Here is a 72,089-nt window from a genome sequence, read left to right on the forward strand (position 1 = left end):
GCTGTCACAAGAGACTCACCTCAAAGCAAAAGATTTACACAGATTGAAGGTGAGAGAATAGGAAAAATATTCCATGCAAATGGAGACAAAAAAACCTGCAGTAACAATACTTATATCTGACAAAATAGACTTCAAAACAAAAGCCATAACATGAGACAAAGAAGGTCACTACATAGTATTGAAGGGATCAGTCCAACAAGAGGATATAACCTGTGTAAACATACACACTCCCAATATAGGAGCGCATAAATATATAAAGAAAAACTTAGTGGACTTCAAGGAAGAGATCAACAGCAATACAGTCATTGTAGGGGATTTTAATACTCCATCTATCAACAATGCATAAAATCAACAAGAAAACAACAACCTTAAAAGATACACTAGATCAAGTTGATTTAATTGATATTTACAGAATATGTCATCCCAACGCAGTATAATACACATTCTTTCCAAGTGCACATGGAGCATTCTCAAAGATAGGCTATACGGTAGGGTACAAAATAAGTGTTAACAAATTCAAGAAAAGTGAAATCATATCACGTATTTTCTCAGATCACAATGGCATGAAACTAGAAATTAACTTTAATTAAAAAATCCAAAAACATCAAATACATGGAGGCTAAATAACATGCTATATAATGAAAAGGTCATCTATGAAATCAAGGAAGAAATCAAAAAGTATCTGGAAACAAATGAAAATGAACACACAGAACCCCAAAACCAGTGGGACATAGCAAAAGCAGTCCTGAGAGAAAGTTTACAGCACTACAGGCCTACCTCAAGAAGATAGAATATCAAATAAATAATCTAAGGACTTCTGCCAAGATGGAGGCATAGGTGGAAACACTTTGCTTCCTCTCACAACCAAATCTAAAAACAACAAAGTTTTAACAACAATAAAGCAACCAAACCACAGAAAATCGAGCAATATGAAGTCTGAACACAATGAAACGCTCAGCTAAACCGGTGAGAGGGGCAAAACTAGCAGTGGAGCGGGTCGAACAAAAAAGATCCCCCGACCCAGGCGGTGCGCAGGCAGCCAAGGGTGTGGATGCCAGGTGTGGGGTAGCTATGGGTGGACCCAGGGAAGGTGTGGCGCAGCTGGCTGTCTGCGGTTGCGCATTTGCTCACAAACCAGTGAAGAGACGTGCATTGAGACAGACCGCACAGGCCCTGGCACAGGGCGGTGGGCTCGCACATTTGCGCTCAGATAAACAGGCGGGGGCGAGTGGTGAGGCAGACCCTGCAAGCAGAGAGGACTGCCATTGCTCCCTCTCTGATCCCGCCCCCACATACAGTGTCACAATCCAGCAACCTGGGTGGCCCCACCCTGGTGAACACCTAAGGCACCTCTCCTCATACGTAACAGGCAGGAACAGATCAAAACATGGCTCAAAAAGAACTAGAGCCCCAGAGCCAATAAATTTAAGCAATGAAGAAATAGCTAAACTTTCAGATGCACAGTTCAAAACGCTGGTGATCAGGATGCTCACAGAACTGGTTGAGTTTAGTCACAAATTAGAGGAACATATGAAGGCTAAACTAATTGAAATGAATGAAAATGCACAGGAAACCAATAGCAATGGAAAGGAAACTGGGACTTAAATCAAGGGATCAGACCAGAAGGAAGGAAAAAAATGACCAAACATAAAAATATGAAGAAACAAGAATTCAAAAAAAATGAGGAGAGGCTTAGGAACCTCCAGGACATCTTTAAATGCTCCAACATCAGAATTATAGGGGTACCAGAAGGGGAAGAGGAATGGTCACAAGGGGAAACCTTATTTGAACAAATAATAAGAGAGAACTTCCCCATTCTGGCAAAGGAAATAGACTCCCAGGAAATCCAGGAAGCTCAGAGAGTCACAAAGAAGTTGGACCCAAGAAGGAACACACCAAGGCACATCATCATTATATTAGCCAAGATTAAAATGAGAGAGAGAATTCTAGAAGCAGCAAGAGATAAGGGGACAGTCACCTACAAAGGAGTTCCCATCAGACTGTCAGTGGATTTCTCATAAGAGACCTTACAGGCAAGAAGGGACTGGAAAGAAGTATTCCAAGTCATAAAAACCAAAGACCTACAACGAAGATTACTCTATCCAACAAAGCTTTCATTTAGAATGGAAGGAAAGATAAAGTGCTTCTCACATAAGACCAAATTCAAGGAGTTCATCATCACCAAGCCCTTATTATATGAAATGTTAAAGGGACTTACCTAAGAAAAAGAAGATAAAAAAGATGAACAGTGAAAGGACAGCAAACTCACAGTTATCAAGAACCACACCTAAAACAAAAGCAAATTAAGAGGACAGCTAGATCAGGAGTGAACCATAGAAATGAAGATCACATGGAGGGTTAGCAACAGGGGAGTGGTAGAAGGAGAAGGGGGGAGAAGGTACAGAAAATAAGTAGCATAGACAGTAGATAGAAAATAGATAGGGGGGAGGGTAAGAATAGTAGGGGAAATATAGAATCTAAGGAACTTGAGACACGTGTTCATGAACTAAAGGGGAGGAGTGGTGGGGGAGGGGTGTGCAGGGTGGAGGGGAATGAAGGGGGGAATAGAACAAATGTAATGGCATAATCAATAAAATTAAAAAATATATTAAGAGAAAAAAAAATCTAACCCTATACCTAAAATAACTATAAAAACAATAACAAACAAAGCCCAGAGTGAATATAAGGAAAGAACTAATAAAGATTTGAGCAGAGAGACTTAATAAATGACATAGAGACTTAAGAAATTCAAAAGATGAATGAATCCAGGAGCTGGTTCTTTGAAAAGATAAACAAAATTGATGAACCTTAAACCAGACTCATCAAAAAAAAGAGATAGAGGACCCAAATTAATAATATCAAAAATGAAAGAGGATTAAGTTACTACTAATACCACAGAAATACACAGTATTGTAAAAACTACTATGAAAAACTATATGCCAAGAAATTGGCCAACCTAGGTGAAATGGATACATTTCTAGAAATACACAATCTTCCAAACTGAATCAGGAAGAAGCAAAGACACAAACAGACTGATAACAACTAATGAAATTGAATCAGTAAAAACAAAAAAAAAACAAAAGAAAAACCTACCAGCAAACTAAAGTCCTAGACCAGATGACTTCACAGTCAAATTCGATTACTCAAAGAACTAACCCCTATCCTCAAATTATTCCAAAAAAATAAAAAAGAGGCAAGAATTTCAAGCTTTTTTTATGAGGTCAGTATTATTCTAATTCCAAAACAAGGTAAAGACACATCAAACAATGGAAACTACAGTCAATATTCCTGATGAACATAAATGCTAAAATCCTCAATAAAATATTAGCAAACCAGATCCAACAATACATCAAAATCATGATATACCATGATCAAGTGGGATTTATCCTGGGGATGCAAGGTTGGTACAATATTCGCAAATCAATAAATGTGATACATCACAGAAACAGAATGAAAGCTAAAAATCACATGATCACATCAATAGATGCAGAAAAAACATTTGATAAAATCTAGCACCAATTTATGATAAAAACTCTCAGCAAAGTGGGAAGAGAGGGATCATACCTCAATGTAATAAAGGCTGCATATGAAAAACCTACAGACAACATCAATGGGAAAAAACTAAAAGCAATTCCCTTAAGATCAGGAACAAGACAAGGTGTCTGTTTTCATCACTCTTATTCAACATAGTACTGGAAGTCCTAACCACAAGGATCAAACAAGAAGAAGAAATAAAAAGCATCCAAATTGGAAAGGAGAAAGTAAAACTGTGATTATTTGCAAAAGACATGATATTGTATATTGAAAACCCTATAGGTTCCACCAAAAAACTTCTAGACCTAATAAATGAATTCAGCAAAGGAGTGGGATACAAAAATCAATACTCAGAAATCAATAGCCTGTGTATACACCAATAATGAACTGTCAGAAAGAGAAACTAAGAAAACAAACTCATTTACTATTGCAACGACAACAAAAAAAAAATAAGATGCCTAGGAATAAATTTAACCAAGGAGGTAAAAGACCTGTACTTAGAAAACTATATGACAAGAAGAAATGAGGAAGATACACATAAGTGGAAGCATAGACCATGTTCATGGATTGAAAGAATTAATATCATTAAAATGTCCCTACTTCCCAAAGCAATCTATAAAGTCTATATAATTTCTATTAAAATACCAATGGCATATTTCACGGATTTAGAACAAATATTCCAAAAATTTATATGGAACCAAGAAAGACCCCAAATGGCCTCAGCTATCTTACAAAAGAAAAACAAAGTTGGAGGGCTCACAGTACCCAATATCAAACTATACTAAAAGGCCACTGTAATCAAAACGGTCTGGAACTGGCATAAGAACAGACACATAGATCAATGAAACAGAATTGAGAACCCAGAAATAAATCCATGCCTTTATGTGTGGGGGTGGGGGACTCTGCAGAGCCCTCCTGGCTGCAATGGATGAGAATAAGTCTACCAAGACATGAGCTACTTGAAGAGGAAAGGTGACCAATCTCTCAAAGGAGAAGAGCCTGAGCCTATTTCTCAATGGGCTTTTATTGGGTTCAATTTGCACAAGAATACAGATAAAGCTCATCAATCATTGTCAGGCAGTAATGATTAAACAATAGATAACATTCAAAGAACTATGAGGGCTTATTCTGAGTCACAGTCAGTTAGCTAAAGGGCCATAAAACTTTGGAAAACAAACTTATTTCGTGCTTGGACCCTTATCAAAAAATTGGGGACATTCTCAGCAAAGCAACTTTCACAGGATTTTATGCATTCTTTCTTAGGCCTGATCACCCCCCAGGGAACTGCTTATTCCTGCCCAGGCTGCACGGCCCTCCAGCATTGTTTCAGGTCAGGCTTCAGTCAGGTGGGAAGTAAGGCAGCCAAGAGATTAGGAGACTTCTTGCAGACAGAATGAGGACTCGGGCTATGTCAAATCCAAGGGGCAAGGGTCCATCACTCCCTTTTTTCTATAGCCCCCCAAGCCCTTCCCTAAGGGCCCCTTTGTGACCATGCCTGTCTTAGGTTATCCTTTCTTTGAGGAATCTTACCCATCATTGACTAACCAGTCATCTGCCTGGGGCCAAGCAGCATGAAGTAAAAGGGAGCAGAAATGGTGCCCCTGCCAGGAAAATAAGCTTTGCCTCCTTAGTGGTTTATGGTCCCAAGATCTTTTTACTCAGCCTTAGCCAAGGGGGGGGTTACAGCTTCTGAAACCAGGCAGGGCAGTTCCCAACATTTATGGTCAATTAATATTTGACAAAGGAGGCAAGAGCATACAATGGACTAAAGACAGTCTCTTCAATATATGGTGATAGGAGAACTGAACTAGTACTTGCAAAAATATAAATAAATAAACTAGACCACCAACTTACACTAAGCAGCAGAATAAACTAAAAAATGTTAAGAAACTCAAATATAAGTCATGGTACCATAGAAATCCTAAAGGAAAACATAAGCAGTAAAATTTCAGATATCTCACATAACAATATTCTTTCCAATTTATCTCCTAGGATAAAAAAGAAACAAAGGAAAAAATAAACAAATAGAACTATCTCACATTAAAAAGCTTCTGAACAGCTAAAGAAACCATCATCAAAATGAAAAAGGAACCCATGGTATGGGAGAACATATTTGCCAATGATATATTGGACAAGAATGGATTCTTCAAAATATATAAAGAACTCATGATTTAACACCAGGAAGACAAACAAGCCAATTAAAAAATGGGCAAAGGACCTGAATAGACACTTCCCCAAGAAGGACACACAGATGGCTCAGACATATGAAAAAATGTTCATCATCACTAACCATCAGAGAAACACATATTAAAACACACTGAGATATCACTTCACACTTGCTGGCATGGCCATGACTAATACATCAACAAAAACCAAGTGCCGGTGAGGATGTAGAGAAAAGGGATCCCTAGTGCATGGTTGGTGGGTATGCAGACTGGTGCAGTCACTGGGGAAAACAGTATAGAGTTTCCTCAAAAAATTAAAAATGTTACTGCCTTATGACCCAGAAATTCACTTCCAGGAATACGTTCTAAGAATCCTGAAACACCAATTCAAAAAATATATACGTGCCCCTATGTTCATAGCAGCATTATTTACGATAGCCAAGATTTGGAAACAGCCTATGTGCCCATAGTAGGTGAATGGGAAAAAAAGCTATTCCACATTATCTGATGGAATACTATGCAGCAGTGGAAAAAAGAAGGAATCCTAAACTTTTGTGAAAACACGGATAGAACTAGAGGCTATTACACTAAGTGAAATAAACAAGTCAATGAAAGACAAATAACAGATGATCTCACTTATAAGTGGAATCTAAGGGACAAGATAAACTAACGACCAAAACAGAATCAGATGCATAGAAACTTGGAATAGACTGACAGCTGTATAAGAGGGGAGGGGTGAGGGGGGATTGGTTGAAGGAAGATGAAAGGACTAGTCAAAGAACATATATGCATGACCCATGGACATGGACGACAATGTGGGGATTGACTGTAGGAATGGGGGGGGTGAGCTGGGTGGAAGGAGGCAAAGAGGGAAAACTGGGACAACAGTAACAGCATAAACAATAATTTCTTTTTTTAAAGTGAAAGACTAGTTTACCTACTTAGCTATTGGGAGCAGTTCCAGCATGCAGGAGCATACACATGGAGAAGAGAAGAATCTGGTAGGGAGTGGAGAAGTTCACAACTTCAGATATTTTACAACTGTTTGGAAAACAGTGGTTCTGAGCATTACCTTTGCATCCAGAGCTGGGCCAGGGGCAAGAGGGAGAAGGTGGCTTACTCATGGTCCTCTGTTCAAGGAACTCACAGGAGACAATTAGCTGTTCAACAACTGTGACCAGCAGGCCCCGTGGTGGGAGTGAGATGAGTGAATGAGAAGAGCTGGCCTTGCATGGATCTCTGCCCTCCCTTGCAGCCCACTAACCCTCACTAAGCCTGACCACTTTGTAGGATGGGCATCACGTCTGCTCGGCCTACAAGATCACACAGTTGTGAGGGTTAAGTGAAACACCTGGCCCAGAACAGACACGATTCACCCTCATGCATTCCAAAGGCTGTTCTGATCATTTTCAACCTCCTCCTTTGTGTCCCAGTTTCCAGAAATAACTGAGTGCACATGACCTGAACTGCCTGCCCAGGGGTCGTGATCCAGATGCCCTAGCTCTCTGACCACCCACAGAATTGATACCTGGTATACCACTTGATGCCTGAAGCCAACCTGCTTTCCTTCCCTGTTCCTCACTTTTCTTACCTGTACAAAGGGGTCACTTAGACCTATATTCATGAAGTCACTGGGCTCTTCCGAGACACCACAGGTACACCCCTAGCAGGTGGCACTGGATCCACACTGGCCACGTTCCCCTTTTGTTCTCCTTCCTAGAGGAATTGGTTCAGATAGTGTGGGCTGAGTTCTGAAGCTGGGCAGGGGCCTCTCATCCTTGGCCGCCCTCTCCCATCCCAGCCCTCTGTATCCTTAGCACAGAAGCCCCACTTCCTCTGCAGAATCATCGAACAGAAACACATGCAGTAAGGGCCAGTGGCTGCTGCCACCATTTAGCTCAGGAGACAGGTGATGTGTGTGAGATACACTCCTCTTTTGTAATAAAGGACAACGAATGGGAGAGGATTGCTGAGGGGACCTGCAGAAAGAGGTCCAATGCCATCTTCCCACTCTTTCTCCACTTTTGCTCTGTAAGTCTAGAGACTTCTACAAATTAGGTCTGGGTACAGTCTTGGAAATTATTTATTCCAGCAGCTTCCAAACATTTAAAATTATTTTTAGTTGTGTGGTTAGAATTTTTACTCACTTCTCCCCAAAAGTGTACATGCTCATTTTTTTTCTATGAAAGATTTAGTGTGACCTTTCCTTTCCAGAAGGGAAAAATCGGGCCCACAGAGTGGTCATATCTTCCTGGAGGTAACTCAGGAGTTGGTCGAGCTGGGACTAGGACCCTGATCCCCTACAGCAGGGCTCTTTTCACTAGCCTTCACACTGAGGAGGTGATTATAAAACGTGAGACTCGGCCCTGCATCTGAGAGGTAAGGAAGGAAAAAGCAGGGTAGAGTATTTGCAGTGTAAGTGGAAAAAGAACCTTAGGCTGCTGATGCAAGAACTCTTATCATCGTATGTCTTATTCTGGTTTCCTAAGAATTGTTTTGGGAACAAGGGTAGGATTTTTTTTGGAATAAGTAAAAATATTATTCTTGCCCTTTGTTTTTAAGATGTGCCAACAATCAATCATGAGGCTTTGGGAGTTAGATTTCATATGATCATATTTCCATCAGAGGAAGGAAATATGAGCCCTGTGGACAAAGAAAAGAGAGTTACCTCATGGGGTGATCCCATCATAAATTCCTAACTGGGCAGGTCACAGCCTAAGATCTTCACCCAAGCAAACTCCTTTCCCTGACTTTCTCTGCCTTGCAGTCTCTTTCCCATCCCCCTTCCCTTTTCTTCTTTTAACCCTATACAGTTTGTACCCACAGGAATCACGATGTGAATGACAAGACCTTACTTTGAGGCAGCAGCCCCAGCCTGTTTCCAGAACACTGGTCCCACCAGAGAAGGAGCGGGACATCTGGCGATTCAATGCGTGTTATCATCTTACAGGTTCCATCTTGACCAAACACGTTCTAGCCAGCTCACAAGAAGACATTGCTTTCTTCCAGGCTCTGAGCCCATCTGAACCTGTTTGGTAAATCCTGGAGATATGGAGGGGTTGGGGCCACGGCAGCATGGTGTTGTCTGGGAAACCTCCAGACCAAGTCAGGCGCTGGATCTCAGCACCAACCACATCATAGGTCTCCTCCTCACTTCTTCACCTGGTGAGCTCCTACACAACCTTCAAGGGCCACCGCAAATATTCCCTTCTTCAGCACATCCGTCCTCAAGAGACCTAATTTAGCTCTCTCCTCTAGTTCTCACTCCACTTTACTCGTATCCTATCAAGACACACTTAAACTGAAAGAGAACTTACTAGCGATTTAATGTAGCACAATTTATTGAGAAATTAATTTATATCCTTTATTGTACTTATTGACTCAGCAAGGAAACAAAACTTTTTGGAGCCCACGCTCTCGGAGGGTAGACTGGTTTTTTTCTTAAAGACGATATTGGTGCTCCAGCCCTTAAGGAGCAATAAACCATCTTCTCGCTTCCGGGCCAGGAGGGAGCCTGGTGTGAGAATGACTTAGCCCCAAGATAACCTCTGAAAAGTGTGTTCAGAAAACAATGGAGGCAGTTAAATTAGGTTATCCCAGAGGGGAGGAGAATGGGTGCTTGGTGCTTCAAGGTAGAGGGTAAAGATGTCTTCAGGTAAAAAGTCTGTCTTTAGAGAGTGTGTACTCTGCAGCAGAGAGGACTTCACGCAGTGTCTTCCTGAAAGAACACTGCTGACTTACACACTAGTGCTGGTAGCGACACATTTTCAATATTTGGGACCCAGGCTGCTGTGGGAATGCTGCCGTCCAGTCTGGGGGGTGGGGGCGGGGCGATGTTGTACTAGCCCCTTACACAGAGGGCTGGGAAGGCCATGACTGTATCTCGGTGTCAGCAGGAGCAACAGCTGCCAAGCGACTCGAGGCCACTGGACGCCTTTTTCAGACTCACCCCAAACACATAACTTCTTTCATAAAATGTTTGTTGTTGTCTTAAGCAAGCCCCTTCCATTGTTTCTGTGCTTCTAGATTAAAACACTTTTGAAATATTCCCAGTTTGGATCCCTTAAGACAGCTGTCCCCAGCCTTTTTGGCAGCAGGGACTGGTTCTGTGGAAGACAGGTCGGGGGGAGCAGCGTGGACAAGGAACAAGGAGGTGGAGCTTTGCTCACCTGCTGTGGATGATGGGGGAGGGGCAGGGAGTGAGTTTCACTCACTCGCCAGCTGTGGAATGGGGGCAGGGTGGAGACGGGAGGCAGAGCTCAGGTGAGCTTCACTTTTTAAGAGAGTACTTTTTTTAAAAAATTTTTGCCTACAGGAGAATGTTTATTATGTTTGAGATGATACATCAAGTGCTCTCTGAGCTACAAAGGGTAAAAGGAAATCCTCTTATTACAAACTGACAAAGGTAAAAAGTAAAATGTTTTTCATAACGCCAATAATCACATACTCAGAAATAGGTCTGGATGTAATACAAATGATGTAATGTTACCGAACAGAGGTCCAAGGCGGGGGGCAATATTTGGCCCACCCAGGGATGTCAAAAACTGTTCTGTAACAGTTTTTGGCAGCCCTGGGGCCCCTCCCGAGGACGGTATACTAATACCTACTGGGCTCATCTGTCCATTGCCAGAGGAAAGACATCTCTCAATGTCAGAGATTTGTGAGAAGGAAAGGAAAGGTTTATTTAAAGCTATGCAGACTTGAAGTAGTGACCCAATGTCCTCATTAATATATCAAAGTCCTTTAGGATAACCACAGATGCCCACAGTGCTTCCCCCCCACCCCCGCCCTAATTTAGGGTACCGTATCTCAGGAAAAGAAGCACACGTCCATGTTTCAGGCCACTGGCACCGTCAGCTGTGTCACCGTCCAGACAGGATCTCTAATTACTCCAAAGTCATGTGGCACCTTCTCATGGTCTACTGGCAAAGAGTTCTTTCACCCTTCTTCCAGGTAAAGTCTCTCCTGCTTCCCAGGCCACGCAGCCAAAGGGAGCACTCCCAAAGCCACATGGGCCTCTTCTACCAAAGCTGCAGGGGTCTGCACTCTGGCCAAAACCGCATGGTTCTTGTTCTTTTCTTACATGGTTGCAGGGGTCCCCACTCTGCCAAAACCACGTGGCTCTCTCTCCACCTGGGCAAGAGGGGGGGTCTACACTTCACCAAAATCTACTCTCCAATGGCTGCTGCGTCTGCGTTTAAATCCTCATGCCAATCCTCCTTTGAAGCCCCATTTCCAACTCCTCCTACAACCGGTTACATCTGCCAGGACTCCCATATCCTCCCAGCTTTACCCAGCTGGCTGCCACCGTGAGTCTGGGCAGGTGTGGCTCCAGGGCGCGGAGCCAATCATCTCCAAGCTCTGCCATAGGGAGTTTGGGCAGGTGTGGCCCCAGGGCGTGGAGCCAATCATCTCCAAGCTGTCACGCAGGCACTGTAATGAGGGCTGGGAGTTGCCTCCCAGTTACATCTTGGGTAGAAGTCACTCCCTTCTCCCTGACTCAAAGCATAGCCACAGCTATTTAACATATCCATGAAACCAGTTAAAGGTTATAGATATGTTAAATGACTATTCTAGAGGCTATCTGCAAAACTGTTGCTATGCAAAATAACTCTCAATGGCCCTCCCCCTTTTGTCCCTTCCCCCAACTGACACCTGTGGGGGGGTGCGGTGAGGACATCTTACTATTTCCTGGACACCTTGAGTTCTGGACCCCATTCCAAATCCTTTTTTTTTTTTTTTTTTTTTTGCCGGAGGGGGGCACCTCTTGGCTGAGCCCTGTTACAGTAATTCCTAGTCATCTACAGCTACTTGTATAACTTCATACAGATAATGAGTTAGCCTAAAATGCACTATATTATTTGGTAGACTTCAGGACCAGTATCCTTATTACATCACAAAATACATTTTGATATCCCAAAGAAGCAAGACTTGCGAGTAGGCGTTATAACCATAATTAATCTATAGCTACAAAGTTCTACTCTTGACAGCATTTACCTTTCTGGGAAGTCTCCCAGTCTCCAAAGGATAAAAGCAGAGAGTGGAATCAGTATAACTCACAGACGGAAGGCCGTTTTGTAAAGGGTATAAAGGTTTGCAGCACAGTGAGATGCCTCTGCTCCTTCGCCCTGCCTCCGAATTACATGCATTATGTCGTATCTCTTGGTCCACTGTCTGGTTACCCTGTCACGCCCTACTCTGTCGGTCAAATACTGAGTGGCTCTGCTTCCAATCAAAGGATCTACAGGGATACAGTCGGTCAAAAGAGCAGCAGATCCTCTGAAATAGTCAAAGCAGGACTCCAGTTGTCTTTTGGGGTGACTCCCTGATTGTTGATGTTGCAGGAGCGGAAAATAACCTTTGGTGGCTTAAATGGACAATCAGATGAAAATGTGACATCCAGATAAAACACACCACCTTTATGTACAGAACCTGGTGGACCAAATATAAGTCGATCTCCATTCATAAATGTTATCTCCTTTAGGCCCAGCACTGCAGTTAGGAGGAAGATCAAGGGTTATTTCAGCTAGCTCCTTCTGAATTCTTTTAGTGCTTTTGCTAGCAAGTTTGGTGTTTTTCTTTGGCTGGGTGGCAGAAGGTTTTCTTTCTTCTTGCTCTTTGGGCTCCGTAGTGGCTGGGTCTGCATTTGAGTACTACTGCTGGGGCTGCGGCTCTCATCATCGGATCTGTAGCCAGTCACTGGAAGTCTTGAAGGAGTTACAGCTCCGAAACCTCAGCTGCCAGCCTTGCGGGCTGGCGCGCCACTAGGGAGTGGGGGAGGGAAAGAGGAAAAAATCGGAGAGTGTGTGCAGTGGGTGCCTCGGGCTGGAGGGTGGAGCCCCCAGCGCCTTCGGAAAAGAAATGGGCGGGAGAGGAGGTGGGGGTGCGGAGGTGATTGGCGGAGCTCAGCTGGGCGAGGTGTAGGGGACGCAGGAGACCCCTGTGCGTTGTGGCCTCCGCCAACACCACGGACGCTGTCCAACTCCGCTCCTCCTGGTAGCACAGTCCGAGAGCTCCCAATGTTAACTACCCTGTAATCCCATCCTTCCAGGGCTTCCTCCCACTTCACATAATCCTTTTACCTTCCCGAAAAGGAACTGCAAACCGTCCTTCTTGGAAGCATTTATCGCAGTCAGATGAGATTTTCAGGCATACCCTCTTTCGTACTCAGGTTTTTATAAAAATTCTTTACAGGTTTGGACATTCTTATATTGACAGCAGTTCTAGTTTGTTAAGAATACAGCTTCTTGCTCTCTTCTGTTGGAGAGTTAGGTTTAATCTGTAGAATGCGGGGAGGTTATTATGACAATGAGAAGGCATAACTAGTATTTAATGGCAAGGGCTTTAGTTTGAGAACCAACTCTGCTCCCGACTAGCCTTGTGAACTTGCTTAATATTCCCAAGATTCAGTTTCTTGATCTGTAAAGTGGGGTGATAATGCCATCCACTGTGCTACTATACACCAAAGAAAGTTTAATGAAGTGGTCGAGGGTATGCACTCCAGAGTCTCACTGCCAAAATTTAAAACTGCTCCACTGCTTACCAACTTCATGACCTTGTGCTTAATTTTTCTGTGCCCTAGTTTCTTCATCTATGAAATGAAAGTGATACTAGTATCTCCCTCAGAGGGCTGTTAGATTTAAGTGTTCCTACTTACACAGATTAGAATAGAGTCTGACAAAGAGGAAGGACTCAATCAATGGTAGCTGCTGCTATTATTAATGCTGTTATGATCATCATCTTGGCAAGAGAAAGAGGCTTTAACTAGGGCAGTGGCAGAAGGACTAGGTAAATATGAACACAGGCACACAATTTTAAAAAGAGCTCCGAGGGACAGTGGGAATGAGAACATGAGGGTGTGCTGACCTTCAACACAGGGTGGTGAGGTCAGTGGGCGGACTTGGGGGACTGCTCCTGACTGTGCCCTGGCTTCCTGAGGGTCTTGGATCAGTGTTCCTTGAAGGTTTCCAGTTTTAATATGCTGAAGTTCTAAGAGATTTCATGGTGATATTCAAAAAAATTCTCTTGTTTGCTGGTGAGTTGGGGCATCTCCCCATATTTCCAAGTTGTCGTATTTTAGGCTCTGAAAAACATGTTGATTCTCATCACCACACTGGCACAGATCTATGGGACCTGGGCAGGGCAGGGCCTTCTGGGCGTGCATGTGAAGCTCAAAGGCTGCTGGTTGATTCATCCTCCCGATGCTATCTGGGTTTCCAGACCAGAAATCTCATCTGATCCTTCCACCCCCAGCTCCACCTGGCACTCCAAGAAATGTCAGCATGACCTCTGAGTTGTGCAAGAAAAACAAATGCAAAAACTTTGGTCCTTTTCCATCTGCTGCCATCTATGAGGGACCATGTTCAGGATTGAGGGATCCCAGTCAGTGGAAATTGCCACCCAGAGTTGGTTAGCTCCTCAGTAAGCTTCTGCAGAACCGGATAAAGGTGGAAGGAAGCCCAAGCCACTGTAACAGACAAATCCAGAATCCTACCTCCAGGTTCCTAGCCATTCCTTCTAAGCAAGAACATGGAGATGTCCATAGCAGCCAGATTATGAGGCAATAAACACCACTTTTGCTCCTGAGTAATTTAGTATTAGATTTCCAGCTAGTGTGGAGGTAGTGAAAACCCTCACCCCTGTTACAGTTGACGATGCAGCTTGGAAACCAGGCCTTCCTTGTGACTCTTAGAACGTGCCCCACAGAGAAGGAAAATTCTCTTTCCATGGTGAAAAAAATATATTGCCTTAAAAATTGTATATTTAAAATAAAGCAAAACAAAATCTACAGAGTCAAAGCTATTGCCACTTCTTTGTACTGCTGAATGTAGACCCTGAGGAGACTGGCAAGTGCTTATCAGAGTCTCTATGCAGGAAGTGAGAAGATGAACTCAGAACTTCATTAGAATTGAGGTGCGAGCTGGAAGGTGCTAGAATTTTGGGTTGAAGTAAGGCAGCTAGAAATGAGAGAACTGTGGAGAGGATGTGCAGGATCCAAGAAGATGGTGCCAAGATGAGGCCAAAGGGGAGATCAACAAGCAAGCAACTCCTCTTGGTGAGGAATGGCGAGTGGATTTTAGAAATGTGTTGTCTTAGAGTTTGCTAAGAACTTTTAAGAATTATCTATTGTCGAACTTTCTGTCAAGGTGGCAGAGTAGGCTACACCACACTAGTAAGAAAGGGAAGAAGAGTGTAGAAATTTCTATGTTTCTTTTCCCCAAATATCTGTTCTATTCATTTGATACTGTTGAATTAATATTTGATACTATTTGATATTGTTGAATTTTAACCATCTTCTAGTATTTTCACTGAAAGTAACAAAATAAAATACTACATGGTACTTACAAAAGAAAGAATTATTTACTGTTAAGAACCTGCCGTTACTATCACTTATCGTTAAGAACCGATTCCCAAAACAAACCTGTGTAGCTGAGTCCACTTTTATCAGTCCACTGTATGACTGGGAGTTCTCCAAATTAAATTCTATGTAGCACGGACTGTTCATTAAAAAATAAGCAATAAATGTGATCATTTGGAAACACATAATTTTAAAACTCAACAAAACCACAGCAATTGCTTAGAACGTGGACTTACCGAAGAATTTGGGAGGAAAGGAGTATTTCATGTAAAGCAAACACAAGACAAGGCCAAGGCCTAGGTAAATGATTCCACTGGTAAAAATACATGGAGCCACCTGTAGGTTCAGGCAGTTCATCCCTTCCACAGACAGTGAAAGAACAAGTAGCCAGAGATGCCAGCTGCCCCACGATCCTCACCCCGTCTATCAAAAACAGAAAGCACTAAAACACAAGGAGCCAGATGATTGCAACATGAGCTGAAGACAGACGGTTGCTCAGGAGCCAATTCCAGACTGCAGCTGAGAAGTTTTATTCCTGGCAGCTCTGTTCAGAGCTGGCAGGGCGGGAAGCCACACACCTCATCAGGATCCAGAAAGTGACAAGAAACTGTCCGACAGCCTCCCAGGGGAGTTGTGGAGGAGACTGGGAGATGATTCGAGGCAGCTTCTCACGCTTCTCATTCTCCAATGTTCCAGGAGGATCCCAAAGCTTTCTTTCAAGGCTCGCATTAGCCACTCAAGCCTTTGCCTGCATGGCCTATGTGGGTACGTGCAAAGTCACCAGGTTGTCAGGATGAAGCCCAGCACATTTTACATTTGATTGCTGACTTTGTTTAAAACTGTTCATGTGTGGTGACAGTGAAAAGCAGACCACATTTTATACCATTTTATTACTTAGGTCGCAGGCCCTTAGCACACAGCACTCTGTCTTCAGGTTCTGGTAAATCTCCTTCCCTTCTCCTTTCTAGGTTAAGGGAAATCATGGTGTCCCTGCTATTGCTTGCCCTGGGACTCCACACACTTTGTGGTATCCCTGCCCATACCTTTGTAAAAAACTCTCTTTATTAACCCTCCTCAAATTACCTACCTTGAGAATGCCATCTGTTTTCCTAAAGTGGTATGAAATATGGCCCCAAGAAACAGATCCTCAAAATAGGATTCCAGGTTGGATTGCTCACCTGTATGAGGAGCACAGTGTTCCTGACCTGGGAAAAATGGTGAAGCGAGTGATCTATGGCCCATGGTGGCAGCATAATTACTGCGGTGGCCCAGCGTAGATTAAGAGGTGCCCTAACGCCACATCCTCTTAGTCCTTCTCTGACTTCAGCCTCCCACCCATCTCAGATACCTGCCTTGTTCTCACCACTCTTCTGCCGCGGGGCTTCCTCCTGAGCCAGGAGGACCTAGTCAGCCCACAGGAATGCACAGCCTGGAATTGCAAGGGAGCTACAATCCATAAATGGGGGACCAGAATGGTGGTTAAGAGACACTGCCACTCTTGCTCTGAAGGGACATTTCTGAGGTACATAGCTCATCATTTTTCAGAGTCATTTGCCAAAGGGTTATTAAACTCCTCATTGCCCACAGAGATTCCAACTCAAAACTACTCTTGTATTTCCTGTCTTTCTCTCCAAATTCCCTTATCCCTGCTTTGTTTAGTTATCTTCCAAATAAACTTTCTGTACTCATGTCTTTGTCAAACAGTCTACTATACAGGAGAAACAAAATGAACATAGTTAGTGCCAGAAATGGCACTAGAAAGAAGTCTCCTTGGGATGAGATTCTGGAACCAGATCATTCAATCTGTGGCAACATGCATTTCATTGCTGGTAGTTAAGTAGTGTAGTTGCACTCCCTGACATGCTGAAGCTTCATAATTCCTAAGAGTCTCCTGTGTGGTAGGTAGGGAAGAGGTATAACAGGAAGATGAAGTACTGGGATATGCAAGTGCTCTCCACCAGAATGGTGTGAGGCTATCACAGCAGGGCAGGGCTAAGGTAAGGCAGGAAGCCTGGGCACAACGCTCAGAGAGGTACCCACTCTCGGAGTCGTGCAAGTGCGTGGGTAGCATCTGAAGGTGTTTCCTTGAAGTCTGTACCCTAGGTACCTCACTTGCTTCGCCCTGGTCCTGACCCTGCATCATGGCTCCTGGTCAGAGAGGGGATTCAAGAAGGCCAGATGATAAACTGAGCTCTTGCTCAAGTCCGTTTCACAGAGGTTCCAAAGGGCCCACCTTCTGCTCATTTCTCCATCCTGGACTGTATAATTGAGACCAACTTTCTGAGCAGCTCCTAGTTCTCACATTGTTTTCCTGACCTTCAGCATTAGTCATAATATAGAAAGGGCAGGTGAAAGCTCCCAAATTAGTGCCCTCCCTCGCCAAGCAAGATAGCAAGTCAGAAGAAATAATGAATCCTTGATGAGTGAGTGACTCTCAAAAGTCTAAAGGATTTGGGGGTGGTAATCCCCATTATTTTTCCCCACTCACTTGAATGCCTTCAGCAAAATCAGACAGACTGCAGTGGCAATAGTGTGCTAACTGAAAACTCAACCAAATGGTAGCTCTAGTTACAGCAGCTGTGCCAGGTATTATAGGTTTACTATAACAGATGCAATACTTAGTATGTGACTAACGTTTTCACAAATGCCATATTTTCAATTTCCACTAATAGAGAAGAGTAAATGACAATATTTACATGGAAAGGACAAAAGTACACACTCGTTGTCTTGCCTCAGGGCTATGTTAATGCTCCTATTCCCTGTCACGATTCAGTCCACAGGGACTTTGATCATTTTAACATTCCACAATATATCTTACTGGTTGACTATATTGATAAAATGCCCTGTTAATTAGATTCAGTAAACAAGAAGTGGGATGTTCTAAGGAAATGTGCCACAGGGTAGAGGATAAACCCTGTCAAGATTTGGAAAATGTGGATCAGTGGATAGTCAGGCCATGCCAATTCATCCTTTTACATCAATTTTTGTATTTCTCACCCCTTAATACTAAGAAAGAGACACAGTACTTGATGGATTTCTGTATTTTGGAGATAACATATACTTCTTTGGTGAATATTGCTCTAACCCATTTGTTGGGTAACTTAGAAGACTAACAGTTTTGAGTGAGGCTCTGAGTAAGAGAGGGCTCCATTGCAGATCCAAGCTTTGAACAGTCCTGGCATTTAGATGAAATGATCCAGCCTAACCAAGGTGCTGGAGATATCCATGGTGGATATGTACACTATGAGGAGTCTCTGGCAAGTCCCAACAAGAAACCTGTAATTCAGACCTCTGATGTTCTGGAGCAAAGCCATGCCTTCTGCAGCTGAAAAGAAGGTCCTGTTTGAAAAGCAGGTCCTGAAGTGAGTCCTGGTAGAGACTGAGCACCTAACCATGGAACACTGAGTAACTATGAAACTGGAGCTGCTCATCATGAGATATATAGTATCAGATCCACTATGCCGAGAGATGGACTGATGCAGCATAATCCTTCATATGGTGGAAATGATATATTCAGGATTGGGCTCAAGTGGACACAGAAGGCACAAATAAGCTACAGAAACAAGTGAGCAAAACCTTCCAGACTCCTACATCTTTTGCAGCAAGACTTTACCTCAAAACTTGTGGGGGATTCAAACAACCAGATAAAGGAAGAAGGAAAAACTTGGGTCTAACTTATGGATAGGTCACATCGGTACATTAGTATGAGCCAACTACTGCTGCAGCACATCCCCACTCTGGGGTGTACCTAAAATACAGTGTTGGGTGGTGGTGGGGAATCCTCTCTATGCATAGAGCTTTGAGAAGAACAGTCACCAGTTATGTATGGAGGGAGTGATGACCTAAATTAAAGGTATACAGGGGTGCCTGTGTAGTAACAAATGATCTGAAAGAAGCAAGAGTGAAGACTAGGAGCTCTGGGAAAGAAACACGTACATGACCCACCAGAGTGGGCATAGCATGTAGACATTTGTCTCTCAGTCAATGCCTATTTGAGAGTAGCACTTCAGTGGGGCTCTGAGAAACCTAGTGAATAGGATGATTCACCCAGTGCTATACTCTGTCTCTAGCCACCTCAGTACTTGCAAAATGATCGCACAGATGGAATAGCCATAGTGGCAACAGTGAGACCAAATGTTGGCCTAACAGCATAAACTCCTACTTTACCAAGGTTGATCTAGTTATTGCTACTGCTGGCTGCCTGATTATAGATCAACATAGAAAGAACCTGAGCAGACTTCCGGTCAAGATGGAGACATACGTGAACATGGCTTGCCTCCTTGTACAACCACAGGAAAAATTACAACTAGGCTATAAAACAAATACTGCCCACAGTTGTTAGAAAAATTGAGCTGTATGAAAGTCAGACAACCAAGGAGTTGAAGAAGCCACATTCATCTAGATGAGTAGGAGGGCTGTGAAGTGGAGATGCAGAGATGGAGAACAGGTGGTCCCACACCTATGTGTGGTAGATAAAAATTGGGAGAGATACCTCAGGAGTGAGGGATCCCAGCCCCACACCAGACCACACAGCCTAGCATTCCAGAGACAGGAAGGTAAGTCCCTATAACTTCTGGCTGTAAAAACCAATGGGGGTTGGGGAAATGGGAGGCAGAAGAAATAGTGGGATTATTAGTAGCCTCTTCTTAAAGGGCCCAAAATGGACTTAGGACTTACACAGACCCACTCCCTCTGGGCTTTAGCCCCAGAGCAACAGTTGGAAGGGCACCAGTGGCACAAAAGGAGAAATTGAAGTGTCTGGCATGGGGGCAAGTGCTGGGAGACAGCTTCCTCCCAGACAAAACTCCAGAGGCCAGCAGCATTGTCCCCTCTCTAAGCCCTTCCACACAGAGAGCCACAGAGCAGTGACACAGGTTGCCCACCTTGATGATTACCTAAGGCTTTGCCCCACCCAACTTACAGGGAGTTTTTCTACAACATGCCATGCTACTAAGAGAAGGAATTAAAGCAGCTCTACCTAATATATAGAAACAAACACAGGGATGCTGCCAAAACAAGGAGATAAAGAAATATCGCCCAAATGAAAGAATAGGACAAAATGTCAGAAAAAGAACTAAATGGAAATAAGCAATCTATCAGATGCGAAGTTCAAAACACTGATTATTAGGATGCTCAAGGAGATCATTGGTTAATTTAACAGCATAAAAAAGACCCAGGCAGAAATGAAAATTGTACTAAGTGAAATAAAGAAAAAACTACAGGTAACCAACAGTGGAGTGGATGAAGCTGAGAATCAAAGTAATGACTTGAAACGCAAGGAAGAAAAAAACATTCGATCAGAACAGCAAAAAGAAAAAAAGAATTAAGAAAATGAAAATAGGCTAAGAAGCCTCTGGTATATCTTCAAATGTACCAACATTCGAATTATAGGGGTGTCATAGGGAGAAGAGAAAGAGCAAGAAATTGAAAACATAATGAAAGAAAAATTCTCTAATTTGGTGAAGGAAATAGACAGTCCAGGAAGCACAGAGAGTCCCAAACAAATTGGACTCAAAAGAGGACCACACCAAGACACATCATAATTAAAATGTCAAAGGTTAAAGATAAAGAGAGAATCTTAAAGCAGCAGGAGAAAAGCAGAGAGTTACCTACAGAAGAGTTTCCGTAAGACTATCAGCTGATTTCTCAACAGAAACTTTGCAGGTAGAAGGAACTGTCAAGAACTATTCAAAGTGATAAAAAGCAAGGACCTACAACCTAGATTACTCTACCCAGCAAAGCTATCATTTAGAATGGAAGGAAAGATAAAGAGCTTCCCAGACAAGGTAAAGCTAAAGGAGGCCATCATCACCAAGCCATTATTATACGAAATGTCAAAGGGACTTATTTAAGAAAGAGAAGATCAAAACAATGAATATCAACGTGGCAATAAATTTATAACCATCAACAATTAATATAAAAAACAAACTAATCAAACAACCAGAACAGAAACAGAATCATAGAAATGGATATTATTTGGAGGGTTATCAGTTTGGAGGTGGAAGTGGTAGAATGGAGGAAAAGGTTCAGAGATTAAGAAATACAAATTGGTAGGTACAAAATAGAGAAGGTGATGTTAAGAACAGTGTAGGAAATTGAGGAGCCAAAGCAGTTATATGCATGACCCATGGTCATGAACTGGGGGGAAAGTAGAAGGCAATAGGCAGAAAGTACTGAGTGGAGAAGGGATAAGGGAGGAAAATTGAGACAGTTGTAATAACATAATCAATAAAATACATTTTTTAAAAAACGGAAGAAAGAACCCGAGCAACCCACAGGGTATCATCTCTTGAGCAGAATGGCCAGCTATTTACATCAACCTCTTTCATCATGGAAGGGGCAGTTATTCCTCCTTCCTGGGAATGGCATGATTACATTATATTAAGTGTTCAGAATAAGTAAATCCATAGAGAAAAAAGACAGGTTAGTATTTGCCAGGGGTTGGGGGAGAGAAGGATGAGGAGTAACTGCTAACAGGTATGGGGTTTCATTTTGTGGTGATGAAATTCTGGAACTAGATGTGATAATTAAAACTTTATGAATATACTAAAACCATTGAATTGTATGTTTTAAAATAAATGTACATTAAATAATAGCGATAACACCAAATGCTGCTTAGGTTTCAGAGAAACTCATATATTGCTGGTGGCTATAGGAAATAGTATAGCCATTTCCACCCTAGAAGACAGTGGGCAGTTTCTTATAAAAGTGAATGTGCAACTACCTTATGACACAATAATTTGATACCTGGGCATTTATCCCAGATACATAAAAGCTATGTTCACTAAAAAATCCGTAAATGAATGTTTATAGAAGCTTTGTTTGCAACAGCCAAAAATTGGACACAACCCCAGAGGTTCTTAAACAGGTGAATGGTTAAACACACTGCTCAGCAATGAAAAAGAATGAATGAATTGATAAATGCAATAACCTTGATAAGTCTGCAGAGAATTGAGCTGAATAAAAAGAGCCAATTTCAAAAGATTATGGACTGTAAGATTCTATTTGTATAACATTCTTAAAAGGCCAACATAATGGAAATGGAGAACAGAATGGCGATTGACTAGGGAGGGAACCCTAGTCAATACCAGTGACTAGGGAGAGATGAAAGCAGGAGGGAACTGGGTGTGGCTATAAAAGGGCAACATGAAGGTTCCTTATGGTGATGGAAATGTTTTGTATCTTATTTCAGTATCTGTATCTTGGTTGTGATATTGTACTACAGTTTTAAAAGATATTACCACTGGGTAAAATGGGTGAAGAGTACATTAAACAGATCCCTTCGGATTATTTTTACAACTGCATGGTTATCTATGATTATTAAAATAAAAGTTTAATTAAAAAACCAGTAGGTCACAACAAGAAGACCACCAGACATCTATTGGAACATTAAAAATTCAGAACACTGACAACAGCAAATGCTGATGAGGATGTGGAAGAACAGAAACTCTCATTCTTTGCTAGTGGGAATGCAAAATAGTACAGCTATTTTGGAAGACAGTTTGATGGTTTCTACAAAACTAAACATACTCTTACTATATGATCAAGCTACTGTGCTCCTTGGTACTGTCATCCGATGGTAACTGGCACCAATTCGACACCAACAGAAACCCCCAGTTTGGGGTGTGGTGAAGAAGGAAACTTTATTCAGTGCAAAACAGCTCAATTGTGTGATACGCCACAGCTGTGAAAACACTGTGACTATAGAACAGCTCTGGGGCTAGGCCCCACCCCACATAGACAGCTGTGTTCTGCATGTCTCTCTCTCTCTCTTTTTTTTTTGGCAGTTTAGCACTTTATTTTATTTATTTATTATTGTTTATGCTATTAGAGTTGTCTCCACTTTTGTATCTGGATGGTCTGTTCTGCTCCGCTCTGCTCTGCTCTGGCCAGACATCATCCCTGTTTCAGTTCAGCCAGGAGCCTTAGTCTTCAGTTTTCGGTGGAAAGGCAAAGTATGCTCTCTGAGCTTATCCATTATTGATCTGTTCTCATACAAATGAGGAATCCAAATTCTTGCAGTTTGATTAGTCTAAAAGGCACTGTCCTGATTGGTCAGAATAGAGCAACTCTGATTGGCTTGAGTAGCACAGCTCTGACTGGATGGGGAAAACCTCAGTCCTATTGGTTCAAATAGGATTCCAGGAACTCCTTTATCAGGGCTGTCACAGATGGCAGACACAGAGTGCAGGCAGGCAGTTCTGTGCTGGATTTTCCACGAACTGTAGTTTGTATGAGAGTCTCTGTGTGGACATGGCTGCTAGGCTCTGTCTCTTTTAAATTGAGCCCAGTTAGCCCATAGAAGCTCTTCTTAGTAGGTGCTTTTCTCCACCTAACGTCCCCACCACAGTTCAGAGTATTTACCCAAAGAAATTGAAAGCTTATGTTCACACAAACACCTGCACAAAAAATGTTTTTAGAAGCTTTATTAATAATTGCCCAAACTGAGAAGAAACCAAAATATCATGGAATGAGTAAATAGCTAAATAAACTATGGTACCTTCCCATAATGGAATATTTTTCAGAGCTAAAACTGAATGAGTTATGGAGTCATGAAAAGACATGAAAGAAACTCACATGCCTATTTCTATGACATTCTGGAAAAGGCAAAAACAAGGAGACAGTAAAAAGATTAGTGATTGCCAGGTGTTAGCAGGGTTGGAGGAATAACTAAGCAGAGCACAGAGGAATTTTAGGTCAGTGATACTATCAAGGTGGACACACGTAATTATGCACTTGTCCAAACCCACAGGACGTACACCACCAAAGTGAACCCTACTGTACACCGTGGACTTTGGATTATAATGGCATGTCAATGTAGGGTTTATTAGTTGTAACAAATGCACTGCTCTGGTGAGGATACTGACAATGGGGAAGGCTTTGCCAGACGGTGTAGAGAACCCCGGCATGTAGATAGAAAACCTCTGTACCTTCTGCCTAATTTGCCTGAAACTGCTTTAAGAAAGTGTGTTTTTTTAAAAGAAAAAGAGATAAAACAATTAAAATACTAGAATGAAACAGGAATATTGTGAAACCTCAGAGTAGGAAAGGCAGGACACAACACATAAAGGCCTCCAAAGGAAAAAAGTATAAGTTTGATTCATAAACGTTTTAAGTTTCTACCTGGAAAAGTCAAAAGACAAATAATAAACTGCACCAAATATTTGTAAAAATATGACACAAAATTCCAAATCGGCATTATAGGAAAAGCTGGTACCACTAATAAAAAGCAGACCAACAGAGAACTAAACATGAACAGACTATTTCCAGAAATAAAAATGTAAGTATGAAAAGAAGTCCAACTTCATTTATAATTAAAGAATTCTATATTAAAACAATAACTAAGTAGTATTTTTCATCTATCATTTTGCCGAAAATGTGGAAGTTTGCTAATATATGGCATGTTTAAAAGTGTGAAAAAACTGGCACAATCGAAAACTTGTGTCTACACTAAAACCCGTACACAGGTGTTTACAGCAGCCTTATTCATAATTACCAAATCTTGGAAGCAACCAAGATGTCCTTCAATAAACTGGAAAAATTGTAGTGTATTATACAATGTAATACTATCTACCAGTAAAAGAAATGAGCTATCCAGCCACAAAAAGACATGGAGGGATCTTAAATAGCTATTGCTAAGTGAAATAAGCCAACTTGAGAAGTCTGTACACTGTATGCTTCTACCTATGCTGTATGAAATTCTGGAAAAGGCAAAAGTATAGAGACTGTAAAAATACCAGTGTTGCCAGGGGTAAGAAGAGGGAGAGGTGAATAGTTGGAGCACAGGGGACTTTTAGGATAGTGAAACTACTGTGTATGATGCTGTCATGGTGAGTATATGTCATTATGCATTTGTCAAAAGCCACAGAGTACACAGCGCAGACTGAGCCTCAATGGACATGAAGGACTTACATGCATACACACAAGCCAAAAAGAAATAGGTGAGGATGCTTTACTACCGGTCCAGGTCACAGTCCCTCACTGATACTCCAAAAATACTTAACAACAAAGGAGAAGAGATATCTTAATATATCACCCACCTCTCAAAGGAGGCAGACATACATCCAAATGAAAGTAGTTTTGATACAAGCTCCACTCTTCTATGCTACTGAGACAGAAAACTCAGATTCTCTTAAAGAGTAATAAAGGCCATACACCCTAAAAATTCACATTTATAGGCAATCATTCAAAACAAGCTACATATATAGATTGCACAGTCTCTTAACTCATCAAATGGGTGAATTTAACTAAGTTATTCAAGTAAAATCAAAGCTTAAACATTTTAAAGATTAGACCTTCATAACTTTTAAAATTAATGAAAGAAAACTACAAACTCCTGAACCAAAATTTTATTTTACATTTTAAAGCATATTAGTGCATATGAAAAATGTTCATAACATGTGACATAAAGATGTTAGCACATTGAACAATAGGAAACATTTTTATACAACTTTTGAATCACTAATATGCTTATTTCACCTCTGAATATAGGTGAATGCCAAGTTCTCTGAATATAGGTGAATGCCAAGTTCTCCTAAGTCACCTTTGTCATGGAACATCAAGTAGGTTTAAAATTTTTATATTATTGTTTAATAACTTCCTAATAAGGTTTTGAACTTCTAGTCGACTTACACATAATATTTTTTTCAATGTACTGATTACTGTAATAACTTTTTCTCTCATCTCCGATGGAACATATTTAGTATCTAAATATTGAGATAACTTTGATCTGGAGTTATACAGCGTGTTAATAACAGTTTCAAGGTCGTCAGTCTCGAAGCCGTTTTGCCCCAGGGGCAGTAACTGGGACCTATACATCTTGTTCAGCCTGTGCTCGGCCGCGGCGGCCACTGCGAGGCTCCGTTTCAGGTGCTCTCTGACGGCTTGAATGTCCGCTTCGTACTCTGGCTTGAGGTTCTCAGCGAGAGGTACCTGATGCACTTTCGAACTAATGTCTGAAATTTTTTTCAAAATCTCTTCATTACCCAAAACGAGTGGGTGTTTTTCAAGTGTTTGTGTTTCATATTCGCCCAAGAGCTGAGGAACATCTTCCATGTCGGTGGAGGTATGCCAGTCAGTGCTCCTACTTGAAGGGCTGGGAGGAGATTCGGTGACATAGGGCCACGACATCGGTGCCTGGGTTTGTTTGACCTTTGGCTCTGGCTCTGGCTCTGGCTCTGGCTCTGGCTCTTCTTTGACAATGTAAGGCTCCTTTGTATGTAAAACAACAGAAATATTGCTTGGTTTAATAGACCAGAATGCTGTACTTTTAGTGTGTTTTTTCCTCCTTTGTTCTGGTAAGAAGCTTCTAGTCGGGAAACTTGTCGTTTCATCACTCGCAGGGGTGGTTACAACATTCTCAGTGGAAGCTCTGTCAGGTGTAATTATCGCCTTAAGTTTCGATACCTTTGGTTTCATAGAGTGAACAGTACTCGGAGACTCTGATTTTTTCTCACTGGCTGGCTCCCTGGTGGGAACACTTAACACTAGGTTCTGTAAAACTTGTACATAATGATTCACATTTTTTTCTTCATCAGATGTCACAATTTTGCCTTAAGAAAAAAACAAGCAAACAATAAGTAGCATTTATTATGATATATGACATATTGACAAAATATACCCAAATTTACTTTATGTGACATCACTTAAAAGTTAAGGGAAAGCCCTGGCTGGGTGGCTTAGTTGGTTGGAGCATCATCCCATACACACAAAGGTTGTGGGTTCAATTCCTGGTCAGGACACATACCTAGGTTGCAGGTTCGATCCATGGTCAGGGCCGGTACACTGAAAAGCCTGTTCATGGCTGCATATCAACACCCTCCCTTCTACCTTGCTTTGCCTCGTTTCTTTATGCACCATTTGTCTTTACATTGTTCTGTTGTTAAATCCATCCTCTCCCCACACACTTCCCATCTCCTACTTTGTCCCCCTAAAATATCTACATGTTTCCTATTGACCTTCTCTGTTCTACTGATCAGAACTGCTCTTGCCAATCAGTTTGGTCTTTATAAAAATGTTTACAGGCAGGTAGTAAAAGAGAGTCAAGCTTCAAGTATCCTTACAAATGGCCCTGGCCACTGTAAACACATGCTTTATCCCATTTTTTAGGAGAAGCTAGAAAGATGAACAAACTTCAAACTCTTACAAAGACCAGGCTACTCTGCTAGAAGTTGTGTTATTAAACTTTGACTGTTTGTAGCCTATACTGGTGTTCTTTATCATATCTCCTCTATTTTACCAGTAAGTGATCCAACCATACACAACGATGTCTCAGAATGTGGCTATACTAAGAGTCCCTTCCACTTTGAAAAAACATAATGCTGCTTCCCAGAGCCTCTAGTTAATAGGATGGCTACCTGCTAAGCAGGCTTGAGGTTAGTAAGAATCACAGATATGGAAGTTATAGGGGAGTTGAGGCTGTCTGCACTTCTCTTCTTGAAACAGACTGGGGAGAATTAGGCACATGGCAAGACAGGAAAGTAAACAAAATGGTAAAACAAGTGTAGGAACAAAGTGGCACGCGGTCTGAAGGGGAAATTAGAAAATAGTGATTAGAAAGACCATAACAGCTTCAACTGACTAATTGCTCTGTGCCTTACTACAGCCTTTGAGTGTGCTTTTATAAAGAGGGTAAGGAGGGTACTTAGAAAGGACAAGTAATTTGCCTAAGATTATATCCAACTTGTCAATGGTGGGAATGGAATTGGAACACATGCTGTCTTGCTGCAAAGCAGGTACACGCAATGACTACACAGTGTTGTCATAAAAAGATGACACAAGGATGCAGGCAAAACAGCAGGTGTGTAGTGATACAGTTGTCTGGGAAGGACACAACTCTGTCTTAAAATACATGTGAATAGTCAAATATAATCAATCAACAAATAAAATGAGATTTTCAAAATATACAAAAGTTTGCTCTACTGAAACTAAACCAGTTACCTTTGATACATTAGGATGTATTTTGAAATATGAAACATATCTGATCCAAATTTAATATATTTTCTTACTATAAAATATGGGCAGGAACTGACAGTCAGTGACCTACAAAAGAATAAATTCCCTTCACGCAGAGGTAAACAGCCAATTAATTAGTTTTGAGTTTATTGTAGGAAAATGATAGAAATTATCATTTAAAATGAACAATGAAATATAAAATTTCAATCAACAAAAAGTACATTCAAAGCATGTATTTCCTTCCCATAGAAGGGCCAATTAAAGGAGGAAGAAGAGAGTATAAGGAGCAACATAAAAGCCAATTAGCACGAAAACTTTCTAAAATTCACTGTTCACAAAAGAAACACAAGTTAAAAACAAGTTTTAATATACCAGTCAAGCAGGCAATTTTTTTTAAACAATAAAACCTAGAATTGTACACTGAAATTAAGAACAGGTTGACAGTGACCAGAGGGGAGAGGAGAGGGGAGGGAATTTCAGGGGGAAAGGGTAAATGGTCTGCAGACACAAGTACAAAGGACACATGGACAATAAAGGGGGGGCGTGGAAATGGGAGGGGGTGGGAAGGGCTGGGGGGGTGGGCTGGGATGGGGGTAAAAGGCAGAAAACTATACTTGAACAACAATTAAAATAAAAATTTAAAACATTTTCAAAAAACCCCTAGAATTGTCATGTGCATATATTACTTCCTTAGCAAAGAAAGTAACTTCCTTACTGTCCTATAATCCTGAGATCCTTCATTAGTCCATCTCTAGTACACTGATTTTTTCTTTATAGAATTTAGGATAATTTAACTGTATATATTTGTGTCATGATTGTTAACTGCTACATATTGTAAGCTCTTTGAGACTGTGACAGTGTCTGCTTTGTTCTCTATAGCCCCTAGGCAGTGCCTAGAGCCACAGTAGACAATTACAAAGCATTTGTCAATTGAACGATTGAATGAATGAACCAAAAGCTGCAAGTATGTAAATTAATTGTGCCTCCAGTAACTTATCTTAAATAAAGAAAAATGTATAAAATAAATGCTGTTGAGGAAAACTCAACTTCATGTTACGTTTAAAATAAATCTGCTGGCCCTGACTGGTGTGGCTCAGTGGGTTGGGCATCATCCCTGCAAAGCGAAAGTTTGCAGGTTCAATTCTAAGTCAGGGCACATGCCTGGGTTGTGGGCCAGGTCCCCTGCTGGGGACTTGCCAAGAAGCAACTATTCAGTGTTTCTCTTGAACTTCCATGCTTTTCTCTCTCTCTCTTTCTCCCTCCCTTCCCCTTTCTCTAACAATAAATAAGTAAAATCTTTAAAAATTAATTAATTAATTAAATCTGCTGGTCTAAAAACTGTTTTTGTTTTTGTTCGACTTTTGGGAGGTATGAGAGGAGTTGCATTAATCATCCAATAGTTATTAAGGGAAAAATCTGGGCAATAAAAAAATGTTCTCTTATTTTAGGCAAAGCAGGCAGTTTTTATGATAGAAGATACAGCTTTAACCATATTTTTCTAAATTTTGAAGTGTGAAGTTTATCTAAAGCAACATCATGAACGTTGACATTCAACATTTCCAGTTTTCAGGAAGACCCTGCATGTCTTCTAACTGGCCCTTGCCAAATGGCCTAGTATAAATTTAGGTCACTAAATTTACCTAAATTTGCTTAAGTTCTATTAATTTCATATTATTGGGTTTTATCATCCCTAAAGTAACGCTGCATTAACATAATTTTAAGTACATTATAATCTTAAGTAATGTTAATGTATCTTCATAACTGATCTAACCCATATTTTAAGACAATTCAGTCATTTTTAGTATATTCACGGTTATGCAACTGTCATCACCATCTAAGGTGAAAACAATTTCATCACTCCCGAAATAAATCCATTCCAAATTGCCCCATCCCTCAGCCTAGGCAACAACTAATCTACTTTCTGTGTCTATGGATTTGCCTATCATATACATTATACATAAATGAAATCCCACAATATGTGGTCTTTTGGGACTGACTTCTTTCACTTAGTATATTTTTAAGGTCATCTATATTGAAGCATTTGTCAGTGTTTCATTTCTTTCTGTAGTATCCATTGTTACTTCTCTTTCATTTTTTATTTTATTTACTTGGGTCCTTTCTCTCTTTTTCTTTTTTTCCTCTTTTTATTGAATTTTATTGGGACGACAGTGGTTAACAATATTATACAGGTTTCAGGTGCACAATTCCATAACATATCATCTGTACACTGTAGTGTGTGTTCATCACCCCAAGTCAAGTCTCCTGCTACCACCTTTTATCCCCTCATCCCCTCCTCTCTTCCCCCCCTTCTCTCTTTTTCTTGATGAATGTGGTTAAATGTTTATTAATCTTGTTTATCTTTTGAAACAATAGGTATTGGTTTCATTGATCATATATATATTATATAGTCTAAATATATACTATATAGTCTAAATATATAGACTATATATTATATATATTATATTTAGACTATTGTTTATTTCTTCTCTGACCACTTTGGCCCTTGTTTGTTGCTCTTCTTCCATTTCCTTTAACTGGAAAGTTAGATTATTTATTGAGATTTTTCTTGTTTCTTAAGGTAGGCCTGTAATGCTACGAGTTTCCCTCTTAGGACTGACTGGTTTTGCCAGGCCCCATAGATTTGGGGTTGTTGTATTTCTCATTTTCATTTGTTTCAAGGTATCTTTTTATGTCTTCCTTGATCTCATTGTTAACCCATTCATTGTTTAGTAACATGTTATTTTGCCTTCATGTGTTTGTGTGTTTTCAGTTTCTTTCTTATAATTGGTTTCTAGTTTCATAGCATTGTAGTTGGAGGAGGTGGTTCATATGATTTCAATCTCCTTAAATTTATTGAGATTTGTTTTGTGTCCTGACATGTGTTCTTGAAAAGAATGCATATTTTGCTGCTTTGGGTAAAATACTCTAAAAGTGTCAATTAAATCTATCATGTCTAACAAATAGGTCATTTAAGACTGCTGTTTCCTTTTTGATTTTCAGTCTAGAACATCTGTCAATTGGTGTCAGTGGGCCATTAAAGTCCCCTGGTATGACTGTTTTCCTGTCTATCACTCCCTTTATGCCCGTCAATATTTGCTTTTATATTTAGGTGCTCCTATGTCGGGTGCATAAATGTTTACAAAGGTCATATATCATCTTGCTGGACTGATCCCTTTATTATTATGTAAGATCTTTTTTTGTCTCTTTGCTATAGCCTTTGTTTTAAAGTATTTTGTCTGACGTAAGTATTGCTACCCCAGGTTTTTGTTTGTTTCTGTTTACATAAAATATCTTTTTCTGTCCCTGTACTTTCAGTCTGTATGTGTCTAATTTCAAGTGGGTCTCTTATAGGCAGCATATTAATGGGTCTTGTTCTCTTATCCATTCAGCTAGCCTATGTCTTTTGATTGGAGCATTTAATCCACTCACATCTAAAGTGATAATTGATAGGTAGTATTTATTGCCATTATATTATTTATATTAATGTTCCTCTTTTATTTCTTTCTTCTGAAAGAAGTCCCTTTAACATTTCTTATAATACTGATTTATTGCTGATAAACTGCTTTAGCATTTCCTGGTCTGAGAAGCTCTTTATTTCTCCCTCAATTTTAAATGATAGCCTTGCTGGGTAGAGTAGTCTTGGTTGTAGGTCCATACTTTTCATCACTTTGAATATTTTATGCCAATCCCTTCTGGCCTGGAAAGTTTCTGTTGAGAAACTGTCAGCTGACAGTCTTATGGGAACTCCCTTGTAGGTAACTAACTGGCTTTTCTCTTGCTGCTTCTAAGGTTCCCTTTTTGTCTTTAACCTTTGGCATTTTAATTATGATGTGTCTTGGTATGGGCCTCTTTGGGTTCATCTTGGTTGGGACTCTCTGACCTCCTGGACTTGTGTGTCTTTCTCCTTCACCAGGTTAAGAAAGTTTTCAGACAATATTTCTTAAAATAGGTTCTCAGTCCATTGCTCTCTGTCTCTTTCTTCTCCTTCCAGTACCCTTAAGATGTGGATGTTCTTACACTTGATGTTGTCACAGAGGTACCTTAAACTATCCTCATTTAAAAAATTTTTTATTTTTCTGGTTTGATTGGGTATTTTCTGCTACCTTGTCTTCCAAATTGCTAATTTGATTTCCTGCTTCATCTAATCTGCAGTTGATACCTAGTAGTGTATTCTTCATTTCAGATATTGTAGTCTTCATTTTTGACTGGTTCTTTTTATGGTTTCAATGTCATTTTTATGCTTACTATCTCAATGAGAAGGATCTACCCCCAGGCCAATTGGCTGCAAGAAACAGCAGCAGCTACTGCAGAGGAGCTGCTGTGCAGGGACCAACCCCACAAAACAGGATGTCATTGATGGGGCTTTCCTGTCTGATGAGTCTGCCCCGTGACTGTGTTGTTTGTGAAGGTGGTTGCTTGGTGCTCTGGTATGGTCTGAAGGTATCCACCCACTGTGTTGGCTCTGGGGCTTCCTGGGGGCCAATCCTAACCTTAACCCTAACCCTGGCTTGGAGTCATCCAACATGAACTACAAAGCATTCCACAAATAGCTGCTACTTGGGCTGGGTTTGGACATGCCTGGGAAAGGCCAAGCTGTGAACTGAGGCCTGGCCTGGGGCCTCTTAGCAAGAGGTATAGCATATGTAGAGGCCAGATGCTGCTTCTTTGGGGTTTGTGAACCTTTAAGAGATTTTAGGAAAGTTTGCAGCATGAGCTGGGACTGGCTATTTGTATGGAAAAGCCACTGGAAATGACTTAGGTGGGCCAACAAAGAGTAGAGTCTCAGGGATCACCAAGGTGGGATGAACAGTGTTAGCCAGGTTGGTGGAGACTCAGATGTAGCACCTGCCTGAACCTATAAGGGGAGGGTGCAATGAAGGAACTATGGCTTCTGCCCCTCCAGCCCTCGCCCCAAAGCCAGGCAATTCAGTTCCTCCCTGTGTGTCCCTGGTACCTTTCAAGCCGGCACCCCAGTGCTTGAGCTCAGAGGGAGTATGTCTTAGTAAGTGTGTACATGGGCACTAAATGGGACACCTGGGACTCCAGAAGCTCTCCATCTCACTCAGCCACAATCCCTGCTGGTTTTTCACAACCGGAGGGTATGGGGACTTCTTTACCCAGCACTGGAAATCTGGGCTGGGGAGCCTAGTGTGGGGCTGGGACCTCTTGCCCTCTCAGGGCACCTCTGCAACTGAGATATACTTCCTGACTTTTAACCATCACACGAGAGTGTGAGAACAGTCTGTTCTGCATCTCGGCCCCTCCTACCAGTCTCGATGCAGCTTCAGCTAGATTTCAGGCAGTTCTGACTGATGGTTATTCTGTAATTTCGTTGTGATTTTGCTGTGGTGGTGGGAGGAGATGAGTATCACATTTACCTACTGCACCATCTTGACTGGAAGTCTCACATTCTTGTGTTTATAGCTTCGGGCCCATGAATATTTAGTGACGTCAAATTGTAAAGACAAATTATTAATTTATTTTAATATCAGTTAATAGTACTTGAATATATAACAATTATATTAACATAATAATTATGTTATGAAAGTTATACATTTTTTAAAGCAAAAAAAAAACCCAATTCTCATTTAAAAAAAGGCAAGTTGTGTTACAGAAACTGTCCTGCCTAGGTTTTGTTGTTGTTGTTGTTCTATGGTTCTTCTTCACCCACTGCTGGTAGGAACTGCGGCTCTCAAAGCCAGAATTTGGTAAAAAAGAAAGGAACTATTTATTCAAAAGTTATGCAGGTTCAGATTAATGGTGGAATGTCACCGTTAAATCCCAAAGTCCCTTTAAAACACCCACAAACATGCACACAGTACTGCCTCCCCTTGCCAAACCAGGCCAATCAGGGGTACTGTAGCTCAGGAAAAGAACAAAGAAGTCCATAGCTCGGCCAGGCTCCCACTATTAATCCAAAACTGCATTCTCATGGTGGGTTGGGGAATCCTTCTACATCCTTCCCAACCACCTGGCCGAGAGAGAGAGCTCCACACAGCTGCTACGTCCTGCTTTCTAAGCTGTGTGGTCAAGAGCCCCCCTCCACTCCAAAACTGCATGGTTAAGCCCTAGCATGGGTTTAAAACCTGGTGCAGACCTTCCCCCATAACCCCATTTTCAACTCCTCCCACATTGGGTTGCACCTGCCAATAGTCTAGTTTCTTCTGCCTTTCTCAGCTGCCATTGTTAGTCCTGGCAAGTGTGGTCCTGTGATGCAGAAGCCACCTCCAAGCTGCTCTCGCAGGATCGGGAGGTCCTTCCGGCTACATCCTATTGCAGGCTAGAGTCATGCCCATCGCCCAGGCTCCGAGTGTAGGCACAGCTTTTCAGCATTGTTAAAACACTGGCCACATTCTTCAGCTGTGCAAAGAAGCTCTCAATGACCCTGCTCTGCTTCCCTCACCCCCCAAGTGATAGCTATGGGGGGTTTCTCCATTTGGGGGAACCTCCAGCTGAACAACCCATTATAGCTATACAGTGAAAATATTAAAGAGGGATGATTTTTTGAATTGGAAAATATTTAAAATTAAAACTATAAAAAATCAGATGTGAAGACATTGATGTGCACACACACACACACACACACACACACATATATAAATTTAAATATATAGTTAGGTGTTTATCTAGCCCCATCAGGATGTATGTGTATGTAGAAAATGTAGACTGCTTTACACCCTTTTGTTCATGTCATGCTGAATTTACACTAAACAAGTTGCTAGCTAAATTTCAGTGGTCTATCAGAAAGAAGGAGTTACCAGAAGTACTGAGGTCTTCAACAAATGTAATTACTTAATATAATAGCACGGATTTTTGTATAAAACAACCTCAAGACTGTCTTAGTACTCTAGGAAAAAAATGTCAAAATTGAACTTTCATTATAAAGACCCATGTGCCTTTTCTTTGGCATGAGAGGACATTTTTTTCTATGATTCTCTCACAAAAAAGAAAAATGGTTGGAATAGTGGTCATATAAAATAAAGAGTATATAATTGAGTTAAATCAAACACAAGGATAAACCTGGTTTCTTTTGGTGTACTTATTCCAAAAATAAACAAAATCAAAATTACTTAGAGAAAAGAATGAGGGAGGCAGACATGGATAGAGTAGCCATGTTAACATCGCTCACATACCCCTTCACCCACTTCTACACAACAGGAGTAAGCTACATTTTCTAAAATATCTTCTATGATCTTTGGCCCGTGTGTATTTTCCTCATGTCTTATTGTATATCATCTATATCTTCAACACAAAATCATTCCTTTTTTTTGAGAAGTATCTTTTAATTTCGTATAAGCTTTAAGGAAGTTTAGGGAAGAGGGTTCAAAGGAAAAGAATGGGCCATGAAATTACGAAGTGAGTATGTAGGAGACTGCTTTGAGTTAAGTGACTGTCCAGGGGCTGCTACTCACCAGTCCCAGAGTGCACTATATGACAGTATCAGTGTCACCTAAACTGAACTTTCCATGTGTGTTAGTCAGTTGTGACCTACTGATGTACAACCACCAAAATGCAATAACTGGTATTAGTAACAATGACCTATAAGACATCAAGATATCTTCTGTGTTCTGTTCCTTACAGCAAGAACATTTTTACATGGATTTTTGTTTAAAACAATGGTCAGTGCTAGTATTTAATGGGCTAAAGTTATCTAAGATGCTTTATCCAGAACTTTTGCCACTGCGATTTGTGATTTAGTTTGCATTGTATTTTCATTTTTAAATATAATTTCTAACTACAACCCTTTTAACAATTCTGAAATGTAGCCATGCATAACTAGCATGCACTTCGGTCCTTTACACCTACCTAATAAATTTTACTTGGTTAAACAAAACCCCAACATTACAAAATGCTACAGTGAACTACAGTTAGACTTAGATGGACAAGCCACAAGTCATACCTGGAATATCAGACACTGGACTTAACTAAATACCTCAAGGCATCCGCCTCATACTAATGTAGTAGGTCTTAGTGCCCCTAAATTTGACCTTACTAGTTTTCAACTACTAGGGAGGGACAAGTTGTGAGTTATAATTCTGCTTAACAAAGGCTTTTAATGCTGTGCTCCCAAGGATGCTCTGTAGGAGTGCACAGGGGGTCTGTGAGGGTCCCAGACCGCCACCCATAGTCCACATGTTTTCCACATTTCACCACAGAGGTTAAACTTTCTCCGTAAAGGGCCAGGCAGTAAATAGTTTGAGCTTTGCAGGCCATACTGTCACTGTGGCAACTATTTAACTCTACTGTTATAACAAGGGAAGGTAGCCATGGACAATACATAAAGGAATGAGGGTGTCTGTGTTCCAATTAAACTTTATGAACAATGAAATTGGAATTTCATAATTTTTTCACTTGTCACTAAAGATCACATTTCATATTCACACTTAAAAATATAAAAGCCATTTTTGCCTCCAGCCATATAAAAACAGGCCACTTTGGCCCACTGTCTGCAGTTTGCCCACCCCTGCTTTATCGCCAGTGCAGAGTCTCACGTAGAAGCGGGCAGCGTTAACACCAAGGAACACCAAGGGCCATCCTCGCAGAGGTAAGGAGGCCATACCCGCGAGCCCCACTTGCCCAGTCCGCGCATCCCGGGTCAAGGCTGGGACCCACTGCCTGGACCGCTGCGTTTGCGTTGCCAGGTCAGTCCCGCAGCGTGCAGGTCGGAGATGAGAAGAGGGACACACCTTGGCATCAAAGGCCAGGCCCCTGGACAGTGACGTTTAGGAGGAGTGTAGGAGCGGGGCAAAGAAGAGCCGGAACTCCGGTGGGCCCCGGAACCCGGAGGTTCCCCCAGGTCTGTCCCCCGGGTCGTTGCTCCGTCAGGCTGGGTCACTCACTCGGATACGCCAGCAGGAAAGAAGGCCATAGCAACAGCGCAACTAGAAGGACTAAGGACCTCACGGGCATCGTCCGTAGCACTCTGACAGGCGACTGGAACGTCCTGGGCCACCAGGACAGGTATTTCAAAGCCAAAAAGGGAGCTTTCTGGGCCCTGGGAGCCCCGCAACGGCTGTCCCCAGCACGCAAGCGCAGCCAGGACTGGGGAGGGGGGTGGATGGTAAGAGCGGCAGAGCCCCGCCCCCTCCTGGGGCCACGCGCTGGGGGCGGGATGGCCACGCCCTGCCCCTCCCCACCCCGCCCTGCCCGGTGCGCCCCTCTCTCTGCCTAAGAAATTTGGCACCCAGCGCGGGCCTGGGAAAGTCTTGACATCCGGGCAAGTACAGGTTGCTCTGCGGAGTTAGGGGTGGCAGAGCTCTGTGTATCCAGGGGAGCCGGGCATATAACAGTGCCTAAAGCACGATCCCTGCACAGAAGGAGTTGTCTGTGGGAAGAGACAACCTGGCCATTGGAACAGCCTGAAAGTGTTACAATGGAGGAAGTGCTGGGCACTGTGGAGCGCACCTCTCTAAAAGAGTTGAGAGTAGGTTGCCTAGTTGAACGAAAGCGTGGAGCTCACAGGTACTGAAAATAGTTTAGTCTAATTGCAAGGGGTGGGGGGCAGTTGTTGGAGGTGAGGGAGGACAGATAGGCAGAGGCATTAAAGCAACTTTAAGGGGCTTGGGATTTGTTTTACTTTTTCAAATTTACACCCCCCCTTTTTTTTTCCCCCAGAAAGACAAACCTGTAACGATGGAGGATAGATGGGTGATTGTCAGTGGTTAAAGATGGGCCGGTGACTATAAAGGAAGAGCACGAAGAAGTTTGGGGGGAGGAGTGGTGGATAGTTGTGGTGGCCACAGAATCTTAACTAAACATGTCTTAAACTTTATAGAACTGTACAACACGAAGAATGAATTTTACTGTACAGTAATTTTAAAAATCCAGACAATGGTAATCACTGCTTCAGGAAGCAAGGGGCTTGGATTTTGTTCTGAGGTGTCGGGGACATACTGCTGAGAACTGTGTAATTAGATTTGCATTTCAGAAAGCTCACTCCTTACAGCATAAAGAATGGGTTGGAGGGAAGCCAGGCCGGAGGCAGGGAGCCAAATCAGGAGGCTGTTCCAGTAATATAGGCACCGATTAACAGAGGGCTGGGCTCAGGGTGGCAGAGGGCATGAGACACGCGGGCAGATTTGACAGACATTTAGAGTTACAATCAACAAGACTGAGAAATTGAATGTGAGGAATGAGGGAGATGAAGAAGGTGGTGCTCATATTTCTGGGTACCTCTTCATGTGCTGCGAGATGGGTAACACAGGGATGGAGGGTGGGGAGGAAGAGAAGTTTAGTTTCAACATTGTTCTACTGAGATGGGCTGTGACCTACTGGAGTGGCCAGTATAGGAGCAGATGGATGTAGGACCCCGGAAAGAGACGAGATGGAGATGAAGGGTTAGGAGGCATCAGCATCTAGGAGTGGGGATGTACGAGATTACTTGAGAGTTTTTAGAGTGAGGATGTCATTGGACCTTAGATCCCTGGGTAGGCTAGAAAGAGAAGAACGGACCAGCAAAGGAGACCGAAAGTGGGAAGTTGAAAACCAGGAGAACATAGAAGCTTCATGGAAGAGGAGGAGCACAAAACTGTCAAATGCCTCTGAGAAGTCAAATGAGAGAAGGACTGAGATTAAGCAACAGGATCCTCGGCAGAAACAGTTTTAGTGGAGTGGTTTCATGTTGGGGCTAGACGTCGAAGTACTTTTGTAAGAGTGCTGCTTAGGTGAAAAGTTTTACTTGTTTTGTTTGTGTTTTAGGTGGACATGGTTGGATTTGAATGTCAAAAGCCAAGAGCCAGAGAGCATAAACCATTGGTTAAGGACAGATTTAGGATGATGTCAGTTTCCTCCATCCACAGTCAAGTTTCTGGGAAGCAGAAAAAGAAGGTTGCAGTTTGCATACAGACCCCCCTCATAGGTTTGGTGGCTGGGGCGAGGGGTTGTGGAAACTGCTTGTGTCTTCCTTCCATGAAAGGTGGAATTCAGAGGAAACTTCAAGTTTCTCAGATATGCTGCACGTCCAGTATGGGGCCAGAGCAATTGTGCATCTTTGGCTGGCTCAGCTGAGTGGACAAGTCAGATTGATAGTTCAGATCGGGTGAACATTCTAGGGTTCCTGTGCCTCTGGGGAGACTCAGGAATGTTGAGAGAGCACTTCTGAACCCAGACAAGTCTGGCTTAGAACAGAAGGAGGCAGAATGTGTGGACCTGGCCCATAACAAGTACTCAGTAAATATTAACTTCACTGTGAGGCGGGCCCAGTAACTTGACTCTAATGAGCAGAATACAACAAAAGCAATAGGGTATCACTTCAGAGATTAGAACGCAAAGCCCTGTGGCTTCCATACTGGGTACCCACTCTTACTCTCTTGCTCACTCGTGGTGAGGGAAGCCAGCTGGTATGTGAGGTACCCAGGTAAACCATGCTCAGATTCCTGACCAAAAACTGTAAGATAAAAATGTTTGTTGTTTTAAGCCACTCAGTTTGAGAGTCATGTGTTACATGGCAACAGATAACTAATGGATGGTGTTCCACAGAGCCCATGATCATGGTACAGATGAGCCAGCCGGAGCACCTGTTGTTGAGGATGCTGCCATTGACACTGCCACCACCATGACATCGCAGGATCCCTGAGACCTGAAATTCTGCTTCTTTTGTTTCCCCACCACAGCTAGAGTCCAGGATCACTTGTTGTGTGACTTCCAGAGTGTCTGCTTCTATTGCCATCTCTGGAACCGCACAAATACCCAGGGGCCCAGTCTTGCCCACAGCTACTGCTTTCCGGAAGTAAGCCAGAAATGGGTAGGACCTCATACAAACAAAATAAGCCTTCTCCCACCACCTGTCTTTCACTGTCAGAGCCTAATTGGAACCTGCCCAGCAAGAGAATCTGAGAAATGTGTTTGATAGACTTTTGGCCTCTATGATAACCAGGAAGAGTATAGAGAGATGAATCACACACATGCACATACATATAGTTTTCCACTAATAATGGAGTGCTACTGGGCAGCTCATCAACCTGATGAATCGCTAGGATACCCTGTGTGCTGGTGAGATGATCTGGTTCTCTGCCTACCAAAGAGTGACACAGCTTTATTATAGTTATAGTTATATCAACTAAGGCAAGATGATGTTCAACAGTTGTTTCCAGGTGAAAATAAATTGCTTCTGGTATGTTTTACCTATTAAATAGATGGGGTGGGAGGATTTGCTCAAGCAGTGTCTCCCTGCCAGCACCTCTGCTGGTATGTTCCTTAAAGGAGACCACACCTGGAAAAGCATTGGCAGGTATATTACCTGATTGAGTTTATCATCCTCAGTCATTCTTCAAGACCCATCCATTTTCATCCCCAACAAAGTTGGCAGGTCAAATGCAGATTTCAGACCTTTGATGGTGATTCTTGCTATATCATTAGCCAAGGAATTTGTACAGCTTCTGTTTTACTCTTTCAATTTAGGGAAGGAAGGATAAAGCTCTGTGGGTTCCCACCTAGTGTTTTCTATCATTATTAGTCTTGTTTTACTTTTGTTGTTGTTCCACTTATTTATGCACTCATTGGTTGCTTCTTGTGTGCGCCCTGACCAGGGATGGCACCTGCAACCTTGGTGTGTTGGGACGGTCCTATAACCAGCTGAGCTACCCAGCCAGGGCTAGTCACTTTTGTTCTAAAGGTCTGGAAACCAACGTGAAAAGTTTGCTGGCACCTGAGTATATCTTTCAACTGTACACTCAAGATTTGGAAAACTAATCACAAAAAGTGTTTAGGGTCCCACTAAACTTACTCTAAGGTGGATTCGGATTATTGTTTCTTTGACCACCTCACCTCTCTGTAGAGTCCCACTCTAACCAGTGAGCCACAGGGGCATCCGGATCTCTAGGTGTTAGTGTAACTGATAGCCAGGGGTCAGAAATCTCAGTGGACTGGAGTTTTCTTTTTGTCCGTGTGGACTTTCTGTAGATGACCACTGGTCCCTTTGGATAAAAGTGGGAGTGAGAGTCACAGCACATACTTGTGGTATTATTGCTTATTTACTCCTCAAAGGTTTCTAGCTTTCCCTTCGCTTAGGAGACTCTGGTTTTGTAAATAGACTCAGGTCTGAGTATTGAGTGAGGGACTGTCAGTGAGAGGTTCAGATAAGATGTCTGTTAAGCCCCAAGTTGGGGTTGTTTTTGCTTGTTTACTAGTAGCCCTCATCATCTGGACTTTCAAAATGGACCTGTTGAAATAGCCAAGGTATAGCCTTACTGTGGAATTCTAGTTCAGAAGAATGAGTTTTAACTCTGTGTATTCTATGATCTATATACTAACAGAAAAATCTTCAAAATACGGTATTGACTAAAAAAAGTGCAAAAATCCCACAAGTCCATTTATGTAAAACACAGCACAGTCAAACATTTACATGAGCTGTCCTGGAGGAAACCCAGCAAGCAGAGAGCAGTGCTTGGGATGAAAGGTGAGATGGGAAAGAGAACAGGAAATTGTGAAGGGGCAGTTTTAATTTTCACTATAAATATTTTCCTTCTCCCTTGAACTTTTCCAAACAATATTATGTTGTATATTATGCATTGTTCATTTAATTAAAAATAAAACAATCAACTTTTTACCAAATCTAGTAACTTGAAAAGGGGGGGCAGTAATGGAAATAATATGTATCTTATATCTCATGCTCTCTACTGCTGAAATACTTTTCCAGTGGCTAATTCACCACCAAATATATATATATGTTTAGACTGCATCCCTGCTTTACTTCTGAACTCTGTAGATCGTATGATACCTAATCACACAGCATCATTTAATGCAGCTTTTTTCAGGGAAGTATTTTGTCTCCTTTTGCAGTGGTTCGTATGCTTCCCTACTTCACACAGTACTTCGTTGGTGCTCAGTAAAGCCTTGCTAAATGATTAACATCTCATAACCTTGCAACCTAAATGAAAAGAGACGCCTGACCTCCAGGGCCTATCAAAATCCTGTGTGTTTCAAGGCCCAAATACCACATCTGCTAGGAATCCACCCCTCTCTAATCCTCCCACTTAGATTGCATCTTTCCTATCCCATATTTTCATAATGCTATGCAATAGCCATTATTTTATTGAATTACTGAATTTTATGTTTTTACAAGTCAATCCTTTCTAGACCAAGGGTTTTGAGGTGCAGGAACCAGATCTAAGTTATCTCTGTTCCTGCCAAAGTCTGGCATTCACCAGCTGCTCAATAAATGCATGTTTGAGTTCAATTGAAATTAAAAAGTTGGGAGTTTCACATAGGTTTACAGAATCCTAAAAGGACCCAAGAATAGTAAGACAGCTGTACAGGCAACTTCTGGCACAATCTTCAGTCTTAAGAAGGAACTCCTCTGCTCGAAGTGTCTGGGACTATAATTTAAGCCCAGGTGAAGTGAATGGCACATGTGGCCACTTTGTCTTTTCTTTCCTCTATGCCTCTCTGCAGGAAATCATGGACAGGAAATTCCTAATTGTGGAATTGCTGTGTCAAATAAATTGCATCAATTTCCATACCCCCCAGTAGTATAGTGACTTACTAATATTGGGTGTCGTCATCTCTGAGGATGAGCCATGTTAAATATGGTATCTTGTTTTTTAGTCTGTTTCATTTCTTGCAGTGAGGCAAAGGGTTCTGTCTACTTTCTCTGTCCCCACTTCAAACTTTCCCTTCAGTGTATATTGAAAACTCACATTTCCTTGCTTTATACTTTTTCTGTGGGTATGAATTAATAGGCTATGAGATGTATTTGGAGGAGTAAGCATGTTTGAGGATTCCTGTCTTTGCCTTCTTAGACCACTGGCCACTGCTCCCACTATTTTCTTGGTATGAAATGCACAGGGTACCTCTGACCATAGTTTTTTTCAGATGTCAGATCTCAAAAGTCACTTCCTATCGGCACTTGTGATGGTGCCTGGAAAAAATAATTTAAATTTTATATTAACTGGGTGAACAAGTCAATGAATCCACCTATTTTCCTATCCATCTGTCCACTCCATCATTCTCAAAACCACCATAATAACACTTAGTACCAGAGCACCGCAGCTTTGTCAGAGAAAGGCTTTGGCCACGTGGGGGCAGCAGAGCCTCGCCGATGACTAAAATGGTTCCTGGCAATTGCTGGAGATTGTCACTCCAGCTGTGTGAGTCTGAGAACCGGATTCTGATTTTGTTGTGCTGGAGCGTGTTTTGCTATTGGGTGTTTTGTTTTATTCTCATGTCTTGCATTATAAATGCACGAGTAGCATGTAATAATACTTAAAATGATTCAGTAACAACAGCCTTTGTTCTCCAAGCGAGAATTTCTTCATTGCTGGCTGTCGAGAGGAATGTTGCACATCTAGTCCTTCTCTGACTGTTAAAATCTCCACGTGCATGCAGCCCACTGCAGATGGACCGAGGCTGCAATCAGTTTGAAAAATGAGCCCAGGGAGCACACAGAAAAGGCAGGCCAACCCTTGGAAGTGCCCTCTTTCAGCAGGTTCTGCCCCACTTTAGGCAGACCAAATGTATTTTTTACTCACGATACAGGCTCCAGGGGCATGTTTTCTTTGCTCACTTGGGTGTTTTGTCTTGTTTTGTTTTGTTGGTTGGGGCTTATATTTTATTTATAAAGTGTGCATTTTGGAGCTGTGGGAATATAATTTGCTTAAATGACAGAAGACGATTTTATAATTTGTCTAGGTGCCACAACAGGAAAGAGAGTGCAGTAGAGCAGTACAAGCACCCACAATTCCTTTTGCCCAGTGTTCAGATCAAAAGGGCCTGATTTCTGTCACTGGGGTCCCCTCCTGGGTCATGTTGAGACCTGCTTGTAGGACTTAGGAACGGCACAGAGGCACCAAGACAGTCTGAGAGTCCCCTCCCTGAGAGGCCTGAAGCCCAAGGACACAGGAACGGTTGTAGGGTGCTGCTCATTCTGCTCCCTGAATTCTCTGCCACAACAGCAGTTACCCCTGGCTGCTCCGAGGGCTTTGGGCCTGGCTTTCTTCTCTGGTGGCTGTGTGTTGGCTCTGTGAGTGGAGCTCTGGATGTCCCATGGGTATTTTTGGGTTTGTTCTAATAAATGGATGGCAAAGAAACCCCGGAATGGGGATGGGAATGGCTGGAGAGTAGTTGCAAGCATATGAACCTCAGAGTGTTTTTAGTTCCATACAGGAAGACCCTCCCCCTTTCCTTTCGACTCTACCAAAGTCAGTGGGCAGCCTCATGAAAGTCTGAGAATGCAGCTGGTGACTTCCAGAGATGTCAGAACAATGATTTATTGCTCCACGTGGCCATCTACCTGGGAAGGTCCTGGGATTCTAAAGGCTTTCTCAATATAAACTTAATTTGAATTCACTTAACCTTTGAAAAGTGGAATATGTCCCTACTACGAAGGAAGATTCTTAAGGGCAGGGACCATGTCGTGTGTGTGTGTGTGTGTGTGTGTGTGTGTGTGTGTGTCCCAGGGACTTTTCATAGTGCCTGAAAGAGTGTGGGCTCTGTAAGTCTTATCAGATAACACATGACCCTTTCTGGTGACACTACCAAATCAATAGGTGACCTCAGGTAAGAAGGACCTTAAGGTCTCAGGATTTCATTTTCCTTATCCCTCAAATAATAACTATATAATTGAATAGTGGCTTTAGTCTAGCTCCAGACCTCACGGACTGTCCATTTCCTTTTATCCTGGAAGGGTGGGCTAAACTGATACTCGCACCCACCTCCCACAGAGAAGAAAACTCAGCGCAGGCTAAACGCTTTGGCCAGGTCCTCCAGCCACGTCCTCATGCAGGAAGGCCCTGAAACCCAGGTCTTTTGACTCTAAGGACAACACGCTTTTCACTGAACCTCTCCAGGTTATAAGAGATCGTTGCACTTGTCCATCTCTTCAAACCCTTTTTCTGTCTCTAACAGCAGTTCTCAGTTCTTACAGCACATTAGAATCCATGCAGAGCTTTAAAAATAAATAACCACTAACCAAAACTGTAGTATTGGTGGAGGGATAGACACATAGCTCAATGGAATAGAATCGAAAATCCAGAAATTGATCCAGGCATGTGTGCCCAGCTGATTTTTTTACAAAATGCAAAAGGAATTCAATGGAAAAAGGATAACCTTTTAAAGAAGTGGTGCTAGAGCAATCGGACATCCATAGGTTAAAAAAAGAAACTCAACTCAAACCTTACACTTTATTTTAAAAAGTTAACTCCAAATGGATCACAGACATAAGTCTATAAAACTTTAAGAAAAAAGGAGAAAATCTTCAGGACCTCAGACTGAGCAAAAAGTTCTTAGACTTGATGCCAAAAGCATGGCCTATACAAGAAAACAATGTATTAATTGAACTTCATCAAAATTAATAACATTTACTCTAATAAAGACGCTGATAAGACAATGAAAAGACCAGCTACAGTCTTACAAAAAACATCTGCAAACCACAAATCTGACAAAGGACTAGTATCTACAATATATAAACAGTCCTCAAAACTCAATAGTGAAAGACAAAAATCCATTGAAAAGTGGGCAAAAGACACAAAAAGACACTTCACCCAAGAGAATAGACAGATGGCAAGTAATGCACATGAAAAAGATGTTCAAAATCCTTAGCCATTAGGGAATTGCAACTTAAAATCTCCACAATATACCACTATACACGTACCTGAGTTACTAAAACAAAGACTGTGACACAGAATGCTGCGGAGGATGCAGAGAAATGGAGTCGCTCACCAGTTGCTGGTGGGGTGTAAAATGGTGTGGTCATTCTGGAAGGTAGTTTGTCATTTCCTCATAAAACTAAGCATGAAACAAACAATTGTACGACTTGAGAATTGCAATCTTGGGCACTTATCCAAGAGAATTGAAAACATGTTTATACCAAATATGGACACAAATGTTCATAACAACTTTATTCATCATAACATAAAAATTGGAAATAACAAAGTTGTCATTCAATGGGTACAGGGTTAAGCAGGCTGTAGTACATCCACAGCATGGAATACTACGTAGCAATAAAAAGGAATAATTACAGATACATGCAACAACTTGGATGACTCTCCAAGGAATTATGCTCAGTGGAAAAACCCAATCCCACTTGGTCATGGTGTAACTTCTTCTTAACACACTTTTAAATATGGTTTGCTCATATTTTATTGAGAATTTTTATGTTTTAATCCTCACCCAAAGATTTTTTTCATTGATTTGAGAGAGAGAGATTGATCATCCACCCTCCTTGCGCATCCCAACCAGGATCAAACCCGCGACCCAGATATATGCCTTCACCAGGAATTGAACCCCCAACCTTTTGTGTACAGGACATTACTCCAACCATCTGAACCACCTGGCAGGGTGCTATCTCTAGATTACGTTTTATTTCTGCCTATCCATTTTCCAGTTTTTCTTTAGCTGTTTGTAGTTTCCTTCGGCTCTTTGAGAATATTAAAGACAACTGAGTTAAAGAATTTTTCTAGTAGTAAGTTCAATGGCTTGTTCAGGGACAATTTCTGTTTGATTTTTTTTATCTTCTGTAAATGACCTTCTTGTTTCTTTTCATACTTCATTTTTTTAAAAACTGAGTATTTTGAATATTATAATGTGGCATATCAGATTGTACCTCCCTTAGTGATTGTTTTTGTTGCTTGCTGTCGGTACAGGCTTCAGCTGTTTGCTGAAGTCCCTGTCCCTTCAGCTGTGTTCAGTTAGTGCTTTGACAGATTTCCTTGAATGCCAGGAACTGAATGGGGTGGTGGCTTGAGAGAGAGAGGCCTCTCCCAGCCTCCTGGCTCAGTCCCGGGATGCTCCTTCACTGCCCCTTCAACTTCTAACTGCTCTGGCTAGAACTTTGAGTGTGATGTTAAGTAGCAGTGATAAAACAGGGCATTCTTGTCTTGGTTCACATCTGAAGAGGAAAGGTTTCATTATTTCACCATTGAATATGATACAGTGATGGCTTTTTCATGAATACTCTTCTTGGGTTTTCTCTTGTTTTATTTATTTATTGTTTCTTGTCAAATCCGTACAGAACCACTGGTTATAGAGGATCACTGAGTGTTAGAAGTGGAAAGTACCTAAAGTTTATAGCCAAAATCTCCCACTGGACAGATAGAAAAGCGGAGGCCCAGAGGTGCCACATCTCTTATCCAAGTTTACTAGAGTTGTTAAAGGCAGAGCTTGGCCCAATAATGATAATAATAATAATAATAACTGTGATTTAGTGCCTGCCAACTGAATGTCAGTTACTATGCTAATTTACATTACCTCATTTATTCTTCATATTAACCCTGTAAGGTAGGTACCATCATTTTCGTCTTATAAATGAGGAGGCTGAAGTTTTGGAGAGTTTGAAATTTGTTCAAGGTCATACAGCTATGAACTTGATCATCCAGTGAGCCTGGCTGATCTAGTTGTGATAGAAAGTAAGGAAACTTTCAAATGCTTATAAAAACTTATCAAATGGAATAAACCAGCTTGGAGGGGTCATCCTGGCCAAATGCACAACAATGCGAATGTCAAAAATATTTAATGGAATTGGTTGAAATACTTAGCATTCCTAAGGATATATTATAAATCCATAATTCTATTCAAATAATAATAAGACAGCAAACTCATTTGTCACCAGAGGTAGTGAGTATAACATTAACTGTGAAAATTGGTCATTCTTTTACTTCAAAAATAGGTTATTAAAGGAAAATAACTAAGCATTTATCCCACACTTTCATTAGGAACTATTATCAGGACAACCAAATAAAACTTGGTGTGGAAAAGTCTTATTTATAGAGGGATGCCAGATAGTTAATGTAGAGGAATAATAAAATTAGAAAATCAATTTGTAACCCCTTAATGAAATAGTTGATTATTCAGGCAAAGATCAGTAAAAGATGCTAAAACCATTTGGTGAAAGATTAATGGAAAATCGGTGTTTTACCTCTCTGCAAAATTTCACCTCACAGGTTGCTTGGTAAACGTGAGGGAAATGTAACTTTACAATTTTAGGATTAGGCTATCGTTATCTTAACCAAGGGTCCATCTTAGCTTTGCAAATATTGGAAGAACTAGATTTATGTGCCTTCTAATAGGATGAGATGTGAAGTACTCAGCACCACCTATGGAGTATTTTTTTGCCAAAAAATATTTAACTTCTAGTTAAAAAGGAGTAGAGGGGATGCAGAAATAACTCCCCTGTTCTGTGAGGAAGGGAGCAGACAAACCCGGAAGGTGGACTTTGGCAATGGAATGGCAAAATGGCTAAAGATTGAAGAGATACACAATAGAGCACAAATGAACAAATCGACTATACGGATGCTTTGGGGACAGTTGGAAAATCTTGAGTAACTTGTGGATATTAGATTATGTAATTGTAAAATTATCGTTAGTATCATTATAGATGATAATGTTATTATCATCATATAAGGAAATGGCCTCAATTTTTAGTGATGTTGCTGAAATACTTAGGATGAAATACCACAATGTCTATATTTACAACATCTTGACAATAAGCTCAGCATGGCAAATAGGGCAAATGTTAACAGTTGTTAAGTCTAGTTGATTGGTATGTGGATATGAACTATTCAACTTGATCTATTTTTCTTTTTGTTGAAAATTTTTATCATAAAAATTGGGAGGAAGGATTCTAGGTAAAGAAGGTGCTCCTGTTTGCTCCTAGACACACCAGCATAAAGAACGAATGTCAAAGAAAGTCCCAGGGGGGAGGTCAAGTCACAAGGAATAGTCAGCAGTACCTCTCCGAAGTGATTGGCAGGGACAGGGGCTGGGCTAAGAGTTTTGCACCTAAAATAAAAGGCTACCACAAATGCTTTGCTCTGGGTCACCCTAAAAATTCTTAGTGGAGGATCTGAAGAAAAGTGGCATGAGATGATGGGGGATGCCCTGTGCCGGGAGGAGGACACTGACCACCTGCAGTGAGTGGGATGATGAAGGGGGAGTGGGGGCCAGAAAACTGGAGGCTCCCCCTGGCAACTTCACTCACCCCCTCAAGCAAAGGAGCATGTCTACTTCCTTCCTGGGGGACATGGTGAAGCAGGACATGCCCTTGCAGGGACCCACAGAGGACCCAGAGAGATTGATGAACTTGGTCATGCTCCCTGATTTTCCTGCATTTCTCAGGGAAGTTGTTGATCATAAAGTTTCCCTTTGTAAGAGATAGACCATGTTCACGGGTTGGAGACCTCAATGTTGTGATAATCTCAATCCTTCCCAAGAAAGCCCAGAAACAGACCCACACATACAGTTTCCTGGCATTAAAAACAAAACAAAAACAAAAATAAGGTGTTTCTGGAATACTGAAGTAGTATTTCTTAATTTGGATACTGATTACATGAGAATGTCGGGTTTATGAACATTTAACAAGCTGTACATTTATTAAATGTATACTTTAGTTTTTGTATATTATACATCAATTATATTTTAATCCCTTTATAAGAATTCAAAAGTTTTCCAAGATTAAACTGCTATTGTTTAGAGCAATGCTCCTTGATTCTCTGCATTTTTAGTACTGTTTATTAGCTCTTGGGTTGCTTTCACAGAGTACTGGTGATTGACAGACATTGTTAATGGGTGGGAACCAAAGTGCCGTCTTAGTGAATTACCCTTGATCTCTGGATAGTCGCTCTTTAGTCTCTTAATAATTATTGGGTCACTTAGATCCCACAACTATGTCCTGATCCACTCTATTCACCCAACCCATTTGGAAACTTCTAGAAATATCACGTCTTTTAGAACCACTCACAGACAGCTTCTGCTTTCTGTTTTAAAATATCTTAAAATTCACTTTAATTGAATGGTGTCTAGAGAGAGATAGATGTAGGCATGGGAAACCCAGGGAGTGAGAAATAACTTACAGAAGAAGGAAAAGAATTCTCTATATTGCAATTATAAAATAGAGCAATAGGTACAAATATATCATTTTAATTCTTCAAGTAATATATTACCTTTATTTGATAAATGACTTTAATGTGTTGCCTAATTGAAACCTTTGCCAAAAATACAATAGAATCAATCTGTTCTTTTTTTTTTTTTAACCTTTCCTTCTGTACTTGGGGTGGGATGGAAGGGCCTGATTTCACTTACAGGATCTGTGGAATCTTTTTACATACAGTCAGTCACCACTGTCTTTTGTCACAGATGTGATCGGTGCCAGGGATAAGTACAATGATTTTCAGAGTCAGAACCCAACTGACAACATGCTCCTTTGTTCTTAAAAGAAACACAAAAGAAATTCTTCTTTAAAAAACAAAAAGTAATAGAAGTACATCCTAAAAAATGCAGAGGAAGCACTCCCACTCCCCAGCAGTAACCATTCTAAACAGTTTGCTGTGACTATAGTGTTTACTGAATTATTTATGAGCGCACATTGAATGTGTATTCGGATTGCTTTTTTTTACATTTATTTTACAAAATAAAATCATACCACACATGCTGCTGTGCAACTCGCTGTTTTCTCCCCAGTAGACCCCAGACTTGCTTCCAAGTCAATGTATGTAAAGCAACCCCCTTCTTTCCGATGGCTGCACAGTGTTCTTCAGTGTGGATCTGCAGTAGGTTTTTAACTCTATTGTTAGACATCTAGGTCATGGGCTTTCCACTTTGAAAAATAGTATAAATATTTAGTAATGAGTTTTCCCTGTTCATATATTTTTGCCAATATTTCAGAGCACCAAATTCTTACAAATGGACTTATTGAATCAGAGGACACTGTGCTCCAAGATTTGTATAGAGGGCCAAGTTCCCTCTAAAATCTTTGTACAGTATTCACCCGTTATCTGTGGTTTTGCTTTCTACAGTTTGTTACCCACTATTAAGCAAAGTATGAAAATATTAAATGGAAAATAAACAGTTCATAAGTTTTAAATTGTACACTCCTGTGAGTCGCAGGATGAAATCTCTTGCTGTCCCTCTGTGTTGTGCCTGGGATGTGAGTCACCCCTTTGCCCAGCGTTTCCAGGCTGTGTACACTGCCCACCCATTAGTCACTTAGTAGCTGACTCAGTTATCAGATCAGCTGTCATGGTATCACAGTGCTTGTGTTCAAGGAACCCTTACAATAGCCTAGCACTATGTCACGATACCTGTATCATTCACCTCGCTCCATCTCCTCATGTAGGCATTGTATCATCTCCCGTCATTACAAGAAAATGAAGAGTGAATACAGTACAATATTTTGAGAGAGACCACATTCACATAACTTTCATTACAGTATATTGTTATAATTGTTATTAGTCTGTGGTTTCAGGCATCCATGGGGGTCTGGGGATGTAGACCTATGGATAACGAGAAACAACTGTACTAATTTTCCTTCCCAAAACACAGATGTAAGTGTTCAGACCACATCCCTGTGGTGCACCTTTCTTGTTTGGCTCTCACACAGCTGATCCATTTTCAGTCATTCGTGAGTTACAACAGCCTTCGATTGGACTGACACTGCCGTCTAAACCTTACTGGTGCTGCAAATGGCTAGGGTTTAAGTGCTCAGTTAATGAAGTTTCTATAACCTACTTATTCTTTTAACATGTTGATGTTTGTCTTTCAGGTCTAGAAGCCTTTTATTGTTTTTTAAATAACAACAGGCAAAGATGTTCATCAACCTTGGTCACAAATGACTTTGTTTCAAGTTGTGGGTCCTGTCGTAAATCATTATTTATGGCCTCCCCAGATCATGCCATTGGCTGGAGGGCAACATATGATGCATGAAAAACACCATAATTCTCTTTTACTACTATCTGTTTCAGCACAAAACTTCCACAATACAATAGCTCGATTGTCAGTAACATTGTGTATTGATTTTTTAGTTATTTAACTCACAGGGAGTACAGCTTTAGATGGATCATATACTCTCCAAACCTTTTATTTCATTACATATTCAAAAGTCTCTATCCTTCAACTGTCTTGCATACTTCAAACTTCAGCCCTGAAATGCCAAGCCTAGGGTTTTATGAGCTGACATCAGGTAGCTGTGACAGCAGCATCCAGATTTTGAGAAAACTAAATCTGCCAAAAACTTATAAAGTTTCTATATTCATCTTGGTTTTAGTTTATAAAACACACCACTGTGACTTACACACATAATTGCATTTGTTGTTGTTGTCATCAAAGAAATGCTCTATCTGAGGTAGAGAGAGGTCAGGTTGGGGAGGAGTTGGTGCATGGAAGCATCCAAGTTTCTATCCAAATGCTCCTAGCATGAGTGCCTGTTTCAGCATGAAGGGGATGGCTAGCTTCTGTTTCTCTCCAGAAAAGACTTCCAAGCTGAGCTTGTGAGAAATCAGACACCCAACAAGGCAGGAGTGTGCTATACTCTGAAGGGTATAGGTAGGGTGGCCAACCACCCTGACTTGCCAGGATTGCCTCAGTTTTAGCACTGAAGTCCTGCATCCTAGAAAATCCTTAATTCCTGGAAAACCCAGAAGATCGGTCACCCTAGCAGTGCGAACAGGCTCAGCTACATCTATTACTTTGTCATTTTGTAGAAATGACAAAATAGTTATAAAAATGATGACAATTTTTAACATTTACACATGACAAAATAACCCATTTAAAAATACCCCAAATGTACTGTTCATTATACTTGGGCTATTCACAAGATAATTTCAGAGTTTTCCATAATATTAATTTACAGCAGTTCAGTAATGGCATAAAAATTAGAAGGTGGGCTTCTGGTTGAGATGAAGGCATAGGTAGACATACTTCACTTCCTTGCACAACCACAAGAAGAATCACAACTAACCACAAAACAAAAAATACTCAGAACTGCCAGAAAATTGAACTGTATGGAAGTCCAACAACCAAGAACTTAAGCTACATTTATCCAGACAGGTGGGAGGGGTGGAGATAGGGAGCTGGGGTGGAGAGGACTGGGTGTAGCACAGACAGGCAGTGGAACAAGTGGTCCCACATTCACATTTGGTGGATAAAAATTAGAAGGGATACTTTGGGAGTGAGAGATCCCAGCCCTAGACAAGACTGTGAAGCCTGGGGCTCTAGTGCCAAGAAGAGAAAGCCTCATAACTTCTGGCTGAAAAAACTAATGGGGGTGGGGGTAATGGAAGAAATTGCTAGTTACTGAGAAGAGTGTGTTTAAAGGGCTCACATGGTCTAAAAATGTATATAAACCCACCCATTCTGGGACTCAACACCAAGTAACTGGAAATAGGGCAAATGCTGGACAAACCTCCGGAAGCCAGGTGGCTGCATTGTCCCATCTCCGATCCCTTCCCACACACACAGTGCCACACAGCGGTGAAGGAGGTTGCCTGCCCCTGGGCAAATACCTAAGTCTCCACCCCATACAACTTAACAGGCATGCTAAGACAGGAGGTCAGAGCGCCTCTACCTAATACACAGAAACAAACACAGTGAGGCTGCCAAATTGAGGAGACAAAGAAATATGGCCCGGTTGAAAGAACAGAACAAAACCCCAGAAAAAGAACTAAAGGAAATAGAGATATCCAGCCTATCAGATGCAGAATTCAAAACATTGGTGATAAGAGTGCTCAGAGAAATCATTGAGTACAACAAAAACACAAGGGAAGAAACAAAGGCTACACTAAGTGAAATAAAGAAAAATCCATAGGGAACCAACAATGAAGGGAAGGAAGCTAGGATTCAAGTCAAAGATTTGGAACATAAGGGAGAAATAAACATTCAACCAGAACAGAATGAATAAACAAGAATTCAAAAAATTGAGGATAGACTTCTGGCCAAGATGGAGGCATAGGTAGACACACTGTACCCCCTCCCACGCCAAAATTAAGGACAACAAAAATTTAGAAACAAAAAAGCACCCAGAACTGACAGGAAATTGAACTGTATGGAAGTCCAACAACCATTCATCCAGACCGGTAAGAGGGGTAGAGTCGCCGACCAGTGGAGAGGGGTCCTGGCAGGAAAAAGCGGTGGCTTGTGGACTTGGGTGTGCAAGCACCGCTGGCAGACCCTGGGCACAGGGTGGCAACAAGCAGACCCAGTGAGGCACACAAAGCAGCTGGCCGACTGTGGTCACACATTTGCACACAGATAAACCAGGTGAAAATGGGCAGCGAGGCAGGCCACGCAACCCAGGGCCCCAGTGCCAGGAAATAAAACCTAAAAGTACCAATTGAAAAAACTTGTGGGGGTTGAGGTGCCAGGAGAGACTCCCAGCCTCACAGGAGAGTTTGCTGGAGAGACCCACAGGGTCCTAGAACGTACACAAGCCCATCCATCCAGGAACCAGCACCAGAAGGGCCCAACTTGCTTGTAGGAAGTGGCAGAAGGGACTGAAATTCAAAAGAAAGAGGAGCAAGCACCATTGTCCCCTCTCTGACCCCACCCACACATACAGCGTCACAACCCAGTGAGTGGGTTAACTGGGTTGCCCCGCGCCAGTGAACACCTAAGGCTCTGCCACCACTGTGTAACAGGTGTGACCAGACCCCCAAAAAGTGGCTCAAATGGAAGAACAGATCAAAGCCCCACAGCCAATACATCTAAGTGACCAAGAGACAGCCAACCTATCAAATGCACAGTTCAAAGCACTGGTGATCAGGATGCTCACAGAATTGGTTGACTTTGGTCACAAATTAGATGAAAGAATGAAGGCTACACTAAGTGAAATGAAGGAAAATGCACAGGGAACCAATAATGACGGAAAGAAAACTGGGACTCAAATCAATGGAGTGGACCAGAAGGAAGAAAGAAACAATCAAACAAAAGAATGAAGAAACAAGAATTTTAAAAAAATGAAGAGAGGCTTAGGAACCTCCAGGACATCTTTAAACACTCCAACATCAGAATTATAGGGGTGTCAGAGGGGAAGAGTAAGAGCAACAAGTGGAAAAGTTATTTGAACAAATAATAAAGGAGAACTCCCCCAATCTGGCAAAGGAAATAGACTTCCAGGAAGTTCAGGAAGCTCAGAGTCCCAAAGAAGGTGGACCCAAGGAAGAACACACCAAGGCACATCATAATTACATTAGCCAAGATTAAAATGAAGGAGAGAATTCTAGAAGCAGCAAGAGATAAGGCAATAGTCACCTACAAAGGAGTTTCCATCAAACTGTCAGCTGATTTCTCAAAAGAGACTTTACAGGCAAGAAGGGGCTAGAAAGAAGTATTCCAAGTCATGAAATCCAAAGACCTAAAACCAAGATTGCTCTATCCAGCAAAGCTTTCATTTAGAATGGAAGGGCAGATAAAGCACTTCTCAGATAAGATCAAATTCAAGGAGTTCATCATCACCAAGCCCTAATTATATGAAATGTTAAAGGGACTTACCTAAGAAAAAGAAGATAAAAAAGATGAACAGTAAAAAAACAGCAAACTCACAGTTATTAACAACCACTTCCAAAACAAAGGCAAACTAAGCAAACAACTAGAACAGGAATAGAACCACAGAAATGGGGATCACATGGAGGGTTAGCAACAGGGGAGTGGGAGGAGGAGAGATGGGGGAAAGGTACAGAGAATAAGTAGCATAGGCGGTAGGTAGAAAATAGACAGCGGGAGGGCAAGAATAGTATGGGAAATGTAGAAGCTTAAGAACTTATGACACATGGACATAAACTAAAGGGGGGGAATGTGGGTGGGAGGGGGTGTGCAGGGTGGAGGGGAATTAAGGGGGGAAATGGGACGACTGTAATAGCATAATCAATAAAATATATTAAAAGAAAAAGAATTGAGGATAGTACAAGAAGACTCTAGGACATCTCCAAAAGTGCCAACATCCAAATCATAGTAATGCCAGAAGAAGTGGAACAGCAAGCAGTTGAAAACTTACTTGAAAAAATAATAAAAGAAAACTTCCCAAATTTGGTGAAGAAAATAGACAGGCAAGTCCAGGAAGCACAGAGGATCCCAAACAAGTTGGACCCAAAGAGGACCACACCAAGACACATCATAATTAAAATATCAAAGATTAAACGTAAAGAGAGAATCTCAAAAGCAGCGAGAGAAAAGTAGAGTTACCCACAAAGGAGTTCCCATCAGACTCTCAGCTGATTTATCAAAAGAAGCTTTGCAGGCAAGAAGGGAGTGGGAAAAAGTATTCAAAGTTATGAAAAGCAAGGCCCTGCAATATAGATTACTGTATCCATCAAAGCTATCATTTAGAATTTCAGGGCAGATAAAGTACTTCCCAGACCAGGTAAAGCTAAAGAAGTACATCATCACCAAGGCATTGTTACAGGAAATGTTAAAGGGGCTTATTTAAGAAAAAGAAGAAGATCAGTTCTATGAGCATTAAAATGACAATAAATTCACAACTATCAACATCTGGGTCCAAAAAACAAAAATAATACCAAACTAAGCAAACAACTACAACAGAAACAGAACCATAGATATGGAGATCATTTGGAGGGTTATTAGCTGGGAGTGGAAAGGGGGAGAAAAGGGGGAAAGGTACAGAGATTAAAAAGCATAATTAGTAGGTAAAAAATAGACAGGGGGCCCTGGCTGGTGTGGCTCAGTGGATTGAGCACTGGCCTGCACACCAAAAGGTTGCCAGTTTGCTTCCCAGTCAGGGCACACGCCTGGGTTGTGGGCCAAGTCCCCAGTAGGAGGCACATGACAGGCAGCCGCACATCAATGTTTCTCTCCCTCTTCTTCTCCCTCCCTTCCCCCCTGTCTAAAAATAAATAAATAAATAAACTTTAAAAAATAGAGACATGTTAAAAATAGTATAGAAAATGAAGAAGCCAAAGAACTTATTTATATGCATGACCATGGACATGAACTAAGGGGGGGCGGGAAATGGTGGAGGGAATGGAGGTCCTGAGTGGAGAGAGTCGAAGGAGGAAAACTGGGACAACTGTAATAGTATAATGATAAAATATACTGTAAAAAATTGTCACCCTGGCTGGTGTGGCTTAGCAGGTTGAGTGCCAGCCTGTGAATCAAAGAGTCGCTGGTTCAATTTCCAGTCCGGGTACATGCCTGGGTTGCAGGCCAGGTTCTCAGTAGGGGGCTTGTGAGAGGCAACCACATACTGACGCTTCTCTCCTTTTCTCCCTTCCTTTCCTTCTCTAAAAAAATAAATAAAACTTACAAAAAAGTATAAGGTGAACACCTTCTACCTTTATTCTTTTTGTTTAAAAAAAGTATGATTTTAAATATTCCCACCTTCTTATTTATCTCTAAATGCCAGGGTTATTGATCATACTGAAAACACTTTAAAACAGGTCCACGGCAATCTCCAGATTACTCTCGGTGACCTTGGTATCCATTTAGCCATGTTTGGGGACTAGAACACCATATAAAATTCATTTCTTCTTCATTGTCGTTGGTCTATCTCTTTACTACAGGAATAGCTTCATATACATCACAAGTCTAAATTCTAAAGGTAAGGCCCTCTGTGAATGCCAGACCTGAGCCAGGATAGGCTCTGAGGGAGTCGGAGTGGGGTATTCAGTGGTCATCTCATCATTAGAGAGGCAAAATGCCGGAAACTAGGGAGGGTGGATTACCAAGGGCAAGGTAAGCCTGCCCCTGGCACAGACAACGGCGGGACTCTGAAGAGAATTTTAATGCAATAATAAAACTGACTGAAAGGTGAGCCACTTTCGATTATCACTGCTCATTGACCATTCTAATAAACATCAATGATAAAATACTCCTCCTTAAAAAAATATGTTGTCAGTCTAACAATGCCAAGGATGACTGTTGTTTCAAGACAACAGAGGTGAGGTTAACTTCGAGTTAGCACAGGCCTTTATCATTTGTACTTCGGTAAGCCTCATCCTGTTTGCAGAAGCTAACTTGGAGAACTGCCAGTTACACAGGTATACAGCGAACTTTTTCTTTTTACCCTCAGTTGTGCACTTTGCACTCAGCTATGTACTTTTTTCTGTCTTTTTTCTTGTTTTCTTCTTAAAACATGAGCAGTATAAATGTAGGCCCCCACTACCAGAAATCATGCCGTTGAGTCTCCCACATTTGGGGAAATCTCAGGGGTCGGCACATCCAAAGTGCAATGGATAAGCCTTGTCCTGGGAAAACCACCTTCGAGATCATGGTATCTCCCCTACCAGGTAAGTATGCACTTTTTTTTTTTTTATTGAGTTCAAACTGTTCAGGACTGTCCGAGCTCTCTTTGGCATAGCGAGTGCCTCCAGCAGTTGCTATATGACATATCCCTGCCTTTAGACAATAGATTTGATGACGGCACACAATTGTAAAGAAGAAGCAGAGCCTAAAGTACTTCAATCCCATCATTCTTTGGGAGTTTTTACTTGCATTTAAAACTAAAAACAGTGAAATAGCACGTCAATTTTGATATATGTCTCAAAAATATGTTTTGAGATATAACTTGTGTCAGTGCAAATTTTAGTTCATACTTGAAATATCTTTAAAATGTATCAGTTCTTTTAAAGTAGTTGTTATAAAACAAAGAAACAAATTAAGAAAATTATTATCACTGATTATCACAGAAACTGTTTTTGTGGTATAGCAGACAAGGATGTGTTAAATGTTAGTATTTACATATACCTGCTTTAACATTAACCGTTTTTTCTGTTCTGTTCTTATCTTTTGTTTGTAAGTCAAGTGACTCGCCCAAGATCGTACAGCTAGAAACTAACTCAGCAGAAATCGAAACTCTTTTCTTCTGTGTCTACTGTCGGTACTTCCCACAACCACACAATCACTTTCGGCATCTGTTCTTGCTCATTTTCCAACTATAATTTAAGTCTTAGAAATCTGAGTCTTAAAGTCCATCTCCAAAAGAATTAATTTTTTTAAAGGCTAAATGTCTTTTAGGTGCAAAATTTATTTTGCACAAAAGAAGCCATGGTTGTTGTCTATTTCTTTTTTTCTGAGTGTAAATTAAGGTCTGTGAGACCATCCTTATAGCTCATCTGTGAACTGTAGGCCCCTCTGGAATGCTCTTCAGGGAGTATATAGCAGAGCTTGGTGGGAACTAGACCAGAATCAGGAATTTCGGAGGGTTAGTCCCCCATCCCTGTAGGCTCATGGGTGAGGTGAGACCCACACAGGAAATAATCCCAAAGTTAACAGCAGTGGCTGGGGAGAGACCCATAGCGGACACTTGAAGATTTTGTATTGATGGTACACATCTGCACGGCCAATTTCATCCTGGTCCAATATTTAGATAGGCCCTAGGCATTGTCACAAAGTGGTTCATTATGCTGCTAATGACAAAAACATGTTCAGGATGTTTTACATGTACAGTGAAGGCATCAGTTGTTCCATAACTTTCTATTGGGTTAGCCAAAAAGTTCATTTGTTTTTTTTTCTATACACCGTCTCTAGTAGCACTTAGTTGTCTTGAATTTCATTTGAAACAATTTTGTTAGATTATATTGTGGCAGCTGTCATATCAGAGTGCATTTTAAAAACTATCAAAATTGGTGAATTTTTGTGTACCATTTTAATATTGAAGATGGAAGAAAAGAAGCCACATTTTGACATGTTATGCTTTATTATTTCAAGGAAAGTAAAAATGGCACTGAAATGTACAAAAAGACTTTGTGTAGTGTATGGAATAAGTGCTATGATGGGTCAAATCTGTCAAAAGTGGTTTGTGAAATTTTCATGCTGGAGATTTCTCGCTGGATGATGCTCCAGGGTCAGGTAGACCAGCTGAAGTTGACAGTGATCAAATTGAGACATCAACTGGGAACAATCAACATTATACCCTGTGGGAGATAGCCGACATACTTAAAATAACCAAATCAATAAAGTTATTGGTGAAAATGAAAAAATGTGCCTTTTATTTTATAGAAAAGACTAAATGGACTTTTTGGACAACTGAATATGTTCTTTCTTCCCAGGCTAGCTCTGCCCTTTAGTGATGAATCACACCGATTTCAGGAAGCACATGTTAGTACTATCTGCTTTCAAGGACAGGTACTTATGGGCTTTCTTTCTCCCCCGTGGGGAGGGAATGTAATTTCTATACAAACATTTTGTATTTCCTACTAAACATTGGTAAGCTCGGGTGCATGTTGAACTTTAGCTTTAATTTAACACATTCTGGTCTAGCTAGCAGTGGGCCCTCAGTGAACAGTTTCTGAACATTTTCTGGTCTTATCTTTGAAAAGGTTGTACAACTTAGCTTGAAAAACTTGGCTTGTTTGTTTACTAATTTGTAGGAGAATGAACTCAAAAAGTCAGATGTGTGAAAAGCGAACTATTTTAATAACATGTAATAACAACTTAGCTGATAACACAACCCCGCTCTGCTCACCCCACGGCCTCCCGGCCACCTGCTCAATTCCGACCTGCAGGAATGGCTGGGAGACTCACACAAACTTGGCACGTATTCCTTGACATCATTTACTGTATTTAAGTGCAGCGGTGTACCTAGAGTCAGACAATGTCTTCACCTCGGGGCTTTAATTATATTAAGAGACATATTTCGGCAGCAGACGAGAATCCAGCCTTGGTTCTCGCTGGAGTTCGCAGCTTCTCTGGAACACCTGGCCGACCCACTCTGGCTCTGTCCTTGCACAGGTGGCCCTCTGTCCCCCTCCATCCACAACAAAATTCACTTTCTTTCTACTTCTTCATAATCCATTAGTTCAATAGACATGTTGGTTGTTACTTATTTTTTCCGTTTGTGAGTTGACTTTTTAAAAAACATTTTTGAACTTCCCTTTAGGAGTACATTTTTATTTTTGTTTATTTATTTAAAGATTTTATTTATTTTTAGACAGAGGAGAAGGGAGGGAGAAAGAGAGAGAAACATCAATGTGTGATTGCTTCTCATGCACCCCCTAGTGAGGACCCAGCCTGCAACCCAGGCATGTGCCCTTGATCTGGGAATTGAACCTGTGACCCTTTGGTTCACATGCCAGCGCTCGACCTGCTAGCCTGCGGGTCAACCACTGAGCTACACCAACAAAGGCCAGGAGTACATTTTTAAACTAGAATCAATCAGGATTTCACTTACAGTAGTTGAAAAAAATTGGCTTTCCTATTTTTAGAATAATGCATGCAAATAAAAAATTTATTGCTATTAATGAAAATTAAGTGATACTAGCATATAAAATATGAAATAGGCAAAATATTCACTAACATAAAATGCAAATGAGTCGATCCCTGGTTATTCAGTAACATAAGGGAGGGATGAAAGAGCTAGCCTTCATTTTTTACCTGAAAAAACAAAATTGAACAAAATATATCAATGAAAGCAATTTAGGTTTTGGCAGAATTGGTCTCCCCAGGTCGGCAAAAATAAGCACCATGGGGTCTTGGGGACAATATAACTTCACTTCCTGATAATTACATGAAAATAGGAATTATCAATATAGTGTTCAACCCACAGATTTGTTATTTTGGGAAAAACAAGTTAGATTCTATTTTCATAGCTTATGCCAAAAAATATCTAGGTAGATCAAAGAGTTAAATGCAAAAATATCAAGTTGTAAGTGGAAAAATGTGTACTTGCACACCTATCAGGTTGTACTCCTTAAACACAATTTCTCTCTGAATGGGAAATGACTTTCCAAGCTGAAAAGAAATGTTAGAAACTCAGGGAAAATAGCAGGAGATTTAAAAACATTAAAATGTTTAAAATCTATATGAGACAATAAACAAATTAAAAGACAAACTAGAAGCTAGGAAAATCGTAACAAATATGATGAATGGTAAACATCCTTACCAAATAAAGGTCTCATAAATATAAGCAAGGGAATGCCCAGAACAATGGGCAGAGAATGTTAGTGGACAATCTTAAAAAAAGTAGCTCATCAACAGGCAGAAAATACATGTAACTTCAATTTTATGCAAGTTTATATAATAACAAATACCATCTGCCTAATTCAAATAGTGTACATAATTTAAAATTAATCATAATAAGAAATTCTTGTCAAGATAAGATAAATTCTTATTCACTATGGTACATGTATATTTGTAAGATTTTTGGAATTAGTTCAGTAAAAACGCCAGTTATCTGAAAAGCAGAGCTACTATTTGACATAAGGGTACCATTAGGCTGATTGTATCCTTGTGACATTTAACATGTTTTTGGACCCAGTAGTTGATTAGATTCGGGTTCAATTTTTTTCCTTTTTAGGTAAGGGTACTTGCTACCTATGTGCGGCTGTGTGCTTCATTTTGCATCACCTGAGGAAGCGTGAGAGACCTGGCCGTCGCATCCTTAGTGATGATCAGTAACACAGTAAACCACTGAGCCTTTACATCTGCAATGGAGTCTATTCCTTTATGAGATATGTAAAATAATCAAAATCAGATAAAAACAACCTTAGAAAGAAACTAAAAACATACATTTCATTTGTAAATATGGAGGAGAATATTTCTTCTAATGTATATTGTAAAAGAAATTTAATGTTAAGCATGCAGTTGGTGACATATACTTCAAATATGATACAATTAGAAAGTGATCCAGAGAAGTCTTCTTTCCATTTTCTATACCACGTGAAAGAATCGTCATTAAAGTGGGTGAATCCAGATGCTTCTAAAAATAGAATTATAATGCATTGGATTTTGGTCTCATTATCGATCTAGGAGTTTTCCAACACCAAACTCTGCCGCTCAGTCTAAGGAAGGACTCTCTCCATATTTTCAGTTTATCCTCATTTACTCTCAGTTACAGGAGTTTGGGCCCCTCCGTCGCCCTCTCCAGTCTTTGCACTGCATGAAGTAAGCTGTTTGCCTCAGCTTAGAAGATCTGAGTGGGACCCATCTGTACATGAACTGGTAGAGGGTTTTTTTTTCCAATTACAATTTATAGTCAATGTTATTTTGTATTAGTTTCAGTGTACAGCATAGTGGTTAAGAATTGGTAGGGTTTTCATGGTTTCTTCTCTTGGGCAAGGGGTACTATCCCACATCACACTATAAGCTGCAAGGTCTTAGATGTGATTTTTAAGGTGTGCTTGAAGATGTACCTTTACCACACAAATTATTGAATTATGGCATTTGCGAGGGTCAGCAAAAGCTTGCCCCGTGGCTGGCTGACACCCAATGCGTGGAATTTGGGGAGAGTCAAATCATTTTATGGTAGAAGATTCCTAACTATGCCAAAACATAGTTAGGGATATTAAGTTATCTAATATAAACCTATTTTGAAATTTTGAATTGTAACCTCAGTTTTTAGAGTCTACCCCACCCTCTAGGGCCCTGTCCTTCCCCTTCCGACCCCATATGTTGGAGGAACAGAAAGTCCTACGAGCCTGTTCATTAATATTTTAAGGGAAAAGTCTTATCCTTCTGTATGGATATAACAAAAACATCCTGAGAATATACTTACAGTTAAATGTGGACAAAATTTTTCTCGCTTGAATAAAATTAACCTGAGTATTATTTATTTGGAAAAAATATCAATTTGCAATTATTAGAGTCTCATGACTTTTTATAATAGACTTAACCTGTTTTAATAAATTGCATTTTTAATAAAGCTTAAATGTCACACCTTGGCAAGGGCGATTCAGTGTAATATCAAAAATCCCATCTGAATTTTTTAATGAAGCTTGAGAAGATGTTTCCTAAACTAAACAGGAAAATCAAATATACAAGAATATCCAGGAAATTTTTTAAAGAGCCATGAGGAAAGACTCGACTTTCTACAGAGCAAGAGATACTGTAAAAATATCAAAATTTAGATCATGGAATAATTTAGAGCAGTCTGATTCCTGGTGACAGGAAGTAAAATGGCAGTTGCCAGGGACTCGGCAGAGAGAGGGACAGGGAGCGGTTGTTAATGGGCACGGAGTTTCGGTTTTGCAAGACGAAAAAGTTCTGGAGGTGATGGTGGACTGAACTGTTTAAGGGCACTGAACTGTGCACTTAAAAATAGTTACAATGATAAATTGTACGTCATCTATACTTTACCCAATAGACAAAACTTTAAAACTATATTAACAACAACAGAAATCATGCAGTACCGTCAGAGAAATTACAGTAATGGAAATATTGGGCCATGTACGTAGTAGCCTTCATACTGCATCTCATGTTGGAGTTTGCACCGGGCTCCACACAGCCCAATCTTCCAGACACTCTGAACCCCAGTAGATGTTCTGGGCCAAGAAGTCCAGGTGGCAGGTCACTTCCACTGCAGTCTGGTGTAGCTTGAGAAGTTCCTGTTTCTCTGGGCCTCACTCAAAGCTAACAAGTTTTTGCTTCTCCCAAGATGGCCTATAAGTTATTGCATGTCTGTCAGGATTATAAAGGCACAAAATTAAGAGATTTATCTTTCACTGGGGAGCAACTATTCATCATAATTCAGACTACTGGACTCTCAGAAACTTTACGGAGGTGATAATTGCCTGATTTTTCTTGGGATATATGTCCCACCTTCAGCATGCAGGTGTCTTGCCACGTCAGCCATGATACCTGTTCCTATCATGGGGACACCAGTGTGGAGGACCAGGACTGTGTCCTGCACAGGTGAGATGATCGAGGTTTCTATGTACAAAACTGAAGCAGAAAACCATGGAGCTAATGTAAGTCTGAGGCAAGAATCTGAAAGAGCTCGGCAGCCCCTGCCGTGTGAAAGCAAATGGCTACTTTCATTGCGATGAAGCCCTGTTCACATTAATAAGATCATATCATGGGCTGTGGAAGAGACAACATCTGTAAAAGCAGATGCGATTTAAGTTGCTGTCATTCCATTTTCCCAGTTCTTCTAAACTGTGTGCATCAGGCAAATCAACAGATAAATGGCAGATGTGACAGAAATGATCACTTGTGTAACTTTGAGGTTTTTGATGGTGGCACTAATTTGCTACCATTCTCCCAGGGTTACAGTATTACTCTTTGGTTTGGTTAAAAAAAAAAAAAAAAGAGGGGGAGGTCTGGGTTTTCCACCTGTAATAGCTCTCACTGCATGGATTAGGGGTCCAGAGTAAAGATTCTGCCAATTTCTAAGTATATCAGTTTCAATAATAAATTCAGGAACTTGGGAAATAATCACCAGGTTCAAAATACCTTATCTCATAGGTTCTTTGATTCCATGGTTTCAGTAAAATAGAAGGTTGCCAGCTTCTGTCATTCTCTGCTTTCTCTCTACACATCTGTGAGCATAATTCTATGGGATGGTCCTAAAAGCGGAATGGCTGGGTCAGGGGAAAAGCATCGATTTTCATCCCATAAACAACGCATTGACTTATCAACCAGCATGGTAAAGTGGGTATCTCATTTTAATCTTCCTTTCTTTAATGTTTAGTGATACAAAGAACTCTGTTTAGGCTTTCCTTCCTCACCCCAAACATCTCTGAATGTCCTTAAGTTCAAGTCCCAATGTGCCTACAATGAGATAGATACGATCGGAGCACCGTTTATTCCCCTTACTCTCCCACTTGAGTCCCCACCCTCACTGATAGACCACAGTGGCTGGTAAGCTCTTGGTATTTTCCTTTCTGTCAGCATGTAGTTACTTAGTCAGAGCCCACCCTTCTCTTTGGCGAGGGCTCGGAGCCAGAGTCAGTCCACCCTTGTGGTGCCATTGCCTCTCTCCCCTTAGAGGGCTCCCAGCTTCCCCTCCGTTCTGGATCTGTGAATAGACTCAGATCTGGGCACCGGCAGTGGGCCCAACTCTCTGGAGCAGTGGGTCAAGGCAGGGCTCCGTGTGCTAACCTCAGACTGGTTTTTGTTGTTGTCATTGTCGCCGGTGTTGTACAAATGAAATACAACCACAATGGGCTGCCCAGTTTACGTCTGATCGAGTGGGAAGAGTTTCATAGCTAACCTGCACCATACCATGAAACACAGTCTTCAAAAAAGGTGTATCTAAATAGACTGACAGGTAAAGTTCCCTAAAGTACATTGGGCTGCAAAATAAAAGTTGAAAACAAATTCAAAATGTTACCATTTATATAAAACACGCAGAGACCGAAACACTACATATTTGCTTATATACATGTTTGTCCATAAATGCACAGATAAAGTTCTCCAAGGATCCACACCGAACTGGCAATAGTTGTTACCTACGGGGAGAGTTATGGGATTGGGGGTGTTGGGAGTGGTAAAGGGAGGCTTTGATTTTTTTTTTACTCTTTATGCTTCAATTTTTGTCAAAGCATTTCAAAATTGGTTCATATAACATTAAGAAATAACAATACCTTTCAATCCAGAAGCCCGAGGAAAGGGGGTGGTGAGAATGTACCTGCTGTCTCTTCCTTTGCCCAATTATAATTTATCGTGCTTTTTCTTTCTTCTCATAATACTTTAAAATACACGTTTCATTCCCATAATATTTATTTTATTTTATTATAATTACTGTATTTGAATTTGTCACAGGTCAGCCTTCCTTCTAGACCACGTTCCTGGTGGGCAGAGGGCCAGGTATCAGCCACTCTCATCACAACACAGTTCTCCATCTCCAGCAAAGCTTTGCACCAGAAGGTCCTCACTCGTGTGCTGAATTCAACTGAAATTAAAAAGATGGGAGAGGTTGTCATATAGAAATGCTGTATTCAACTGAAATTAAAAAGATGGGAGAGGTTGTCATACAGAAATGTTTATACACATAAATCTGTTTTTATGTAATCTTGCATGGAGTGATCAACAGCAGTTCAGCCTGAGACAACCTCCCACAGAATACTTACTCTTCCTCTCTAGAAAGAAGCCCCTCCTCCAGAAGGGGCTAGGATCCTACTTATTTAAGCCCACCCACACTCTCTTTTTCTGCTAGGCTCTCTACATACCCACGCCTGTAATTGTCTAGGGTGATTTCCCAGCAGTGAATTGGCTGGGTCAGACACAGAATTTCTATTCTCACCAGCCCTGTGTATCATCCACCTTTGTCAGTCAGCTCGCTAAAATATGGCACCTTTTTAAGTTACATTTGATTTTCTATTCTTCTGCCTTATCTCCCTCCCTTGCCTCCCTCACCCACAGGACTTCACGCATCCCTAGAGTCAACAGCTTCCTGATTTTAATCTTTTCTCATGTTAACCCAATGAAATGAACAGGTAATCATCTTAAGTCATCCAGGGTTATGCTTGGTCATGTGGGGAAGAGGCCAGAGTCAGATCAAGGAGGGCCTGCCTCCAACTTCATGGGCCATTAGCCCAACAAGGGCAAGGGTACCTGAGGCAATTAATTGGGAAGTTCGGTACATCCCCTGCCCTAGTTAACTCCAACTCAGTCTTCAGATCTCGCTTCAAAAGGCAATTCCTCAGGTGACCCTTTGCTAACCCCCGGTTGAACTCAGGTTGCCCTGTTCTTCCCTCTAATAACTATTAAAGAATTGTATACTTATGTTATTAATGTCTGTAATGTATATGAGGAGAGGGGACTGGTTTTTGTTGTTGTTTTGTTTTGCTTATCATCTCTTATCACAGTACTTAGCACCTACTAGGACCTCAATAGTATTTTGTGAAGTGAATCAAGAAAACCATGAATTGGTAATTTTGTGTTCATCCTTGTGCAGGGGCCATGCTAATCTTCGCTATATTGTTCCAATTTTAGTGTATGTGCTGCTGAAGCGAGCTCTGAATTGGTAATTTTAAATGAAATCACCCTAGCACATTAGAAGCACCTGTGAAGTTGTTGTTTTTTAACTCTCTGGAGGTCACGGTCAAAAAAATTAGAATTAACTATAGAATATCACACACCTTTATGAAACACATGCTATAACAAAACCGACAACTTCACCATTATGGCTTAATATTAGTCAGGTGCAAACATGCAGCTAGTCATGACCTTGAACCTGTGCACCCAATATATGTAACAATACTTAAGCACTACCAATGTCCATGCCTACCCCAGATCTTCTCTAAAAAAGGCTTTCATTCTTAGAGCAGTTTTAGGTTTGCAGTAAAAATAAAAGGAAGGTTCAGAGATATCTCAACTACCATTTCACATGTATATAAGCATATATAACATACATTAGCATCATAATCAAATACATTATTGCTACGAGTATTTTGAATAAACTTTTATTTGTTAGATCAAGTAAGAATAACAAAAATAAAAGTTTTTATTTGACCTTTACTTAATTCTTCTTTGATACTCTTTCATTCTTAATTTAGTTCCAAGTTTCTGACCTATATTATTTTCATTCTCTCTAAAGGACTTTTAAACATTTCTTGCAAGGCAGTTCTACTGACAGCAAATTCCCTAGATTTCTGTCTGAGGAAGACTTTAGTTCTCCTTCATTTCTGAAGGATAACTTTTTAGGGTACAGAATTCTAGGTTGGGGGATGGTTTAATTTCTTTCAACTCTTTAAATATTTCACTCCACTCTGCTTGCTTGCTCAGTTTCTGAAGAGAAGCTGGATATAATTCTTATCTTTGCTCCTCTTTAGGTAAAGTCATTTTCCTCTGGCTTCTTTCAGGACTTTATCTTTGATTTTTTGTAATTTAAAAAAGATCAAATTCAAGGAGTTCATCATCACCAAGCCCTTATTATATGAAATGTTAAAGGGACTTATCTAAGAAAAAGAAGTTAAAGAAACATGAACAGTGAAAGGACAACAAACTCACAGTTATTAACAACCACACCTAAAACAAAAGCAAACTAAAAGGACAGCTAGATCAGGAGTGGAAACATAGAAATGAAGATCACGTGGAGGGTTAGCAACAGGGGAGTGGGAGGAGGAGAAGGGGGGAGAAGGTACAGAAAATAAGTAGCATAGACAGTAGATAGAAAATAGAAGGGGGGCAAGAATAGCATGGGAAATATAGAATCTAAAGGACTTGAGACACATGGTCATAAACTAAAGGCGGGTAATAGTGGGGATGGGGGGGTAGGGCAGAGGGGAATGAAAGGGGGAATAGAACAACTAACAGCATAATCAATAAAAAAATTTAAAAAAAATAAAAACGCTATGCCATGGTGTAGCTTGTTGGTGTTTTCTTGCTCGGTGATCTCTGAGCTTCTTGAATTTGTAGTTTGGAGCCTGATATTAACTTGGGAAAATCCTCAGTCGTTATTATTTAAAATATTTCTTCTCTTTCGTTTTCTCTGCTGTTGGTATTTCCATTACAAGTATGTTGCTCTTTTTGTAGTTGCTCTACAATCTTTGGACATTTCTTTCTATTTCTTTTTCAGCCTTTATTCCCTTTGCTTTTCAGTTTGGGAGGTTTCTATTGAAATATCCTCAAGCTCAGAGATCCTTTCCCCAGCCATGCCCAGTCTATTGGTAAGCCCATCAAAGGCATTCTTTATGTCTGTAATACTGTGCTTTTAATCTCTAGCAATTGTTTTGTTTTCTTAGTATTTCCATCTTTGCTTACATTGCTCATCCATTCTCTCACGCTATCTATTTCATCCATTAGAGCCTTTAGCATATTAATTACAGTTGTTTTTAATTCCTGGCTGGTAACTTCAAGATCCTGCCATGTCTTGTTCTGATGCTTGCTCAAGCTCTTCACATTTCTGCCTTTCGGTAGATCTTGTAATTTTTTCTTGGTAACTGGACATGATGTACCAGATAAAAGGAACTGCTATAAATGGCCTTTAATAATGTTGTGGTGAGGTGTTCTGGGGGGAAGGAAGCATCCTATAGTCCCTTAAGTATGTCTCAGTGTTTCAGTCAGCCTGTGCTTCTCAACTGGCAACTTCACAAATATCTTAACTTTTTTCTCCCCTCTTAGGTGAGAGAGGATGGCTAGAATGGTTTGGAGCTGGGTATTTTCTGTTCTGCCTTAGCTGCCTGGAGTTAGGTATTTCCCTCCCCCCAGGCCAGTTAGGCCTTGATAATATCCCAGCAGGTGAGGCTCTGCTTAACTAGTGTCTTCTGAGGGCAGGTGTTAGGAACAGAGTACTCTGGGGTGTTTTTAAATGGTTCCTTTTCCTCCTCCTCTAGCGTGAAGTGTGAGAGGATTTTTCTCTGATATTTACTGTGGGAATCTAGCCAATCTCCTGGAGGTAAATTTCACAATACCCCCACCCATGACTGTTTTTAACTCTCAGAGTTCCCCAGTAATTCATCAATTACTGTCCAGGGTTTCCTATCCAGCACGGGTTCCTGAAATGGTTTCTGCTCTCAAGTGTCTGCTCCGTTGAGCTGTTACTCTCTGTATTCTCCTGCCGGTCTCTCCAATCCTGGGGGCTGCCTTTTGCCCTGTGTTCTCACCTCTCTTACAAATCCTAGAAAAGTTGGTTTTCAGTCTGTTCAGCTTTTTACTTGTTAAGATAGAGTGGTGGCTTCTGAGCTCCCTACATTCAGAGCCAGAAACTGGAAGTCTCACAGACCTTTTAAATCAGATCTCAGGGTGATTGCTAACTAGTCAAGCCAAGGCTAAGAAACTGACAAGCGGTAAGTGCCAATCACTTCTCCAATAGGGAAGGTCATTGGCCAACAGGCGGCGCCCAAGCAACACCAGTGGTGCCAGAAACACAAAGCTACCTAAGAACTCCCTGCTTGGGAAGTTCGTCTCTGCAGTGAAAAGTTTAGGCATGTTTTGCTTTTGTGGGATACACGTACACATTAGTGCTTTGAATAGAAATCATGATGATTATATGAATAGTGATTCAAAAATAATGAAGAATAGCCCTCATTCTCCAGGTGAGATTTGCCTCAGTCCAGGGCACCCAAATAGAGCTTCTCTGCTTGCCGTTTTCGATAAAGCTTAGGATCTGCAGCTAAACTGAGGGTGGCTCCTGAGCTGACACTGCTTTGTAATATAAAAACATGGACCTGAACAGTGGGCACAGTGTGTCTCTCATAGCTGCTGCTCTACCTGGTGAAGCAATGGTTTTAATCTTCTACTGCACATTGAATTGGTTCTGTGGGGGAGGAACAAGCTTCTTCTACCCTCAAGGTTCTTTGGTCTAATAATCACATTGACATAAGACATGATAGCAAGAGAAAATAACCAAATGTAATACATACATATGTATGGCAACCCCGCGTACACAGGAAAGTGAGGGTCCCCGCAGGCAAGATCGTTTAGAGATAGAAACAGAGGTGGGTGTGTGAGACGTCTGAGGTAGGGAAGAGGTCAGGTGAGCAGTTGCTTGGAAGTTTGCCCCGCCCTATAGATAAGCCAAAGCAGGTTAACCTTGGTAATCTTTGATTATGGGCAAGGCCCCTGGGTTAAGTTCTTCTAGGTAGTTAGTGGAGGGACAGAAGTAGTTCTCTTGAGCCCAAGGCTAAAGTGGCCTTTAGCTCACAACAAACTGCATACCACAGAGGCACATTGTGGGGTGACTCGTTCTGAACCCCCATAGTTCTGTGGGCTGCACCATGTTAACACATGGATGGTGGGGAGTTCTTGGTTAGGAGGCGTTGCAATGGACAGGTGCTGGCCCCAGTTCTCTCAGGACAGGTCTGGGAGACAACAGCCATCATAGCTGCTTGGTCGTAAAGATTAAGACAAGTTACTGCTCAGTTAGCTCCCTTCAAGTGACAGCTGTACTTGAAGGTTTGTGTCTCAAACACCAGCCATCCCTTTGCTGGCAGAAGTATTATGCCAGAAAACCCAAGTTTGTGCCCCAGTGGTCAACGCTCATATCTTCATTGCCTTTGTGAGCCAGACTTATGCTAAAGATTTGGGTTCATCTACACATTAACTCCCTAGATTGTGATAACCACCCTGCATAATAGCTATTATTATCTCATTTTACAAGTGGGGAGGATTGAGCTCAGAATTTAGTAATTTGCCCAAGGGCAAATGCATCTTTTGATTTTGAGGCTGAGTGTAGCCAAGCCAGCAGACCCAGCTACGCTGACAGGCTGTACATACTTGGCAAGCAGTCAACTTCTTGAGGCTCTGTCTTCTCATCTGTAGGATGGATTGTTATGGAAATCAAACAACCTGCAGAAAAGCAGCTAGTAAGTTATGCAAACAAGGTAGGCAGTTCATAAATATGTCTGTTTGTCCATCTTTCTTTCCTCACTTGTTCTGGCCAGCAGGAGTAAGGTGGGCAATCAGATGTTAGCTGTGAAAGAGAGCGTGGTCTGCTGTTTTGTCTTCCAGCTCTGGGCACTCGCTGCTAAGTGGGGCCACCTCTTTCTCAGCTGGACAATAAAGCTCTTGCTTGCAGTATCTTCACTTAGATGTAAAGGGGAGTATTGGGAGAATTCCCAGATGGCAAATGCACTGAGACTCTGAAACACTTCTACTGAGGGAGGAAACTTCTTCCCGGGAAATGCATGGTTCTCCATGTCGCTTGGGGTTTGAATGCCCAAAAGGCAGGAAGTATACAGAGATAGCACAAGACTTCTCATTGGTTTTGCTCACATATACCCCAAAAGAATTGTATATGTTTTTTAAAAAAAAGATTTGTTTAT

At 41.2% G+C, this 72,089-nt stretch overlaps 1 protein-coding gene, 2 non-coding genes and 1 pseudogene across 3 annotated transcripts; all 4 read right to left on the reverse strand.

Moving 5' to 3' along the window:
* Positions 1-11,755: 11,755 nt before the first annotated feature.
* LOC119057030 (ubiquitin-conjugating enzyme E2 E3-like) lies at positions 11,756-17,200 on the reverse strand (annotated as a pseudogene).
* Positions 17,201-25,605: 8,405 nt separating this feature from the next.
* On the reverse strand, positions 25,606-26,858 carry SPESP1 (sperm equatorial segment protein 1). The gene is made up of 2 exons (XM_053670130.1): positions 26,804-26,858; positions 25,606-26,609 (listed from the first exon to the last, which is right to left on the reverse strand). Exons 1-2 carry the CDS (start codon positions 26,856-26,858, stop codon positions 25,606-25,608), a joined length of 1,059 nt encoding a protein of 352 aa, XP_053526105.1.
* Positions 26,859-57,798: 30,940 nt separating this feature from the next.
* LOC119057159 (U1 spliceosomal RNA) lies at positions 57,799-57,961 on the reverse strand. The gene has a single exon (XR_005084024.2). It is a non-coding gene; the product is annotated as a U1 spliceosomal RNA (small nuclear RNA).
* A 9,278-nt stretch (positions 57,962-67,239) lies between these two features.
* Positions 67,240-67,341, reverse strand: LOC119057141 (U6 spliceosomal RNA). The gene has a single exon (XR_005084008.2). It is a non-coding gene; the product is annotated as a U6 spliceosomal RNA (small nuclear RNA).
* Between the last annotated feature and the right edge of the window lie 4,748 nt (positions 67,342-72,089).

Source organism: Artibeus jamaicensis, unplaced genomic scaffold (genome assembly GCF_021234435.1).
Source record: "Artibeus jamaicensis isolate MK-2021 breed Jamaican fruit bat unplaced genomic scaffold, CSHL_Jam_final contig_548, whole genome shotgun sequence".
In the NCBI taxonomy this organism is placed as follows: Eukaryota; Metazoa; Chordata; class Mammalia; order Chiroptera; family Phyllostomidae; genus Artibeus; species Artibeus jamaicensis.

Excerpts from the sequence above, each read along its gene's own strand:
- SPESP1 (XM_053670130.1), bottom strand. The coding sequence starts at position 26,858 with ATGAACAGGCTTTTCAGTGTACCGGCCCTGACCATGGATCGAACCTGC. Across the intron at positions 26,610-26,803 it reads GGATCGAACCTGCAACCTAG|GCAAAATTGTGACATCTGAT; the intron begins GTATGTGTCCTG and ends TTTTTTCTTAAG.